The 70,213-nt window shown below is 51.5% G+C and overlaps 1 protein-coding gene and 1 long non-coding RNA gene across 3 annotated transcripts in view; one reads left to right on the top strand and one right to left on the bottom strand.

Annotated features, from left to right (window-relative positions):
* Nucleotides 1–14,063: 14,063 nt before the first annotated feature.
* On the bottom strand, nucleotides 14,064–27,424 carry CCN5 (cellular communication network factor 5). 2 transcript variants are annotated; one of them, XM_029917691.1, is made up of 5 exons: nucleotides 27,172–27,424; nucleotides 26,889–27,003; nucleotides 22,989–23,205; nucleotides 17,279–17,533; nucleotides 14,064–15,078 (listed from the first exon to the last, which is right to left on the bottom strand). In XM_029917691.1, exons 2-5 carry the CDS (start codon nucleotides 26,946–26,948, stop codon nucleotides 14,888–14,890), a joined length of 723 nt encoding a protein of 240 aa, XP_029773551.1. In that variant the 5' UTR covers nucleotides 26,949–27,003; nucleotides 27,172–27,424; the 3' UTR covers nucleotides 14,064–14,887. The 2 variants fall into 2 exon arrangements, with proteins under 2 accessions (XP_029773551.1, XP_029773549.1); XM_029917689.1 differs by having other exon boundaries at nucleotides 26,889–26,981.
* A 40,429-nt stretch (nucleotides 27,425–67,853) lies between these two features.
* LOC115273994 overlaps nucleotides 67,854–70,213 on the top strand; it is a 2,467-nt gene continuing 107 nt past the window's right edge. Inside the window, exons 1-3 of the long non-coding RNA XR_003901036.1 lie at nucleotides 67,854–69,271; nucleotides 69,389–69,445; nucleotides 69,814–70,213. The exon at nucleotides 69,814–70,213 is cut by the window's right edge and continues 107 nt beyond it. This is a non-coding gene — a long non-coding RNA (uncharacterized LOC115273994). The remainder of the gene's footprint in view (nucleotides 69,272–69,388; nucleotides 69,446–69,813) is intronic.

The raw sequence follows: 70,213 nt of genomic DNA, 5'->3' as shown, positions 1-70,213 counted from the left end.
TAAAACCATTCTGTGTCCTTTTATGTACAACTGAGAATTTTCACAATAAAATGGTTTTTCTTTTACTAGTTTTTTATTTATTACTTATTTTTGAGAGAGAGAAAGAGAGAGACAGAATACAAGTGAGGGAGGTGCTGAGAGAGAAGAAGACACAGAATCCAAAGCAGGCTCCAGGCTCTGAGCTGTCAGCACAGAGCCCAACGCGGGGCTCGAACTCATGGACCACAAGATCATGACCTGAGCCAAAGTCAGAAGCTTAACTGGCTGAGGTACCCAGGCGCCCACAATAAAATGTTTTTATAAAAGAACTTTTGTCTCTCCATCCCCACCCCCTTTTCTTTCAGCTCCTCTGTTGGCCAGAGCGAGGGGGGTTACTCTGAGGGTTGGAGTGAACTAGATGGACATCTACTGAGCAGTTACTAGGGTTTCTATACACTCTGGGCACTCAGCAGGTGTCACATCATGTTATCCTCACACCAGGGCACTTTTCATCCCACCTCACAAGGGAGGAGGCTTGAAGTCACACTGCCAAGCGGGGGAGGGAGCTGTCCTGTCCCACTGGCAAACTCTTGCTCCTAAAGGCGACACTTCCCTGCCCTGAGCAGCATAGCGCAGTGCCAGTGATAGATGGTGGTGGTGTTCACGTGACAACCTGGGTTCAGCCATTGCTGACAGAGGCCGCTCCCTTCTCCTGCTAATGCCCACCCTGTGGGTTCCCCAGTGGGCGTAATGGATTGGAATCAAGAGACCTCGGAATCAGAGGGGGGCAGGTTTGACTTCAGAAGACATCATTGCCTACGAAGGGTCCAGGCAAAGACATGAAAGAGCCCGAGACGCTCAGAAAGGCATGTGTTCAAGTTAGCAAAGCATAGAGCTGCTATGTCCCATGTGGGGGCCACTAGTCCCAGGTGGCCCTCTAGCTTTAAAGTAATTAAAATCCAATTCAGGTTGATGATTCTATTCTTCAGTCACACAAAACACCTTCCACATGCTCATTAGCCACGTGTGCCAGTGGTGACCACCCCGGGCAGAGCAGCTTACAACAAACAGGTCCATCGTCGAGGAAGCTTCCAGCGGAGGTTGCTGGCACAGAGAGCGCAGACTTTGTGCCCAGACAGGCTGATTTTGAATGTTGGCTCCACCCCTTACCTGCTGTGACCCTGGGCCTCCGTTTATTCACCTATAAAATGCGAGTACTAATCCTGTAGCCGCCTACGCCTACGAATTGAGCTCAACTGGGACCAGGGTTAGTTAATGAGAAAAGCACAGAATTATTTTAAACGATAAACACCTAGAACATTTGCCATTCTTGAGTTGTTAATTGGCTGTTCACAATGTCCTCCTTACATAAGCCACAGAATCTATCTTCTGATTTCCAACGGTGGTTTATTTCAAGCGGCACAAGGATGTGAAGACATTGGGTAGCAGCTCCAGTGCAGAATCTCTCTCGTGGCGGGTTTTTTCTGGATCTCTTGTCATTGTTTCTCCCAGGCCTAAATTGACAGTATTTTTTAGCAACTCGTCTCCATCGAATCTTCATAAAAACAAATCTCTTCCTTTTTGCACTCATATTTCATCGGCCCGTGGAACGTCTTTACAATAACAAGTGTGGCCGGTGCAAATTGGTTCGGGAACAGACCCAGCAGATTCTTGGCAAACGGGCCATTTGTCTTAGCTCAGCCTCTGCCAAAACAGAATCCCATAGATGAGGTGGCTTAGACAGGAAACGTTCATTTCTCACGGTGACGGGGGCTGAAAGTGTGCGATCAGGGGGCCGGCATGGCTGGGTTCCTGGTGAAAGTCCTCGCTCTGGTTTACAGATGGCCATCTTGTCTTCTCGTATGACAGAGAGCAGAGAGCGTATGCAAGTTCTCTCGTATTTCTTCCTCCAAGGGCACCAGCCCCATTCATAAGGGCTCCCCGCTCTTGACCTTACCTGCCGATACTTTCACATTGAGGATTAGGATTTCAACATATGAATTTGAGGACCGGAGGTTCACAAACTTTCAGTCCGTGACAGGGTTCTGTACAGAGGGAGGGAGCAGAAAGGAGCAAGAGTGCCGGGCACTGGCCCACTAGCAGCGAGCCTTCATCAGGCCTGGGGCAGGAGTGTTGTGTTCAAACAAAATGTAGAGCACCGGTTAACCTGGTGGGATGATGAACAGACATTAGTAAAAGGAAAGCTTCTACCTAATGTGGAGTTGTCTTTGAAAGACACCTGTCCAGACGGAGACTACACTTCCCAGCCTCCTTTGCTTTGTAGCATGACCACATGACCAGCCTGCACCAATGGAATGTGAGTGGGAGTGGTGAGTGCCATCTCCTCAGGGGGGCCTTTAGGGAGCAGGTGAACTTCACCCTGCCTGCAGTCTAGTTGCTGAAGGCCCCGCAGGCCCGGGAGTTTGGTGGGGTCATAACCTATAAGCTACCTGGCTCGGCCACACCAGGTAGCTCCAGCCAGGAACACCTGCCTTGGACTATTACGTGAGTAAGAAGTAAACTTTCTTGTGCTATTGTGTTAAGCTGCTGAATTTTGGGGTTTGCTTGTTATAGCAACTGCCATGACCCTACTTAATGAACCTACCTTATAGGGCTGTTGTGAGGGTGAAATTCGATGACATCCATGTAACAAACTCTTAAATGGGACTTCTGTTGCCTCCTATTTCCACTTAAAACCACAAGGTGCTAGATCCCGCCATATTCCAGAAAGCCACGGGACACGTCTGTAGGGCCTTCTTAGGGACGTCATACCAGCTTTCCTCCTGCCCCATCCCCACCTCCTCTGCCTCCATAAGCAGAAGATTAGAATTTGAGAACGATTTTCTACAACAGGGAGAAATGACATACCTTTTCTTTTCTGCTTTCTTGGAGAAAGAACAGGAGGTTCTCCCCGTGTCCTTGCAGAGTCGCTTGTAGAGACTTGGGGTTCCTGCGAGAAGTGGTGAGTGGTGTCTGACTCTCCGATTCTTGCACGTCTGCCCACAGAGTCTGAGCTGGGAGAAAGGGGTTCAAGGGCGACGGCAGGGCAGGGAGCACTCTGCACATCCAGCCATTTGGCCAGGCAAGGACGGGAGAGCTTCCCAGGAGCTGAGTATGTGCCGGGCCATCTGCTCAATATCCTGCCCAAAAGGGATGATCGTTTTTGCTTTTCAGGAAAGAGGACTCTGGCAGAAAGAGGCTATGAAGTGTACTTCTGGGGATAGAGACTGAGAGAGGCCCATGGGTCCTAGATCTCCCTGAATAGTCAGGAGACCACTCCAAGGGCCCCTGAATAAGCTGCCCAGGTGGCCCAGGGATACCAACCTTGGACAGTTGCCACACAGAAGGAATCCATCTCCCTGAGACGACCTGAAGCAACACCCGCTAGATTTTTGCCTCCTTTTCTGCATAGCTCCCTCCGGGTCTCATAAACAGGAGAAGCCAGAACTTAGAGGGAGTAGGGGCAGAAAAGGTGTTAAAGGGACCCGCACACTGCTTTCAGTGCTGCAGAGATTAAAAGCAAGATTCTAGAGCCAGACGTCCTGGGTTCGAACCCTTGTCTAACTTACTAGCTGTGTGACCTAAGGTAAGTTACCTCACCTGTCTGGGCCTCCGAATCTGTAAGATGCTTGTCATAATAGTACCTACCACATAGTGTTACAAGGTGCATCTACTTAACTGTTTGTTCAATTAAATAACAAGGCATTCTGGAGGTGAAGGGTCAGTCCTGACTTGGCGGAAGTGTTCAGCAGGGTATGATTAGGTGTTTAAGCATGGGCAAGGAGAGCTTTGATGGAATGTGGTCAAAGGCAGCGGCCAAAGAAAAACCAAACCCACTTCTGTGTGTCCCTCACTAGGCTCAGATTCGTCCATAAGCCAGTGGTACAGGTCAGATATTTCCATCAGTTTGGGACATACTGAAACACTCAGCGCACGGTAGGTATTACGGTTCTTCAAACTTCTGCCAGGTCAGAGATCAAATCCTCTCTAAGCTTTATTCTTCTGGAGTGATAGTAAGAATGGCTATTTGTGCCTTCATAAACCACCAAATCTATAAAATACTTGTGAATCCGAATAACACCACCAACTCCATTTGCAGAGTAAGACCAGTGGGGAAAAATCCACAAGCATTATTTACAAACAACCTCATTTGATAAAAGAGCGAATTTCATCACCCCTCAAAACAAGGAGGCCCTAAGTTCAGAGTAACAGACAGTCCTACGGATGATTTCCATTTCACTTGATGAAGCCCTTACTTTTAGTACCAGCTCACCGGCTGGTGTCTAAAGACCTCAGATACAAATTACGTAGAGTTTGCAAACCTCTCGAGCTATCATCTCCTGTCCTCCTGGCCGCCCTGGAAGCCTGGGGTCATGGTCTGCATTTTCTCTACGAGGAAATGGAAGTTCAGAAAGGTTGATGACTTGTTCAGGATCCACCCAACTGGTGCAGAAAATCAAGCCTGGGCCCAGAGTCTTGATGTTCCTGGAAAAAGATGGTCCTTTCCTCTGGGTTGACTCCATGTTACAGGGGTCTCTACTCTATGTGGTCACCCCTGGGTGGCTCTGTTACACCCTAAAGCAGAGCCTCTTACCCCAGAGACGAGGGATCTGTGGATGGAATTTAGGGCTTTAGGAACTTGAGAGAGAAAAGAATTGCATCTTTACGTACACGCACCGCTAGCTAACTCTTAGCACTTCCTATGTTAGGAACATAGACCACAGAGCAGTATTAGCTCTACTGACTCGTTGCCAATGGGAGTCCCGGGTATTTTCAGATCACGTTGCGGTTAATTGCAGACGTCTCAGAATACTTGTTATACTCCTTAATCACATCGAAATTATGGTAATTAGACTCAATCTTGTTTACCGTGTTGAAAAGAAGCACATATGTAACTATCTCACTTGTTTTAATTTTAGTGATCATATTTCAATAATTTGTTTCCTTTGTAATCCCATTGTAAGTTATTGTATGCATTTAATAGTACTAGTCTGAGGGGGGATCCTAGATTTTATGGGTGTGGGCTCACAAGCCTCTCGGGAGCTTCCTGGGGATAGTCTGAAACCAGCCCCCGTGTGAGGAGGGCAGGGGAGATGCAGGAGAGAGGCAGGCCGCTCCAGGTTGGTAGGTGGCATTCTCATAATAGCAAAGGGAACTCACAAACAAGGATTGTCTCAGGCGGGAGCAAGATGAATGAATCCGTGGCCCTGCCCGCCAAATCCTGAGGGTTCATACAGGGGGCTCTAACCCGGCTCAGTCACATAGACGGGGCAGGTGTCCAACACCACATCACCATCTCAAGGCTGTGTCCTTGGAGCAGCCTCTGGGAGCAGGAAAGGCAAGGGGAACCCACATTCCAAGGGTAGGGGAAAGGCTGAGGAGCCTCTGAGCACTGGGTCCAGTTCAGGAGTCAATCAGTAGTCTCGTCTTTTTTCATCGTGATCCCAACAACCAGCTGCCCAAGGAGACCTAGGCTCATAGAGAACAGTTAAGAACAATGTTCTAGGGGCGCCTGGGTGGCTCAGTCGGTTTAGCGTCCGGCTTCGGCTCAGGTCATGATCTCTTGGTGTGTGGGTTCGAGCCCCGCGTCAGGCTCTGTGCTGACAGCTCAGAACCTGGAGCCTGTTTCAAATTCTGTGTCTCCCTCTCTCTCTGACCCTCCCCTGTTCCTGCTGTCTCTCTCTGTTTCTCTAAATAAATAAATAAATAACAGGAAAAAAAAAAAAAAGAACAATGTTCTAGGGGCGCCCGGGTGGCTCAGTCAGGGAAGGGTCTGATTCTTGGTTTCGGCTCAGGTCATAATTTCATGGTTCCTGGGTTCGAGCCCCACACGGGCTCTGTGCTGACAACACGGAGCCTGCCTGGGATTCTCCTCTCTCTCTGCCCTTTCCCTGCTTGCTCACTCACTCTCTCAAAATAAATACACACTTTAAAAAAACCCTTGGAGTTCTCCACTGGGTGCTCTGCATGGGACCAGTGGACCAGGGCAGAGAGCGAGTGTGGAGGGTTGTAAGGGGGGTTTATGGTTCAGATCTGGAATCCTATCTCACAACCAGACTTCAGTCCCCAGGCCAGAAGGTATGGTCTCTCTCTGGGTGCCCAGGAGGAAAAGAGAGACAGTTTGGAGAGCAACCAGCCAGCCTCTATCCCATTATCCCATTACTTATAAGGACTCAAATTTAAGGAGACACTGGGATGCCTGGTCTCAGGGATATCCATGGGGGGGCCAGGTGCCGGCCACTAGGGGTCCATCTTGCTGGGTCCCCTGCAGGTGCATCAAGGCCTGTGTGCATGGAGGTGGTGCTGGGGGCAGCAGAGGCTGCTCTTCTCAGATCTTCCTTCTGTTCTTCCAACATGCTGTCTGCTTTGTGTCCCAAGAACCTACAGTCTGTCAGGGGCTGGTGAAATTAGGACAAAATGTACATCCTCGAAAATACAATTATAGCTCACATGTATGTAGAGGTTTAGAGTCTGCCAGGCACTTTCATCAGCCTGGACCTCTCTGGTCCGCACCATAGCCCTCAAGCAGCACAGGGCAAAAATGACCACGTCCGTTACAGTTGGAAACTGGGCTTGGAAAGGAGAAGTCAATGCTCAAGGTCACAAACTGGAGATGGACTTGGGGCTGGAACCCAAGTCTGTCACCATTCAGCCGGCATGTGGTAAATACCTACCAGGTGCCAGGTCCTGTGCTGGCTTCAGGGACACAAGGATGAATCAGAAGTCTACTTGGCTTCTAGGGAGCAAAGCCCAACAGAAAAGTCAAGAATAGACAGGTAATTACACTACCATACACAATTATATTTGTCAAGACTCTTTTAATTCAAGTGATAGAACCCAACTCTGACTGGTTTAAATTGAAATGGAATTTATTGGTTCACATAACTGAAGAGTTTAGGGATGTATAACTTCAGGCATGGCTGGACCCAGCAGTCCATACCCTATTGCCTGGCATCTGTTTCTCTTAATTACTTGGCTCTGTGTGACTTCATTCTTCAGGCAGCCTCTTCTCAGGGTGGCAGACGTAGCCTCTGGCAATTGAAAGCTTACCCTGTAACCATTTGGCTACTTGAGTCAAAATGATGGCAGTTGCTCCCCACTGATCCCAGACATTCCAGAAACATTCTTAACGCATTTCATGGGATGGCTGAACCGCCTACCTGAGCGTGCATGCTATTCCGGACACCGTAAGGTGGGGATGGGGTGGGGCCGTGAGACTGAAGGAACCTGACTCTCATAATCATTTTGTGGAGGGGAACAGCCACCAGAAGGACCTGATAGGAATGTTACGTAACTGAGAAACAGACTTTGGGGTTCAGCCAGCAAGCAGCGATGTGCCAGAGCTGGGTCACGGTGGTGGAGTGGCCTGCCCCTAGAGGCAGGCGACAAAGGGGTGCCTTGTCTTTAAAGGCTTTTAAAACTCGAATACAACTGCTACATTTGATCTCCTCTTTATTATCACACAGGCCAGTAAATCTAAACATGGTCGGCATTAAAATATTCCTTCCCCAGGAAGAACAGTCCCAAATTGGGACCTACTTACCACTGGAAGCTGGTTTACCCAGCTTAATAAAGACCTGCGTCAGGGCATACGTAGGAATATGATGAAGACCCGTATGTACACCTCAGTGATTAAGGACACATTACAAATATGAATGTTGACATGAGATTTTACAATAAATGGAGATTTCTTTGGGAGATCGGATTGAGATAGCTCAGAAATCTGCTGAGTGAACAGCCTCGGGGGACCCTTCCCATCAGGCCCCCAGACTGGCCATCTGGAGTAAGTGGTGAGACAGTGTGGCTGCTATGGTCCCAAAACCTTTGGCTTGGATGGGGGTGAGCGTGGGGCACAGAGCAGGGATCACGAGAGGACAGGAGGGCAGTGGGATAGGAATGAAATGTCTCCAGGTCTGGGGAATGAAGAGGGCTATCAGGACATGGAGGTCCAGTCCTTGAAGGGAGGATAGGGTGAAAGTCAAAGTCAACCACCTGTGCTGGCCTGCTTGCTGGCTTCAGGGCTGCGGAGAAGCTGCTGACGCAGGTCATGTTGATGTCTCCCTTCCAACCAAGAGTGGATGGAAAGACCTAGCCCAACAGTGAGATTGAGAACACTTTTATGAAAGCCAGTGGTGAGGAGCCAGGAGGCAGTAAATGGGCCACAGATAAGAACCAGACCAGTGTGAAGGGACCACTCACAACTATGCTCATTGGCCAACTTCAGGGTGTCCAAGAGGCATGGGCTCCTGCCCTTGAGTTCCCCCAGGAACCTATAATAAATCATAGCAGAAGAGGACAAAGTTCTTGAGAATCAGCTAAATCACAACCCTGTTGCCAAGAGTGCACTGAGATCCTAGATGACATTGTAGTCATGGAGAGGCATGTGAGACCCCAGTGAGGCTCCTGGAGTTGCCCCTTGAAGAGGGCACCCCACCTCTTGTTGGTGGAGTAGCCAACACCCGTGTATGTCTGCTGGAATGATCTGGAAGAGAGCGAGAAGTGGGAAGATGTGGGAGTGGAAAGGGAGACTTCTCTGTACATCACCCCAGAAGGCCAGAGCGGTGGGAGCCAGCACACGAGGGGAGGGCTGACCTCAGGAAGACACAGTAGCTGTGACTAATGGAGAATAATCGGGGTCATCCAGATGAAGACGTGGAGAAGAGAGTGCTCCGGGCCTGGGTGGGAGCCCCAGTGTGGTCGTGGCGCCGAGGAGGCTGGAAGACCCAGCAGGACCCAGTGAGTCAGGGAAGGCGTCTGGACCCAAGCCGGAGGGCAGCTCCTAGCCTCGACGGGTTTAAACAGAGTGACTTAACCATACCTGTGCGCGACAAGCAGCCTCCCCGCCGCACAGTCTGGCCGCTAGGAGGAGGGAGCTGGATTGTAGGTGAGGGACCCGGAGTCGTGGAGGGGGTGGGGTAGATCAAGGTGCTCTCGCTCAGGGCGGTGCAGGGGTCCTCAGAGGCATCTGTGCAGTATTTAGAGTCAAGAAAACCGTGGCACTGGTACAAATAGTAAAGAATGCCGCTTCTACGCCGCTTTCGGGCAAGGCCCTTCCGGTGCTGAGACGCCCTTGCTCTTGCTCTCGCGCCTTGGAGGGCTCCTCCCCGCCGAGCATCTCGGCCGGTCATGCGCATGAATGCCACAAGGGGGCAGCAGCGCACCACCGTCTTCTGCCGTCTCTCCCGGAGCCACACTTGATTAACCTTACACAGTTTTTAGGGTTGTTTTTTTTTTTAATGTTTTATTTATCTTTGGGAGAGAGAGAGGGAGAGTGGGAGAGAAGGGGAGAGAGAGAGAGAGAGAGAGAGAGGGGGGGGGTAGAGAGAGAGAGAGAGAGAGAGAGGAGAGAGAGAAGTAGTGTGAGCAGGGGAGAGCCAGAGCGAGAGGGAGACACAGAATCCGAAGCAGGCTCCAGGCTCTGAGCGCTCAGCACAGAGCCTGACATGGGGCTCGAACCCACGAACCGTGAGATCATGACCTGAGCTAAAGTCGGACGCTTAGCTGACTGAGCCACCCAGGCACCCCAACCTTACACAGTTTTAATGAGGTGGAGGACTTATTAAAACACCGACTTCTGGGCCCCATCTCAAGAGTTTCTGTGGACCTGGAATGGGACACAAGATATTTGCATTTCTAACCAGTTCCCAGGTGATGCTCCTGCTTCTGGTCTGGGCACCACACTTTGAGAGCTACTGAGAATGAATATTGGGCGGGGATGGGGGGAGCGCTGACCCCCCCCCCCAAACATGGCCACTGGGAAATCACTGTCAACTGGGCAGCCACTCCCACTTGACAACGATGAAGTATTTCCTCTTCTACGCCCCCATTAAATCCCTTTTTCAAAACGCGGAATGAAGGTTTGTTATTTCATTCATTCAAGAAGGACCAAGCCAGGTTCTGTCCTCAGTACTATTCTAAGTCCGGGAATCCAGGAAACAAAGCAGAAAAATTAAGTCTCAGCCAGCACCTGTGGAATCAGGCAAAAATAATAAATATTACAAACAAGTCAGGTAGTGTGTTAAAATGTGGTACGTGCTACGTGCACCAAGGGGATGGAACAAGGTGGCTGAGGTAGGTTCTCTGTGAAGTGTTTACTTTGTGACTCAAACTTGAAAAAGAGCGAGGGGATTAGCCATGGGGATTCCTGGGGGAAGATGATGTCAGGCATAGGGAACAGACAGTGCAAAGGTCCTGAGGTGGGAGTGTGTCTGGCATGTTCGAGAAAGAGCCGGAGGAGCAAGGGGGAGAGTAATTGAGGACGCGGGCGGACAGGTGACGGGGCACAGCGTGGGGTGCTGCAGGGGGTGTGGAGCCTTTAGATGTTCTCGGGTGAGAAGGGGCGCATGGTCTGGCTTGGTTTGGACAGGATTCCTCTGGCACACACCGTAAGGAGCAGGGTGGGGTCGGGAGAGCAAGGAGAGGTTGTGCAGAGAGGGTGGCAGCCCCGGCTGGGGAGCAGTGGAGAGGACGGGGCGATAAGAGTTTATGCACACCAGCACACCCGCATCCTTGTCCGTGTTTCCATAACGGAATGTATTTCATCTACTGCTCTGTGCAAGCGACTCAGATTTCCCGACCTGAACTCTTGTCTCTATGTCTGTCTACGATCTCCGATCCTCTCTGATCTCCAGCTGCCTCCAGCCCCACTGTCCTAGGTGGCCACTGCCTCCTCGAACTCAAGACATGGGGGACACCCCCTCACCCGCCGCCTGGAGGGTCCCCACCTCTCTCCCGGGCTTCTGCCGGGGCCGCTCCACCCCACGACCTCCAGCGCAAAGCCCAGAGATGTGTTGGGTATCTTAGTTCCCCGGCTGCTCGTGTCCGTCCTCCGAACCAGATCTCGTGGGCGGTGCGAGGCCCTGCTGATTCTCGAGCCTGCTGCCTCCTTCCCGTGCCCACAGCTGCCTGTCCGGGCCCATGTGCCTCACCCCTGAACACTGCAGCGACTGCTCACAGGGGAGCCTGAAGGCCAAGGGCATGGGCTCTTGAGCAGGACTCTCTGGGTTTTGAATCCTGGTTCTGCCAACTGTGAACCCTGTGAACTTGGGGCTGTTTCCTCAATTTGCCATCTCAGTTTCTCTGTCTGTGAAATGGGCATAATTTCACTTCAAATGGTTATTATGAGGGTCAGGTGAGAGATTACTTAGAAGATGCATGGAGCAGAGTCTTGTATGCGGTTAGAACTCAATAAATACTAGCTCTTTTATCATTACTTTTTAAAGTTCACTAATTTATTTTGAGAGAGAGAGAGAGAGATTGAACACAAACAGGGGAGGACCAGAGAGAGATAATTCCAAGCAGGTTCTGCACACTGTCAGTGCAGAGCCTGATGCAGGGCTCAAATTCATGAACCGTGAGATCATGGCCTGAACCGAAATCAAGAGTCAGGACACTTAACTGGCTGAGCCACCCAGGTGCCCCAGCTCTTCTATTATTTATGCAATAAGTCCTTACTGACTACTTATTGTATAGGGAGCTCCATCATACCGGGAGATGATCTGACTCAGGAAGAAGAGTGCAGACCCCAGCAATTCCACTCTTGGATGTTGACCCAACAGAAGCATTCAGTATCCAGCAGAAGACATGGGCTAGAATGTTCATGACACCCTATTCATAATGGCCCCCACCGGAAACTACCCAGGAGGCATAGAATGGGTGGAGAACGTGCAGTATATTCGTGCAAGGGAACACCATGCCAGGATGAGAAGGAATGCACGGCTCTTACCTGCAACAACATGGATATTAGAAGTGTGAGTGTGACGGGGAACGGCGGGCCCCAGAGCCCCCAGCCGGGGTCCAGCTCCAGCAGGTCCAGGGCTCCCTGAAGGATGGATGGTGTCGGTGAAAGGAAGCCAGAGAGCCTCGGCTTCTTTCTGCTCACCAGGCAGGCATCTCTGCACTGACTGGAGAGTCAGCTTTATTTATTGAAAAAATGTGTGGGGTACAAAACAGGAGTGGCAATCGCCTTAGACAATGATTTCTGATGACAAATTCTTTGGTGTGTAAAAACTTCCCAGAACATAGATTGGTAGAAGACTCATGCATAATATTTATCAATGGTGATTGAAGTAGGAGACTACATGCTTATCACATGGGGAAGGAAGGGATCTTTAGCATTCAAATACAAGGCAATGTTTTTAGCATGGCAACGGCAAAAGTTAGTTCTTTTGCGAGCAGGGGTCAATAGCTTTTTTTCTTGAGGGGAAGAAAAACAGGATTCTGGAGAAATGTAATATTTGCTCCTATGATCACAAAAGAAGAAAACTCCTATAAGTTCTGATACCAGGTCTGATACCAGTCAGCCAGGCGCCTTGGGGGTCGGTGCTCAAGCAAGAGTTCAGTGGGTGTAGATGTCAGTTGCCATCAGGCAGCGGGAGCCCCCCCCCCCCGCCCCGCCTTGCAAACCCGCCTTGCAAACCCGCCTTGCATCAGAAATGGCTTCTAGCAGAGCTGTGAGTTTCAGCGGGGGTGAGTCTGATTTTCACCTGTGACCTGCATCCACAAAACAACCTCCTCTTCTTTACAAACAAGAAAATTCCAGCCTTTGCCTCATATCTCTCTCCGACTTGCTGAATCGTGGAGGCAGGACGATAAGAACAATAGCTTATATATCAGGTGAACACAGAGGAACTACTGTGACCAAATATGGGAACTCACCAACACAGGGATCATGCTCTTTATGCCCATTTTACAGATGAAAACGCTAAAGCAAGTCAAGAGACTGATAGCAAAAAAGCCTGTGGTTTCAATCACAGAATACTCAACAACCCTCCGTGTAAAGCACTGCTATCATGCCCCTTTTAGAGAAGAGGACGCCGAGGTGCAAAGAAGCTAGGTACCTTGCCTAAGATCGCACTAGGAAACAGCAGAGCTGGGCCGGGCCGGGTGGCCACGCCCAGGCTGTGCAGCTCTGCTCACAGCTGCTTGGCAGTGAGGTCACAGACCTTGCAGCCAGATGGCCCAGGGCCCAGCACCACAATCCTAGGACAACTCACTCATTATTCTGGGTCTCAGTTTACCCATCTCTAAAATGGGATTATCAATAACACTTTCCTGTAGGGATGTCCCAAGGGCAACATGCCATCGTGGGTAAAGTGCCCAGAAGCAGGGGCCCCACAGGGGGAATCATTCTACACACGTCTGTCGTCCTCATCTTCGCTCCCACTGTTCCTAGAGATATTCTCCGAGTTGCCCCGGCACTGTGTTCAGAGCTTACCCTTGTGGAGCCTGAACCCTTGAAACTCTCAGCCAGTAAGAGAGCATCAACCCAGTCTTAGGTCAGGTGAACCTGGCGTGGGCTGAAGTCGCTCCCCAGCTGCAGACCAGCTTTTGGACAGATCACTCTTCCAAGCAGCTTTCTCATCTGCGAAGTGACTTCCTTATATTCCGTGAGGATTCAGTGGCTCAGATGCTGCCTGTGATTCTGTCTGGGGGTCTTGGAGGAGGTGGTACCTGCGCAAAGTGCTGGGGGCAGCTTGCCGAGGGGGCGGGGCAGGTCATGTACCTCCCGGGGGGCTCCGCTCACCCCTCAAACCCTGCATCCCAACAGCTGGTGCCAAGTGAAAGAAGTCGTTCACAAAACAACACCGACTGCGGGATTCTGTTTATGTGAAGTTCAAGAACAGGCAGCTGGCTGTCCGTTATCTAAGGTGCTGGAACTCAGAACAGGGGATGCCTTCAGAGGTGGAGGGTATGACCAGGAAAGGGGAGAGGAAGGCTGGGAAGGGGGAGGGGATGACACAGAGAGGGCTCTAGGAAAGTTCCTGAGATAATGGAAATGTTTTGTACCTTGATGGAGGTATTGATTACACAGGCATGTACATTTTAAAGACCCATCAAACCATATGTTAGGACCTGTGTGTTTCACTGTGTGTAAGCCATGCCTCAATAAAATTAGTTTAATAAAAAGAAACCCTGTTTAAATACTGAGAGCATTTTCTAATGCCCTGGTTGGAGTGTCAGGAGAACACAGATTTTCTTTCTAAACTCACAGATGTAGATCATAGAGGAGGAAAGAAAATTTATATGTAGGTTTATAAAAACAACAACAACAACAACAATAAAACATGAGACTTCAAACAGAATTTCACACTCGGGTGGGTTTATTTCAGGCCGTGTTCCCCAGTCTCCGGGGGGGGATGGCCTTCATTCTCCCCTGATTTTCTCTGGTCTTAAATGTTGCGAAGCACCAACCGTTATATAGTGTCTAGCTCAGTGCCTGGCACGTTGCAGGTGCTCGCGGAACGTTCATTCTCATTAATGTAAGTTGGGTTTAGCAGATCCCTTTCAGGCCTGCTTTCTGACTTTCTTCAAGACAGTGTGACTTCACCCTGCGACTTTCACAAAGAACGCAGCCTCTGAATTCTGCCCTTGGGTGGGGAGGGCTTTCCCAGACGGCACGAGCCCGACCTACAAGCTCTTGCATAGACATGTATCTGGGCACGTTTTTGTGTCAACTCCAGGAAAGGGGGCAGGGGACTCACAATATCTGTGTGCCCCTCTTCACCACCCCCTGAAAAATAGCCAGTCCAGCCCAGCACCTGCCTTGGCCTGATGATGAAGGGACAGCTGGTCGCCTTATCTGCTGACAGCCTGCCATGCATGTGTGTGGGAAAGGCTGCGTGGAGGCTGGGAATGGATCAGAAGACCCCGGAGACCTTGGCCAGCCCCCTAGGCTGTGAGGTAGAGGACGGGAGACTGGGGCATACATCCCAGCTCTATCTCAGGGTCCAGATGGACCGATGGCTTGTGAACATTCCTGTCCCCCCGGGAGCCTGGATGCCGGTGCCCGGATGCCGGTGCCCCAGTCAAGGGGGAGGGGAGGGGCCATCTGCCGTCTGCTCAGGGTCCAGGCTCAGGGCTGCCTGCTGGGCAGCGTAGGCACCAAGCCTCCGTTCCCAGCCTGGCTCTAAAAGGCACTGTTCCGCGGGCCGCCGGCAGCGGGGCAGGGAGCAGGCAGGCACAGGCGGCGCTGGGTCTCCAGGCGGCAGAGGCGGTTCTGGTTGGACACCCGGGTGGCCACGCCCAGCCCGCAGGTGGTTGAGCAGGGGCCCCAGGCCGTGCTCCATTCTGGGCAGGGGATGGCGGAAAACTGGGGACCTAGGAGGGGGAAGAAAGAAGGGTCAGCCCTGCGAGGTCAGGGTTTGGCAGCCAAGTCAACCCAACTGCTAGCGGCGCCCTCTCGGTCACGTTGCTTAACCTCTGTAGGGAGCTGCCAAGTTCGGCCGCCTCAGGCAAGGAAGTATTGCTCCCTGTGGGGTGCGGCCAGAAAAACAAGATTAACCGTCTAGAGGCCAGGGGAGTGCATTTCCCAATTCAGGGATAGGAGACCGGCAGACGGGAGAAGCCAATTGAACAAAAGATCAACCGCATTCGGGCTTATGCAGTGTTAATCGTACCCCTGCCCAGCGTTGCAGAGCAAGTCTGGGCTCTCCTTTAGATGCTGTGTTTGAAATTTCAGTTTCGGTTTCCTCTTTTTCTAATAATCATTTGACCCTGTTTCCTAGCAACCAACCCAGGTCAGCTTCCCGCCCCAAACCCTATAAAGGTGTGGATATTTTCTCAATAAACTGGCTTGATCAGAAACGCTTGTCTTGCCCCACTCTCTGTGTCTCCTTCCTGCCCTATTCTCTCTCCCTCCCTCAGGAACCTACGACCCGATTTACTGCCCCGCCAGGGCGGGAACAGACAAACCTCTCTGGACCTCAGTCTCTTCCTGTGTAAACTTGGTACCGGTCGATTGTTAGGGCTAAATAAAACAATGTAGGGGAGGGCGCTCAGCACAGTGCCCCTGCTGGTAAGCACCGTATGCGTGGGTTACTAGGCAGCTATGATGGTACTGGCCGTGGGGTAAGTGGCGGGTTCCTCATTTCTGCGCCTCTCCCCCCTGTGGCATCTTACAGGAAAGAGGTTGTGGCCTGCGGGTAGTGATGCCATGACACGGGAGCAAAGAGGCTAGAGGTTCCCAGGCTGTACCTGGAACAAGATGGCAGACTCACCACTGTCTAACATTTCCTCCTCTCACATCTGATTCTGCTCTGATGTTTTGGTGTCCTTTGCTCTGGTCCTTTTTAACCCACTGGTTCTCAACTGGGGGTGATTTTGCCCCCCACCCCAGGGACATTTGGCAATGTCCAGAGACATTTTGGGGGTCACGACAGGGAGTGGGAGTACTGGAATCTAGCCAGGATGCCCCCAAACATCGCATCGGCTCCCGCTCGACTGAGAATCACCCAGCCCACGTGTCACTAGTGTGGAAGCTGAGAAACCCCGCGTGCTATGCACCTGTGTGCAGTGTGCGCACACACACGTACCCACATAACGGAGATCGAATTGCATAGACAGGGCCCTAGCCTGCTCTTCATAAGGAAGATGAGCCCACTGGCATCCTGCTGTGCATTTAAGCGGATGAGTCCTGTTCCGTCATGGGGTAATCACGCCACCACAGATGGGCGTGGCGTGCGAGGCACGGCCCTGACTACTTTCCTTGTGTTTAATCGTCCGGTGTCATGACAACTCTGCAAGGTGGATGCCCTTACTCTCATTTTACAGTTGGAGGAACTGAGGCACAGAGAAGTTGAGCAACTTTCTCAGAGTCCCACAGCTAGGAAATCGTGAAGCTGAGCTCAGAACCCGGGCAGGCTCCATGCGGAGCCCCCCACGCTCTACTCTCAGTGTGCTACCATCGCCAATGGACCAATGCCTTCCTTTTCAGCTGCTTTTCTCTAAAAACATCACGTTCATATAATAATCATAACAACTCAGTGATGTAGCAATAACAAAATCTCTAAAACTAAAGAGCTTAAGGCACAAGGTAACTGTCTTTCCTCCACCTCTACCCATCCCTAAGCCCACGTCCCAGAGGCAACTCCCTTGCCTGGGTCAGTTCTGAGTTCCTCTTTGGATTAGCCCAGATAATTACACATTAATAATATTATATAATATTTAAATGATATGTAAATATATTACAATGCGTATCAGTATATTAGAACCATAATAATAGCATATGTCATAATAGCAAACTTCTGCTATGAAATGTGAGCATTTGGCTCAAGTATCTTAGCCCTCCCTTCCCTTCTCCACTCTTCCACCAATTTTTATTTTTCATTATTTATGATTTAAAATTATACAACTTCATGTTTTGTTAGTTTTAAAGAGGCTCCTCAGCCCCTACCCCCTCCCAGTTCCCATCGGGGAAACTTGTGCTTTGACCTGTCCAAGGTCCTGGCTTCTGAGAAGCTCCGCCCTCGCCCCGCCCCCAGGTGGCCCTGCCCCTGGCCTGGGCCAACCCTGCACTCACCTTGGGCTGGGAGGGGCTGGACCCCCAGGCCCCCTCCCTGGTCACACACCCACTCTGGGCAGCATTTGCCGGGGACCTCAACCCTCCTGGGACGTGGGCAGTCCCAGCTGGGCAGCCGGACGTCATCACTGCACAGTGGCACACAGGTGAAGCCACCGTCCTCACAGCGGCAGCGGACGCTGCAGTGGGGCTGGAAGGTCTCCCCATCTCGGTACAGGCGGCCGTTCACCTCACAGCTCCCGTCATCCTCTCCCCCTGCAGAGGAGAAACCAGACCCCCATCCGTGACCCCCAGCTTTTACCTGGGCAACCCTATGCCTGCCACATCCTCCACGTGGTCTCTCTGCAGAGCTGGCCCAGATCCTGCTGCATGCGGAACGGTGCCCTTATGGGGTCTGGGCACTGCCAAGGGGCTCCAGCCCTGGATATGCACCCCACCCCCACTGCCAGCCTGCCCTGGCGCGGGCGGGAACACGGCGTGGCGTGCTGCATCCTGACACAGGGGATGTGGGGGCGCTGGCCTGGCCTGAGCCCCACTCTGCTTTATTAGCTATGGACCTGGGCCAAGCCACTTCACTTCTTGCCTCAGTTTCCTCCCCTGTAAAATGGGTTATAACGATTTCACAGGGTTGAGGTATAGACAAAATGAAATGATATATGTAATGAATCCAACACAAAAGACATCTTCGATAGATCCTAGCTACTCTGTTGTTACTATTAATATAATTACTATATATTAATAATATATAACTTACATACACAATGAGGGTTTCTGCGACAAAGTTTCATTGCACTCCTGCTATGTTGTAGTCACCCCGATTAGGCCAGGGCTTAACTTCTGGCTGTGTGACTTTGGATAGGTTACTTAACTTATCTGAGTCACCTGAACAATAGCATCGATGAGAACAGCTCAGGACCTTCAATTACATGACGTAATATGTACAAAACATCTAGCACAGTGCTAGGCATATAATAGGTGTTCAAGAAACACTCTTTGAATGTTTTCCCACTTCCCCGGCTGGAAGAGCACTGCTTGAGGACTGGGGCTGGGAGTGCTCCCGCTGGCACACCCCCACCCCCAGGCCGGCTCAGACCATGGACGGGACACACAGGCCCTCAGGAAATGCCCTTCGCGACGCCTGGAGCAAGGCCCAGCATGTGAGAGACACTGATAAAGGAGTTCAGCTCCCTATAAATTCCAGAGATATGGAGCGTGCCATCCCTGGGCCCCTAGACAGGACTAAGACACAGTCCTTGCCTTGACGGAGCGCAGAGAGCTGGGAGGAGTCAGGAGGTTCTGGGGAAGGATTTGCCGGAAGGCAGGTTTTCCCAGGACTTCAAAGAGAAACCTCTGGTAAGCCTATAAGGCAGGAATTTGGGGACCACACAGATGTGGAGGGCAGCCCCTGCTCCCACTTGCTAGCTGTGGAAACTGAGGCAAGTTACTGCAGCTCTCTGGGCCACCGTCCCCTGCTCGCAGGGACTGAAGGAGCCAGTGTACTTAAAGCGTTTCGCCGCAAGTCTGGAACGTAGCAGGTGAATGCGAGCGGGGGGCGCAGTTCCTCTGAGGACCACAGGAGGGCGCCACCTCTCTCCCTGCTCCTTCCAAACCACAGCCCTTTGGCTCCAAGCCCTGGCCTCTTGCCCTGGATCATGTGGCCGCAGGTTTCCTGGAAACTGTAGGGGGCAGCTGGGCCTTAATCTGCACCCTAAGCCTGGCAAAGCCTGGGTCTCCCACCAGACTCCTGATGCCACAGCCCTGGGGCCTCCTGGTCGCTGGGATGACTGGTAAACAGAGGGATTGTTTAGGAAAGTCCGCGGAGTGGTGATAATTTTAGCAAGGTTTCCTGGCACTCCTCCTGGGTCCTCCAGCTCAGAGCCGCTTGGGGCGGGGGCCATGGTCCCTGGGTGGCCACCCTCTGCGCTGGGGTCTGTGTGCTCCCTCTTGTGGTCCCAAACACAGGCGGTGCCTTGAACTTACTTGTCCTTGGATCCTCCCCCCGCCCCCCCCCCACCCCTTATACACACAGAGTTGCCTCCTCCAGGCCTTTCCAATACCCTCTGGTCCAGCAACCTCCCTCAAATACCTTTAGAGCCCGGAGCGCCCGGAGGCTTAGTCGGTAAGCAGCTGACTCTTGATTTTGGCTCAGGTCATGATCTCATGGTTATGAGATTAAGCCCCAGGCCCGGCTCTGCACTGACAGCATGGAGCCAGCTTGGGATTCTCTCCCCCTTGCTCTCTGCCCCTCCCCACTTCCCCCCTCTCCCCTCATGCTCTTTCTCTCTAAATAAATAAATAATTAATTAACAACTAAAGAAAAAAAACTTCAGAGCCCAGACTTATTATCTGGGGATTTCTGCATCCTTCTTTCCCTCTGAGAGTCCCTTACAGGAGGAGGAATGACCGGGTTTGTTTGTTTGTTTGTTTACCTTCAGCCACTTGCACACTGTGTGACCTCAGACAGATGACTTAACCTCTCTGAGCCCCAGTTCCTTCATCTGCAAAATAGGTTTAATAATAGGACCTACCTCATTATTAAGGGCAGAATGAGATCAAGTGTACAAAGCGCATGCTCACAGGACATGCTCAGTAAACAGTGCCCATTCCCACTAGCTTCTCTGGAATCATCACTATCATTCATTCATCAAACACTTATTTATCGGGTGCCTACTATGCATCAGGCACTGTTCTGGGTTCTTGTGATATAGCAATGATTAGAACAGGCAAAAATCCTGCCTTCAACTGGAGCTTTCACTCTAGGGAAACAAACACAATAAGCAAGTAGCATTTATGATGTCAGATGGTGATTAGAGCCAGTAAAATAACGGAGGGAAGGGGTCAGGAGAGGGGTGTTGAAAGTGGTGACTGAGGAAGTCCTCGCCAAAAGGGTGATATTTGAGTGAAGATGTGAAGGAGGTGCAGGAACTTGCCAAGCATGTATCTGGGGGGAAAGAACACTGGTAGAGCAAACAACCAGTGCAAAGGCCCTGAGGTAGGAGCCCCCCTGGGATATTTAAGGAACAAAATAGGGCAGTGTGGCTGAAGTAGAGAGGGAGAGGGAGAGAAGGGGTTAGGTGGGGTCAGAGAGAAAGTAGGAACAGGACCCTGTGGGGTCTCATAGCCCCCGGGAAGACCTTGGCTTTTACTCGAAGGAGGTGGGATGCTCTTAGAGGCCTTGAGCTGAGGAGGGATGTGCTCTGGTGTTGTATTGAAGGGCCCTGTGGCTGCTGCATCGGGAACAGACTAAAGGCAAGGCCAGAAGCAGGGGGACCGTTATGCAGCCCCCACAACATCCAGCACGTGATGATGGGGCTCAGACCGGGCTGGTAGGAGTGGCCGGACTGGGAAGGGACGAGAATTTCAGGTTCTAGAAACATCCTGAAGACTTTGCTGGTGGGAAGTATGCGGATGTGCAAAAATGAGAGACATCAGGGATGACTGCAGGGTTTGGAAGTCAAGCCACAGGAACGGTGGCGATGCCCTCGGCTGGGCTGCGGAGACTGACGCTTGGGTGTGCGGATCCGGGCTTACGATGGACACACACAGGCTGGAGTTGGCCGTCCGAGGTCTGCCCAGCGAGGAACTGACTGTTGGCAGCATATTCCCTCCAGCGCTGAGACCTGGACTTGGCCTCTGTGAGGTCTTAGCTGGCTCTGGCTCACCTGTGGGGCTTGCCACCTCCAAGTCTGGTTCGTGGACACCCACTAGGTTGCCCGCCCAGCACTGGGAGTTGTAGGAAGAAGCAAAGGCTTTAAAAATACATTTTTAACCTCCAGCTGTTTGAAGTCTGAATCAAGATGGACTAAGAAAAGTCCCTTACTAAACTTAGTGACCATAACAGCCAATATGTACTAATCATATGCCGAGTGTTGGGCAGCAGAGTGATGGAAAAGAAGAGTGTGCAGCTACCTCCCTGAGTTCAAATCCCAGCTCAGCTCCTCATGCGCTGTGTGACCCTGGGGAAGCCGCCTAACCTCTCTGTGCCTGTTTTTCCCCCATTTATTAAACACATTTTTTTTATAGTTTATTTTTGAGACAGAGAGAGACAGAGCGTGAATGGGGGAGGGGCAGAGAGAGAGGGAGACACAGAATCTAAAACAGGCTCCAGGCTCTGAGCTGTCAGCACAGAACCCAAACCCACGAACCGTGAGATCATGTCCTGAGCCGAAGTCGAACGCTTAATGGACTGAGCCACCCAGGCGCCCCTCCCCCATTTATAAAATGCAGATGACATCAGGACCAACCTCATATGGCTGTTGTGAGATTAAATGAGGTGATATTTGTGAAACCCTTAGTGCCCCACGCATGGTAAGCGCTATGCGAATGGTCAAGAAGTAAAGTTTTGCCAAGGGCTCTCCATGTGTCCTGGAGACAACGGCCTGGTGAGCTCATTGTTACTTCTCTCATTTTTCCCTTTAGCAATCATCTATGAGTCCATCAAACAAATCGCTACTTTCCCATGATTATACTCCCCCGATCATAAAGATCATAAAAAGCATTTAATGAGGATTTAGTATTGATAACTTAATGTCTATTAGTCTTGTTGCTTTTCTTTAGCCTTGTTTTGTTCTACACATGGACTCATTATCAATGATTCATGAGCCCCTCTCTTGTTATTTTCTTAAAATGATTCATGCAAACAGATGAAAGAGGTTCATTGCTCTACAAGACTTATTAAGAAAAGAAAAAAGAACACCCTCACATTTTTCTGTTTCTCTAAGGCAGTGGTTCTCAAATGGAGATGATTTTGTTCCCCAGGGGACACCTGGCAGCGTCTGAGACCGACTGTCATGGCCTGAAGCGGGGGGGGGGGGGGGGGGGGGGGGGGGGGGGGGGGGGGGGGGGGGGGGGGGGGGGGGGGGGGGGGGGGCACGCTGCCGGCATCCAGTGAGCAGAGCCCAGGGAAGCTGCGAAATGTCCTACCATGTGCAGGACAGCCGCCCCTGACCCACCAAAGAATTATAACAAACAATAATCTGGCCCCAGTAAAGTTGAGAAACTCTGGTCTAAAGCACCGGAGGGCACCAAGGCCTAAAAGGCTGAGAGATGTAACATGCTCAAGGTCACTAGTAAATGGCAAACTCAAGACTCAAATGATAGCCCAAGGGCTCCCAATCCGGGAGGAAGACAGAACAAAATGTTGCTTTAGAACCTGTGTGACCTGGTCCCAAGCTGTGTAACAGTAATCTTTCCAGTTACTATTGCTGAGCCTCAGTTTGCTCATCTCTGAAATGGGTCTGAAAGTACTTACCACATAGGATCATTGTGAGGATTATGTGATTTATGTGAGCATTACGTGGCAAGTTTCAGCACACTGCCTGACCTGCAGTCTGCCCTACATAAGCAGCTAAACTTTTATTTTCCCAAAAGGGTGTGAAGGGCGCCAGAAAGGATAGTGATGTTTGGTTTAAATAATCTGGGAGGGCTTCTCAGGAGAGGAGTGTTTGAGCTCACCTTTGACAGTGGGTTGTGACTTGGACAGGTAGGAATGGGGGGGAGCTGCTCAGGTGGAGGGCATGGTTGGCTCAAAGACAAGGTTGTGGGGGGAGCAGAGGGAGGGCCCAGGGAACCGCGGGTCACCAGGTTTGGCAGGAATGGCTGGTGAGCTTGACGTAAGCAGGTAGAGAGAGAAGAGCTTCTCTTTGACTCAGGTCTCCCCAGCCTCGACCCTCCCAAATACAGCCACCATCAGTCCCGCAAACCTGCTTACAGAGGCACACGGCCCCTCGGCCACCAGGGCCCGCCCCGGGCTGGCAGATCAGGCCCTGGCTGGGGTCGCAGACGTGGAGATGGTCGCAGGGCTCCCCCAGCCGCCGGGCACATACCCGGCAACAGCGGCAGCCGTCCAGCACCAGGGGCGCCCCCGGTGGGCACCGGGGTGGCGGCCAGGGGCAGACACACGGTGTTGGGCACAGCTGGGCACACACCTGCAGAGACAGAGATGTCACTCAGCCATGGCCATTCAAGGGGGGCAGGGAGAGGTCCACACTTTGGCCCCAGGGTCACACAGACCTAGTCTTGAACCTCCTGACACTCCTGCCTAAGAGACAGTGTGGCGTTGTGGTCATGAGCTAGAACTTTGGACTAGAGTTCCAGTTCTGACTCTGCCTCTTATTAGCTGAGTGACCTTGGGCAAGTTACTGAAGCTCTCTGAGCCTCAGTTTCCCTATTTGTAAAGGGGGCAATAGCAGTGTTTAACTCAGAGGATTTTTGGAAGGGTACATAAAGTGATGCAGGTTAAACCCTGAGCACGCAGCCCGGCATGGAGTAGGTGCTCAGTGCATTTAGCAAATGATGATCACTGTTGGGAATGACCAGGAAGGGCTGAGGCCCCACCCTAGACACGTCCAGAAAGGCAAACGTCACAACACAAAGGGTTAAAACGACAGGGCACTGCACGTTTTCTAGTACGTAGGCTGCAAATATTTATCTTGACAGCTAAATAAATCAAACCATATCATAGATGTTTTTGATCATTGGAACAATCCAGAATATGGATGAAACTTGGGGAAATAATGGTCGACAGGCCTCCGTGGGGACTTACCAAATAGAACTTCCAGAGGCAGGGCCCTGGAATCCATATTTTACCAGGCTGCCAGGGGCTTCTGATGCACAGCTAGGCTTTTGGCATCTCTGCTCCAGTTCTAAGCCCCATCCCCCTGCCATGGAGAGGTGGGGACCCTCAGATCCAGAGAGGGCAAGGGTCTTGCCAAAAGTCACAGTGTGTTAACCACAGAGCTAGGAGCCTGCTCCCTCCTTAAGGATGTTGTAATAGGGAAAATCTGGACCCAGGGACCCACCCCCCAGGTGGGTATCGACCCATGTCCTGGCTGTTCCTCTCCACTCAGGACAGAGACACAACCAAACCAGGAACCAGATGCCATGATCTCCCCAGGTGTCCATTTGAAGGTGGGGACCAAGAGGCAGGCATAACTCAAGGATGTTCCCAGTGGCCCCTCTGTGATGGACCAATCTTTAGTTCAGTAGGATCCTTGGAGGACCAGAGGGCTTTACCTGGAGAATGGAGGACTTACAGTTTATACAGATCGAACGAATAACCTCCTACCTTTGGTGTGGCCCCACTGCAGGCAATGACCCCTTTGCCCCAGTCCCCACTTTGCCCCAAACCCTGCCACCTTCCGGTCCTGCAAACCTGCATTCAGTGGCCTGCAGCTCACGCGTTGGCCACCAGGGGCCACTCCAAACTGGCCAACCCACCTTGGGGAGGGGGGCGCGTCCCAAACCAGGAGGTCCTCCCGTCCCAGGCTAGGGCAGCACCAGTAACAGATTCAAGTGTGCAGCTCTGGCCTGGAGCGTCACAGGGAGAGAGTCCCTGTCTCTGCAGGAATTCCAAGCCGGAGACTGGGTGATACCGAAGAGATTCTAAAGAAGGTGGCCTCTTCCGGCTCCTCAAAGCGTGGTCTGGGCCGGCAGCAGCAGCAGCAGCCCCTGGAAGTCTGTTGCGGTATCTGGGGCCCCACTTTATGAGTCTCCTTCTACATTTTAATAAATCTAGAAATTATTCTCATAGGATTGACCCGGCAAGCAATCAGTCGGGCTCTGGGGTTCCCTTTCAGACCAGGGGATGGGCTCCCTTGCTTACTGGGAAGTGGGGGATCTGACCAGAACTGGCTCTCGGGTCCCTTCCGCCTGAAAGCCGGGGTGCCAGGCCACAGATCTTCTGATGTGCACCCAGGTTCCTACTTTGAGTCTCCACTGGGCAAGCGTGGCCAGGGCCAGATGTGCAGGTCCTGAAACGCAGCAGGAGCCACTAATAATATCAGAGATCATGGCTAACAGTCACCGTGAGCCATAATGTCATCTCATTTAGCCCTGTGAGATGAGGTGGTGGCATTGTGCCCACTGTAGAGACAAGGAAATAGAGCTCAAAGCAGTGTAGTGATATCACCAGAGTACAGGTTCATGGGAACCCAAGGCCCAGGCTCTTAGTTACCACTCCTAACTCTCCTTGGGAAGCTGTTTGCCAGCTTAGCCTCTGCCTCAGTTTATCCATTTGTTTGAGACAGACAGTGACAGTCAAGGGAGCATGCCAAGGGGAGACAGGACCTCTCTGGTCCCCCCCATCCCCGTGCTCTGCCTAACCACCCCCTGCACACATGGTTTTTCCAGACCCGTGCTGCGGTCCCCAGGGGGAAGAGCCCTGAACACGCAATATTCTAGGGAAGAGCTGAAATCCAAGTTCGACCACTGAGTGGCTGTGTGACCTTCTGTACGCCACTGAACTGCTTCGTAGTGGGGAAGCCGTTTCCTCCTGAGTAAAACAGGGTGGAGACTCGCTGTCTTGACATTGTGACAGGGATAAAAGGTCACGGCTAGCTCCTGGTCACTGTGACTTTGTCCGTTTCCAGGTCTCTGCTGCCTGCCTGTGATCACAGGCCTGAGCCCAGGAGCCCACAGCCGGCCGGAAGCCTCGGGATTCTTGGTCTGAGGATTGTTGTGGCTTTCTGGGTTAGTGACGACCAGGTCCCTGAGTCCTGTGCAGGATGCTCCCTGGCTCCCTGGGACCAGGAAGACTGGAAGGTGAGCGGACAGTCACTGGACAGTGAGTCCAGGACGGCTCCGTTTTGGTCTTTGATAGAAGCCTGGGCCCAGAACCCCAAGTCTCCAAGCCACCCACCTCAGTGTGATTCTCTGCTGGGCCCCTTTGGCAGAACAGTGGGATTGGGATGTTGGCGGGGTCTCAGCCTTGCCCCCCGCTGAGATCAAGGCTTGTGGTGGGGCCAACCTCCATGGCATCGGGAACTCAGCATTTGCTGAGGGAATGAGAGGGCTCAGCAGCTGTGGCCCTGGTCCAGGTAGGGGAGAGGCACAGGCAGGAGAAGCACAAATAGAAGTGACTCTTCCCTACCCTGCACACACTCAAGCCCATCCTGGGCTCCACTTCTCTATTAACTCTGTTGTTTCTTTGCTGTGTGATGTTAGTCAAGTTGCTTGACCTCTCTGGGCCTTGCTTGACTGAAACCAGGGGATAATAATTCCTTATGAGGTTGTTGGATATGTTAGGCAAGGAAATGTTCCATAAACCTCCTGAAAAAATGTCCCCTAAGAGAAGATCCTTATTCCACGAGGTGTCTCCATGTCCCCTTGCAGCCAGGGTCTGCAGGCCATCCCTCCCTGCCAACAGCATTGAGCCCCTGCACTATGAACTTTTCCGATCAGTTAGACACCAACATCCATTCAAACCCTGGCTCACAGTTAGGCAAAGCAGGTTATATGTTGTGTCTCCCTATTTGTAATGAGGACACCCACCTCTGCTTTGTAGGGCCCTGGGGACTGCCACTAGTCACAACCTTCTTTCCAACACCTGCCACGTTCCAGGTCCTGGGCTGAGCATTTGTGAGGAATTACCATAAATGATCTTCACGAAGGCCTCATGATCATTACGCCCATCTATCAGAGGAAGCAGCTGAGGCTCAGAGAGAAGGGACTTACCCAAGGTCATACAGCAGAGCTGGCCAGAGGCAGCTCTCTGGGCGCCCGGGAGGGAAGCTGGGCTGTGCCCAACAGAAGGGGATCTTGGCAGTGATTTCACACCTCCCCAACAACCAAGCAAGTCAGCAGGATGTTCTGGGGCCCAGGGCCCCCTTACCTTTGAGAGGAGGCAGAGGAGGGAGCAGGCCAGAAGGTGGGTCTGTGTTGTGACTCTCATGTCACTGTGTCCCCTACGGAGCCGGCTTTGAGCCTGGGAGGCAGGACCTGTATGTCTTTATGTTCCAGCAGCTGTGAGGTCACTCCCAGGCACACACACGCACACACACACACACACAGACACACACACACATGCACACGCACACACAGATACACACACATGCTGGTCTCTGCTTTCCTGTTTCTCTCCCCATCCACATCCTCCCACTGATGAGCCCATTTACCTGAAGATGAGACCGTGGAGGCCACCAAGAGGGCGCCTGCCAGTGTGAGTGTGAGTGTGTATGTGTGTGTGTGTGTGTGTGTGTGTGTGCGCGCGCACGCCTGTGTGTGAAAGTCAGAGCCAATGCCGGTGCCAGGAGCCTGTGACAGGCTGGCAGGGGCCTCTCTGGCTCCTCCCAGCCCAGGAAGGGGGCCTTCCTGAGCTGCTGCTGCGGAGCCCTGGCCCGACCCCTGCCTGCCCCCCCGCCCCAGGGGGCTGTGGATCCAGAAAAAGCTCAGCAGACACCCCCTTTGCAGCGCCGCCCCAAGTCCTCTGAAGCTCTGTGGCCCGGACTTGAGGCAGTTGCGGCTGGGCCTGTGGTTTCTGGCGGGAAGATTGGCAGCCATCCAGAGGCGGGTGTGACCCAGAGCAAAACTTCTGGGCGGCCTGTTTTCTTTTGGCAACAAGGGGCCTCCCCAGAGCCTGCTTCCCTGCGGTCCGAAGGTGGCCCCTGGTGGATGAGCTCATGCAGGCTGGACCTACTGTGTGCCGGCACTTGCTGGGCCCCTGCCCAATGATCTAGAAGAACCAGATCCATTTCGTTTAATTCAGCCATCTCTGAGGCCCCCTCTGTAGGGGCTGGAGACCCAAGAGTGACCTTGGGACAAAGCCTAGAGGGCGTGACGACCAAGGGAAACCAGGTGGAAATCTGGGGCATTCTGAGGAGGGGTCCTTGTTCAGACTGAAGGTGAGGGGCGGCTTTCTGGGGGAGGCGCCTTTATAGAGAGCCGTGGAAAGAGGGGGTGTGAGAAGGAGAATGTTGCAGAGGGCAAACCCCACAGGGGTGAGCAGGACAGCATGCCCACTCTCGGAGCCAAAGGTGTGGCCGGAGCTGACAGAGGTGGGGAGGGGGGTTCTACATGGGGAGTGGGACGCCTAATTCGTCCCCCGCAGTATCTGGGGGCATCTCTGATGATCCAGACACTGACGCTGACAGGTGTGAGTACAAGTGCTTGGATTGTGGCATTTGGCAAAGATAATCACAGGTGGCATCAAGGGGTGTCTGGGGAGGGCTTTGGCCCCCGTAATCTCCACCAGTACCCCAAACCTTGAAGTGAAGGTGCTGGGTTCCAGAATGGGCGGTCGGGGAGGAAGAAGGCTGACCTGATATAGGGGTCAGATTGAGTGGGACATCCTAGGGGGAAACGCCCTCCCAGCCGCAGTCCTGGGGAAGGAGCCGATGGGGAAGGCGGACGAAGACGGAAATGTCTCGGTCTCTGTGGGTTCTGGGTAGACAGGAGGAGGGCAGGGTGTCCCTTGGGCTGCAGGGAAGGAGATGCAGTGTTTGTTTATAAATGCTTAGATTTCAGCCAGAGGCAAGCCTAGGGGACTCCACACAAGGACTGGGCACCCCCCTCCCTCCCACAGTAGAATTATCTGCAATAATCATAAGATGAAACAAATACTTTTCATGTATGAGCCAAAGTTTGCACTTACCAAACAAAAAACACCACCCTCCATAGTTCACACTGTTTCACAGTTTTAATGTTTATTTATTTTTGAGAAAGGCAGGGGGAGGAGCAGAGAGAGAGAGGGAGACAAAATCTGAAGCAGGTTCCGGGCTCTGAGCTGTCAGCACAGAGATTGATACGGGGCTCGAACTCATGGACCATGAGATCATGACCTAAGCTGAAGTCGTATGTTTAATCGACTGAGCCACCCAGGTGCCCCTCACCGGTTTAAATTTTAAGCACAAACCCAAACTCCAAGGAGTCACATAGAATGAGACAATCACTCAGCATCCATTGCTGCTTTTCATCTACTGTCGGGGTGCAGGACCCTGGGGGGTTAGAGACCCGTGCAGTGCAAGATTCCAAACTGTCAGGGGCTTCTGGTCTCGGTGAGGGTGTGCTCCTGAGCTCATGTGCACTGGGCACCTGTCTTGCTAGCGCTCTCCAAGTTCATTTCCACAAAGGATAGGTTTACTAAAGGATAAGAAATTAAAATGTGCTGATTCGAAGCTTATGTATGGATTATTAAAATTCAACAGTTGCCGCATCAATTGTTTAGAACTTGGACCAAAAAAAGATATTTTCAGGACAAACCACTTTGTCCTGAATTTATCATGATTGACATGATTTATATTTATATACTGACATGATTTATAGTTATATGCCAACTTCTCATCAATTTTATCTTTAAAAAAATTTTTTTAATGTTTTATTTATTTTTGATACGAAGAGAGACAGAGCATGAGAGGGGGAGGGGCAAAGAGAGAAGGAGACACAGAACCGGAAGCAGGCTCCAGGCTCTGAGCTGTCAGCACAGAGCCTGACATGGGGCTCGAACCCACGAACGTGAGATCTGACCTAAGTCGAAGTTGGAGGCTTAACCAACTGAGCCACCCAGGCGCCCCCAATTTTATCTTTTTTAAAAAATGTTTATTTATTTTGAGAGAAACGGAGAGAGAGAGAGAGAGAGAGAGAGAGAGAGAGAATCCCAAGCAGGCTCTGCCCTGTCAGCAGAGTCCGATGCAGGGCTTGATCTCACAAACCATGAGATTACACTCTGAGCCGAAATCAAGAGTTGGACTCAATCGGATGAGCCACCCAGGTGCCCCTCATCAATTTTATCCTTAAATTCTCTACAGACAGTGCGTCCCTCTTACTGCCCGTACCCAGGGAGGACCACTCCCATGCCCTGTCTTTGCCGGGACCACTGGCTTTAACAACAATGAGAGTGATTACATAAAGGGCCCTCAGAAGGAACCAGTCCTGTGCCAAGTACCGTTTCGAATCCTCGCAGCCTATGCCTCAATAAGAAAGTGAGGTTCAGAGAGGTTAAGTAATGTGTCTAAGATTATACAGCTAGAAACTAGAGCCAGGTTTTCAGCTGCAGGTCCATTTGACTCCAGAACCTTCCGTTGTGGTTTCTGTAGTTATTTATTTCGGCTACTGCTCCTAGAGCTCTCTGTGGCGTACGTCTTTTAGATCGAGGGGTGGCGTGCTGGTGTGAAGTGTACATCTGGGTGACTGTTTGCATGTGTGCACACACGTGTAACCACCACCCAGAGCAAGATACATTTCCAGAAGGTTCCTCGTGCCCCTTGCAGAAACTCACTCTTCTGACCTCTATCACCATTGATTCGTTTTTCCTGGAAGGAGCAGGTGGGAGCACTTCTCTCTCTGAGGCAAGAAGACAGGACGGGCGGGCAAGAAGCACGCTGGAGGGGAGGCTCCACGGACAGTGAGGAGGTGAGGCCGCCATGGGGTCCCGGGGGGAAGGAGGGTGAAGAAGGCATGGGCCAGGGAAGCCACAGAGATGAGTGGCAATCCTGCGGCCCAAGCCCTCCCCCGGCGGGCCCCTGTGAGTCAGAGTGTGGCTGTTTGCTTGGAACTTGTGCTAATAACTGCGGGTGGCAGCATGTGGACGGGGAGGGGAGGCCCTGGGGCCTGGCTGGTTCCGGAAGCACGCAGGCTGGCATCGGGGCGTTGGTGATGGGAGTGTCAGAGATGAGCCTTCCGCACACAGCTCGGAGTGTTGAAAGCCTGTGGCAGGAACTGCCACTTTGCTGACCGGGTACAAGTGGATAGGGTCCCCAAACTGCTGGAGGGATGGGACAGTCCAGGGAACCCATGAGTCTCTTGGCTGCTCTAGCCCCCCAAAAGAAGGCCCTGGAATAAGTCAGGCTGCCCTTTGCGTTACGGGAAGGACACACAGCCTCGTAAGTCAAAAGGTCCTGGCTTCAAATCCCAGCTCCCCCGTGACTCACAGTGCTGGGATTAGGGTGCGCTAAGGGGTGCTCCTAAATGCCCCAAGGGAGTAAATTTAAGGGGCTCCCCCTCTCAGTGCCCACCATGCACTGTGCCACCTGGAGAGCAACACCTCCCAAAGAGGGAAGCCCGTGGGACACAAAATGAGTTCATGGCAGCAACTCAGTAAATACTGGTGGCCTGATGACATGACCGTCCCCTATCCTAATGTGTCACTCGGGGACATTAGGCTATGCCGAGGTCACAAATCCCCAAATCTCAGTGGCTTAACTCAGCGAAGGTTTATCTTTGCCCGAGAAGAGTCCAATGGAGTCAGGCAGGCCTTCCCCTCCCCACGTGTGTGGTCCGATGTCAGCATCTCCAGGTGCTTGTTTGAAAGGAAGAATCCCAGGCTCTGCCCAGAATCGATCTGTGTTTTAATGAGACCCACAGGTGATCTGTGTGCGTGGTATAGTTTGGGACTCACCCAGGGTCACCCTGGAGAAGAGGGGTGGAGAAGGCACACCGTGCCTTCACTGCCTCAGACGGGAGGTGGTGCTGAGCACGGCTCATGTCTCGCTGGCCGGAACTAGTCTGCATCGTATTAATTTCATGCTAGAAGCTTTTAGTTCTGTTGTTCTTCCCTATTCTTCTTTTGTTCTCCCATTCATTGATTTGTTACCAGAAATGTTTCTGTTATGTGCAGCTGAACCTTATTTTGGCCCTCAAATACTGAGTAGTTCCATGTCTTTGGCAAGATCACCTCCATCAGGAAGGTGCACAGAATGGGCCCAGTGCATGGCCATGGCCTGCCCAGGTCTGGGCTCCTGCCCCGGATTGGGAGCCTCCACACTGCCCTTGCTGGCGGCCATGTTGGGAGGAGCCAATGGAAATGTCCCTCAGCTGGTCTGCAAATGCCCAGCCCCCAGGCACCTCTCTCCGGCCTCTCCTTCCACACACTCCCGGTCTGGGCAGGAGTTCAGAGGTGTGCACCTGGCCTGAGATCCCAGGTGCCGTGACAAGCTCATTCTCCCACCCCCAGGACAGCTGTGGGCCTTGAACAGTTGAACACTTGGCTTCAGTCAGAGCTGGCAAGGTTCTGCGTGCAGGGACCCACATGGTCCTCTCCCAAAGGGGGGTTGGAATGCAGAGCCCTCAGCCCATGCATGTGACCGCCTCTGTACACGCTTCATGCAGAAGTGTGAACTGGGGGGCCTGGCAGGGAACCGGACCTCACTTGCTGGGTGAGGGCATTGGCACGGGGCTGTGCCATGCAGCTGGTGAAGCATTGATAAGCCTGCTGGGGAGCTGGAAGGCCTGATGGGACATGGCAAGGGCTTTGGAAATTGGCATGAGGGTTTATTTATGGACGTGGTATGCCAGGGAGAAGGCCCTGAACCTGGCACCCGTTAGGTGCTACATATGTATTTGTTGCATGCATGCATGAGCGAATTGGGGGAACCAAGCTCGAATCCCAGCTCTATTGCTAGACATTCTTGGGAAAATTCCTTGCCCTTACTTGGCCTTAGTTTCCTCATTTGTTAAATGGGAGAGGGGCACACTCTGTGTTTTCTAGAGCCTCTTAGTTCTAGGAGTCTGCTCCTGTGACTGCAAGCAGGAGTAGCAGGTCTGACCCAGAAGGAAGTACGGAAGGAGGGCCCTCAGGAACACAGAGTTCCAGAATGTCAGGCGGCAGGGGGAGGGGGTTCCTATGGACTCACTGATATCGGAATAATGAGCAGAGTTCAGGAGACCTCACTGAGTTGGAGCCAGTTGTTGGTCACGAGTGACTGGGTCCCAAGATACAGGTGGATCTGCTCTTTGCTAGACACCTCTTGGAGGAGGCAGATGATAGGTTAGGTTATTCCCCCCCCATCAAAGAGCCCCTCCCTCCTTCAGGACATCCAGTCTCCAGGGACTTCCCTCTCACTGAGTCCTTTCAGGTGCCATTACCTGTTCATAGCCACACCTAATCCATCCATCCATTGGTCCATCAGTCCAGCTGTTCACCTGTTTGTCCATTCACCTATTCATCTGTGGACCCACCCACCCACCCACCAATCTGTCCATCCATCCATCCATCCACCCATACATTCATTCAACAAGCACTGAATGTAGTGGGCCATGCCCTGTAAGTCCATAAAGAATTAAAATAAGGTCTCTGCCTAGTGAGCTCACAGATTGGAGAGGAAGAGAGAGACAAACAGGTGGTTAAAGCACGGTAACTGGGAGAACAATGAGAGAAGAGGACCCAGCCCTGTGTGGAAGGTGGGAGAGGTGGCTTCGGAAGCCTTCCTGGAGGAGGTGACATCTGAGCCGAGTCTTGGAGCAAGAGTAGGAGTTGTCCAGGCAAAAAGTCAGTTAAAATAGAGGATGGGAGGGAACAAAGGCCTGGAGGTAGCACTAGAGTGGGAGCTGTGAGTGCTGAGTCTGGATAAAGCCTGGAGAGGCCTGGTCATGGGGGCCCCCGTGTCAGTCAGGGAGGACTGTTGGGGCTGGAGGTGGGAGGAGGGATGGCCTTGGGAAATCCAGGGACCGTCTGGAGATGTAGAAGAGCTCTAGGTCAGGCATCAGAATGCCAGCTTCCTTCCTCGTCTCTACTCCTGAGTGGCCTTAGGGCAGTCACCTGCCCTCTCTGGGCTTTAGTTCCCCCACTGTGACAGGACAGGGTGGCCCTCTGTGGCCTCTTGGAGGACTTCCAGCTCTGAGGGAGCCCTTGAGTCACATGTGGTTAGCAAACCCAATACCCACGTGAACATCTGGCCTGAGGCGTGAGTTAATTGTTCCCAGTCCTTATGTGTGGGGGGCGGGGAAGGCATTTGTTAGGGGGACCTTGGTTGGGGGCCACCCCCACGGGGCTCTCAGTCATGGGACAGGAGGATATGCTAAAAAGGGAGTGAGTCACCAGCCGGTCATCAGTTTGGGCCCCAGGGTCCCCAGGTAGGGGGAGGGGAGCCCCACTTCCCACTTCTGGTTGCTCCCCCTTCTCAAGACAGCAGACCCCTGTTCAGAATAAACTCCCACACAAAACTAATATTTAAAATGGGCCAAGGGAAAATGGTTTGGGATGAAGAAGAGGGTGGGGGCCCTCAGCTGGTGCTCCAGCCTCCCCCCCCAGCCGCAGCCCCCAAGGCCTGACCGCTATGCTTTCCTGACTCTTAAAAGATGGTCCAGAAACCTCTCCCAGTTCCTACTATCTGGGATTCAGACAATAAGATAGAAGTGATTCCGGGGGCAGGGAGAAATCAGCTAGCGTCCTGGCTCTGCCACTCACTGTGTGACCTTGGGTGAGTCACTTCACCTCTCTGGGCCTCAGTTTCCAAGCAGGGCTGTCGCGAGAATTAAAGGACCACGCATAGTTGCATTCAGGAGAGGCACGCTCCTCGTGATAAATGTCCACTCTGTCTCTGCCCCCAGTCCCACAGCCCCACGCAGCCGCTTGCTGGAGAGGGAGGAGGCTGTGGCCGCAGCTGAGACTTGCCAGTTCATCTCCAAGCCGCCTGGCTGTTTCTCTGCCCCCACACCCTCCCTCTGGGCACGGCCCCCGCTCTCAGGAACCCCACGACCTGCCTCCGAAGAGATCATTTCACCCTCCAATGCCAGATGGGCAGATGGTCCGCCCAGGCTGCAGCGAGGGGCCCCCAGACCGGCTCCCGGGAGCCCAGTGCAGGGAGTGGGACAGAGAGGCCCCCAGCGCCCCGTCCAGCTGGCCCCGGAGAAAACACTTCATTACTGGAAGCCCAGCCAGGCAGAGGGGGCGGAAACGGTGGTGCTACAGGAAACCTCACAGGGTCAGCCAAACCTCGGCCTTCGAGGCCAGCAGCCCACGGACCGGCCACGTGGGGCTGGCTCACTGAGGGTGTTTACGGAAAGCCTGGCCCTGAGGCCGCCCCAGCTGCCGGGCTGGGGTCCCCTGAGGCACCCCAGGCCTCAAAGTGCCAGCTTGGCAGGGACATCAGAGCTGCAGCTGAGGCCTTGTTTTCCTCGTGGCCCACCTGGGGAGTGGAGAGCTGATCTTCACTCCCCGCTGGGGAACAGGGGGTGCTAGAGATGGGTGAGGTCTTCAGGCCGGCCCTGGGCCTCCTGGTTCAGCTCCCTGAGCTGCATCAGGGGGCCAGGCCCTTTCTGGACACCCCGGGAAAATGGCATCAGCTTACAAGGAGCAAGTAGCCAGCAGATTCTGGAGCTAGGCTGCCCGGGTTCAAATCTTGATGTTACCCCCCACTGGCTGTATAACTCTGGATAGTTGGCTCAACTTGCCTGTGCCTCAGTTTCCCCCTCTGTAAAATGAGGGTGATGGTAATAGTCCACACTACACAGAGATGTTGCTATAATGAAATGATCTCCTACGTGGAAAGTGCTCCAGAGTCACTGTCCCATACTCAGTGCCCTGTTTGTTGTGGAAATGTTTTCCACTGAAATATTTGCTGGGCATCCACACCATGATTGAGGAGCTGAGGTTATGCAGATAAATCAGATTTGGTTCCTGCACCAGGGAGTTTCAAGGTCAAGGTGAGGGTTTGGGGGGTTAGGAGGTCGGGCGGTGATTTCCCCAATTACCGTAGTCACAATGGAAATGGATTGGTGAACATCAGCCTCTCCAGTGTCTCTGTGGGAGCAAGGGCCACGCGAGTCCTGTCCAGTCACTGCTCTATCCCAGCGCCCAGCACAAAGACTGCCACCAACTCAGGGTTTAAAGCTGGGGGAGGGGCAAGCAGAGGAACCCGAGGCTTTCTGAGTGCCAAGCGCGCTTCAAGTGCATGACCTCCTTCTGGTTCCCCAGCATGCAGTCGGGTGTGTCATTCTTTCTGTGATCAGAGAAGCGAACCGAGGCTCAGAGAGGCCAGCCTGATGTCTCCCAGCTGGTGAGTGGCGCAGCCAGGACTGAGCCCGCGCCTCCCTTCAAAGCCTCCATTTTTAACCACTAAGCTACACATTGTCCACCTGGTATCAAACCACCCAGCAACCCTGGTGCCTGGCAATTCAGAGTTCCACCCGGCCCGGCTTGAGATGATCCAGAAGGATCTTGGGGGAGGTAGGACCCTCTAGGCAGAGGGCCTCGCCTGTGGAGAGGCAAAGAGGCAGGGCCAGGCCACTGTCCTGGTCCCAGCAGCACGACCTGTCTGTGGAATAGCAGACATGCGGGGCGGGGGCGAGTGAGTGACGGGAGCAACAGGTGCAAGACCGAGGGGTGTCTGCAGACGGCCTTGAAGGCCAGGAGAAGGCACAGAACCCCAGAACAGTCCCGAGCAGTGTTTGCATGCGACCGGCTGTGTGCCCGGGATCCAGGATGAATGACCAAAGGAAGCGGGTAGGAGGCAGGGGGAGACCGGTTTGTACAAACAACAAGCCGCAGCGTTGTTCCTGGCGCTGAGCTATCACCCCCAGATCAAAACTCGCCTGCCCCACATTCCACTTCATCCAAAGCAATGTATGCGTGTCTTTGGGGCACAGGGTGTGGGCATGAGTGCACAGGCTTGGGGTCCTTGGAGCCCAAAAACGTGCCTTCTTCCCCAGCCCAGCCTCAGCCCTGGTCCCCTCAATGACCTACTTTGGGGGTTGATCCCATTTTTCCCACGGTGGCTGCCAGCAGCAGGAGGAGACATGGACAGCAGCAGAGACGAAGGGCTGAAGGGGGAGAAGGTCCCCACAACAGCCATGTCTTCGCCTCCAGCCCACCCGGCTTTCAGACAAATGGGAGTTCAGATCTTGGACCTGCCCTATACTGGGGCTGTGTCCCCCGCCAGGTGCCTTGAGGTCTCCCCCGTTCATAACACAGATAATCATGAATGAGAGGCACGCTGTTTGTTAGGGGGTTTGACTGTGGGGCAGGCAGCACGGGGCTGGTTCAGGGTGAGGGCCCCACCAATAAGAGCTCAATGTGAGCAGCAGAAGGAGCCGTTGTCGAGGCTCCGTTGTGTGGGCTGTGGGCTTCGACCACCTTGGCTGGCCCTGAGCTCTGGGCTTCCCATCCTAGGACGGGTCACTCACTGTTTCAGTGTCTCGGTTTCCTGATTTGCAAAATGGGCACATCATAGTTGCTACCTCCGGGGGTCATGGTAAAGATTAGCTGCGAGGTGGCGTATACATGCTTAGCACAGTGTCTGGCACACACAAAGCACACGGTAAATACTGGCAGTCACCATTTGTGTGTGGTCAAGGTGGAGCAGGAGCTGCAGGACAAGGAAAGTCATGGAATCTGTAGGGATTAGAGGCTGCGAGAAGGGGATAAATCGTGAAGACGGTGCCGTATGTATACACAGGGGGAAGAGATGCGGGCCGCTGAGAGAGACTGGAAACGAGACTGTGGCTGGGGAAGGGCTCGGCCTCCTTCTGAAAAGCTGTCAGTAAGAATAATGACAACAGCATTTCCCAAAGAGTGAGGTGTGTGCCTGGCACTGTGCCAGTGTGCCCCGCACAGAATATCTCCCTTCTTTCCCATGACAGCCCTGGGAGGAAGGGCGGGGACAAGGGGTGGCAGCAAGGTGACAGTGGCACATACTCTCCCCTGCCCGAGAGTCAGCGCCTCCTTAAATGTTGTGCCCTGGACACCTGGCCTGCCTTGTGATCTGCTGTGAGTTGAGATGATCATTCTCCCCATTTGACAGATGTGCAAACTGAGGCTTCGCCCACCTGAGCACCTGTCCAGTGGCACACAGCTAGAAAGACGTAGACCCCAGGATTCTTTGATTTTGAAACCTGGACCTCTTTTTATGAAGCTGCCTTCCAGTCCAAGAATAAAAGGTCCTAATCCACCTCCCCAGAAGGCCCGGCAACCGGGAGAGCTGCCTAGGACCGCCCACCTCTGGCTGGCCCAGGGCGGCCCAGAGAGCTGGCCTGCGGGGCAGAGGCCTGCAGATTCCTCCCCACATTCCTGTGGGTTAAGTCTGGGGACCCAGGCTCCAGCATCAGCCATCACGTTCCCCAGAAGGAATCTCTATTCATAACAAGCCCCAAAGGTCACTCATCTGGGAAGGAGCATTCTGTCTCCACCCCTGGGCAAGAGAGAGGCCCCAGCTTTTTTTTTTTTTTTTTTTTTTTTTTTTTGCAAAAGCAAAGGGCTTTATTACGGGTTTAGGCTCGCCGGGGCCTAAACTCGGGCTCACAGACTTTATCAGCGTGGGGGATCCGTGCTGAGAGCCCTGAACAAAGGTGGGGCAGGGCTTTTATGAGTTTGGGAAGGGGGAGTTACAGGAAATGGTGACATAGGTACAGTGATCCAATTATTATTACACAATATTATTGACAGCAGGTTTATCCAATTACAACATTTAGAGTATTAACCAATCAGAGTAGACCCAGGACCCAGGACCCAGGACCCTCAAGTGGGGTGTAACCAGCCTTAGGCAATAACTGATTAACTATAGCTTCTATTTCTAGGCCTGCCCTTAGGAATGTTAAGGGTATTACAAGGGTGGTCTCTTTTGCCTCAGGCAATGCGTAAGCACCGCCTAATAGTTCTGGAGAGACTGACCTTTAGACCTAGTTTAGAGGAGAAACTTAAAGCCTGTCTTGGCGTCTGTTAGGTTCAGACTCCAGTTCTTACATTCCCCCCTCTGTCTTGAAACTGACCCAATCCTGGGTCAGCTGAGTTACCATTGTACCCCTAAAGCCTGGCATAGCCCTCCTTGGTGTAAGGGAAGGAGAGTTTACCCAATTTCCGCCAGTCTCCATGGTTAATTTGGTAAGGGTCTCTTTTAGGGTTTCTAATATCTGGCTCTGTCTGGTTTACAAAAGTAAGAATGACAGCCAATTTGTTTCCTCATTTGTCAGGATCCTTGGGCGTGTAAGTGCAATACGCCTCCATGATTACTAACCTTAGCCAAATCGGTGGGCCATCTAGCGGCCACTTGAGATTCCCCCATTAGAGTCTGGTGGTAGAAGTGTAGGCTCCCCTTACCTCCTGCCATGTTGAAATCCCATGTCCAGATTAGAGGCAATTAATACCAACAGAACATCTTATCTATAAGAGGAAGGTTAGCGCAATCAGGAACTTTTTGCTGCTTTCCCAACTTTCAACCCCAGCTTTTTATAGAGACCACCCAGGTTCGCTGATAGGGAATGGCCTGCTTCTGGCTAGCCTGCGAACCCTCTCCCTCCTCTGGGTCTCCTCTGTGGCCGGTGGTTGGATGGGACAGGTGGGCAGAGAAGATGAAGGAACATCCTGGTTGAAGGAGCCCCCTGGAGGTCTAGTGCAGGAAATGCTGGGCTCTCCTTCCCCTTTCCCGGCTTCCTAGCTGTGTGGCCTTGGACAAGTTATTTGACTTCTCTGTGCCTGTTTCCTCTTCTAAAATGGGGAATAATACCTACTTACATGAGGATAAAGGAGACACGTTCATTCAGCAGCTACTTGCCAGGGTCCTTCCAGCTTCCAGGCAGCGAATCCAAAAGCAATGAATAAAAGAGACAAAACCCTCTGATTTCAAGCTTTTAAAGAGGAAATATCGTGATGAATACTGTTTACACTAGAAAATGCTGGTACCAAAACATGAAGCAAAGAGAGCAAAACCTTAACAGTTGTTAAATCTAGAGAATGGGCAAATAGCAAATGGGCGTTCATGATATGTTTTCTATGCTTTTCTGTAAGTTTAAAGTATTTTATAAATACATGGAAAGAAAGAGAGAAAGAAAAAAATGAGAGAGAGAAAGAATGGAAAGAAGGAAGGAGTCTCTGCCCTTTTGAAACTTACAGTCAAGTGGAAGAAACACAATAAAGGAATAAGTAAAATGAGCAGTGTGTCCATTGATGCTAGTACTTTGGAGAAAAATGAAGAAGAATGGAGAATGCCCAGGTGGTGGAGAGGGTTCCTTTTGTTTTTTGTTTGTTTTTTGTTTTTTGAGAGACAGAGACAGTGCAAGCAGGAGAGGGTCAGAGAGAGAGGGAGACACAAAATCCGAAGCAGGCTCCAGGCTCTGAGCTGTCAGCACAGAGCCCAACACGAGGCTTGAACCCACAAACCGTGAGATCATGACCTGAGCTGAAGCCAGACGCTTAACCGACTGAGCCACCCACGCGCCCCGAGAGGGTTCCGGTTTTGAGCCGGGGAGGCAGCCCTGGGAAGGTGACATTTGAGAGTAGACCTCGGTTCCTCTGGTTTCCAGGCCCGTGTACATACCACCTCCCCTCCGGGGAAGGAGTCACGGGAAAAGCCCAGAACCCAAGACTCTGGGGACTGTGAAGCCTTCGGGGTACGTGTAGCAGGTACAAATCTCCGTTAATTCAGAGAGCAGAGAATTAACGAACCTTGAACGTTTGTTATGACATCCCACTTCTAAGTGGGCACAAAATCAATCTTGATCAGTCTTTTTTTCTCCCCCAACTCTTCTCTCTCATGCATACACGTGTGTGTGTGCATGTTCCATGTGGTTGTGTCTCAGCGTGAGGGTGTCTCAGGCCCCCTTGGCTTAGACATGTCACATGACCATTTCATCTTTTGATGCCTTCCTCGCTCTACTTTTGGATTCCTCAGAACCGCCTGGGGTCATATTGACCCACAAAGTTAAAAAAATGTTCACTTGTAGATTTTGTTCTGGCTCCCTTCCCAGCTTTCTTATTCGGGAGGAGGAGTGGGAGGAAGGGGGGGGATGTGCATCGGTCAGGGTCAGCCAGGTCACGGTGCAGTAACAACCACCCCCAGATCTTGGTTCTCAGCTATTCACGCTGCGTGTCCACTCGGGCCCTGGCAGCTGGCTTCATGTCCCCTCGCTCCAGCATCCAGATGGATGGGACAGCCACCATCCAAAGGTTGTGGAGAAGAGGGATGGAGAAAGGAGGGAAGCATGCCCTTCTCTGATTCATGATGTACTCACTATGCCCCAAGTCCCTTCGGGAATGGTCTTTGGGAGAGGAAAGGGTGGGGCTTTTGAAACCTAAGAAGTTATTCTTTGCTTTCACTGAAATATCCCTTCCCTGAGTCAGTAGGTGCTCACAATCCAACTGCCTGAAGTGGAGACAGAAGTCGTGCAGGGGGCGGAGGTACACAATCTTAGATTCCTAGATTCTGAGCATTGTGCGGTCTTAGATCGGAATCTGGGAATCTTACAATCACAGATTTTCAAAACTGAAAGCTCTTTGATCAAGGGCCCCAGAAGGATGGGGCCTAGGAGATGCTGCCTTCCTCGCTGGCCGGTGCTAAGAGCAGCGCGTACAGGAAGGGGAAGCCAGATTTGCCTGGGCTGACCTGCTGCCAGTGGGGTCACCAGCCCCTCTTTGGCTCAGCCCCCTGGCCACACCCTGTGGATCACCTATGTTGTGGACGGCAGAGAATCGGCAGGGGTGGGAGGTGGCCGCGGAATCACATTGCATGGTGGCTCCATTTGAGGAATATGGGTTGCAGAGAACAGTGTACTTGGGGACCCTTGGCAAATGGACTCTCGGCAGCCTCGGGTCTGGTGGGCTGTGGAGGGCTCCCCCGGGCTGCTCCTCTCTTGTCTCCTTGGGGAGGGGAACTTGGGGGGTGGGTAAGAGGCCAGACTTTAGCACATCAGTTCCACAACTTTTAAGCCTGGCCAGTTGGGCAAGTGAGCTCACCTCCCTGAACCAAAACATTTCCATCTACAAAGTGGGGAGAGGAAGGCGAATTCCTTCAACATGGGTGAAGATGAAATGAAACGATCAAGATGAGGTGTTGAGCCTAAGACCGTTCAAGGCCGCTCCTTGAGTGCTGGGTGAAGGGGGCCCACGTTAGGTCCCATCACCACCCCTCTCCATCCTGCTTAGGTCTGGGAGGGACCACAGCACCCCTAGAAAACTTTGTTTTCCTTGGAGCAGACCTGCTAGACAGAAGCCCGCCCTGGCCCAGCCCTGATTCCTCCTCTTGCCCACATGCCACTAATCTGCTCCAAGTCTCAGTTTTCCAACTTGAACAATGGGTGCAGTCAGTGTTCCCACCCCCCTCCCCTGCAAATGTAACAGAATTCAGCTCAAGCAGTAAATCACTGTGCTTCGTACACAGATTCCACAGGCACGCTGCCCTGGGTTCAAAGCCAGCTCTGGCCTTTCTTTCATTTATGACCTGGAAAATGCTATTGAATTAAGGTTCGAGGGCTTCAAATGGCATAACGCTGTTTTCTAGCTCATAGGAAGGATGAGAGGTGACCAGGCATCGAAGTGCTCAGCTCTAAGCCTGGGACTTAGGAAGCGTTCAATTAATAGTAGCAATTGTTGTTATGACAAGTGGTCTCCAGATTTTGGAAAGTAAAGAGAGGGCTGTAAGTTGAAAGGTTCTTAGGTCACTGTCCATGAGATACCAAGGAAGAGAGTTCCCCCAGGGCGCCTGGGGGGCTCAGTCAGTTGGGCAGCTGAATTCTACTCAGGTTATGATCTCATAGTACGTGGGTTTGAGCCCTGCATCAGGTTCTGTGCTGACAGCTCGGAGCCTGGAGCCCGCTTCTGATTCTGTGTCTTTCTCTCTCTCTGACCCTCCCCTGCTCACGCTCTGTGTCTCTCTCTCAAAAATAAACAAACATTAAAAAAAATTAAAAATTAAAAAAAGAGCATTCCCCCTTCCCCGTGAGGCCACTTGGGCCCCCCTTCTCCCCCTGCCCCAGTTGCTCTTCCGGAGCTCAGTTCCTAGACCCTCTTCCTAGAGTTGGAACCACTTGGGAGGCAGGATGGTGCTGGGGCTGGGAGTCTGGAACTTCAAGCTCCAGTCTGGCTTCCGCTACTTTCTGGCTGTGTGGCCCTAGGCAAGTGTATCACCCTTTCTGAGCCAATGGGACTGCAGGCTCTACCCTAAGGACCATATGATATGACATTCCCTGACTGCTTCCCCACAACAGCCAGTGGCCAAGGAGAGAGGGTGTGGCTCTCTCGCAGGCTCTGTGTGGAATCTGGTCTCTGCTGCCCAGAACTGTGTCTCCTGATGCCTGGAATTCCACCATTAGTGACTCATGCCTTGGGGAAATCATCGCCCTCAGCCCACTGAGTAATAGCAATAACAGTCTCTCGTGGCTCCTCCTCGCAGGGAGCTTTCACACGCCGTGGTCCCACCGGGTCTCAGCACGCTACCGGGAGGGAGGCAGTGAAGTAAGACTGAATCAGACGCAGAAAGCAATGTGCCCAAAGCGACACAGCAAGTTAGTGGTGGAATCTGGCGGCCTGGAGTCCCCTGGCTTCTTGGTCAGTGCATGTCTCTCTCCCAACAACTTTGCTTTAAAATGCTGCTCTAGGTTTTGGTCCTCCCCTACTCAGAACGTGATTCCCAACAGCCGAAAGGTGGCAGTAACCCAGGTGTCCATGGATGGATGGATGAATGAATGAATAAAGAATGTACGTGCAATGGAATATGATTCAGCCTTAAAAGGAAAGGACGTTTTGGCTCAGGCTATAACATGGATGAACTGTGAGGATGTCCAGGTACCTGAGTAATCAGGTTCATAGAGACGGAAAGTAGGAGGGTGGTGGCCTGGGGCGGGGGAAGGGGACTGAGCAGTTCATGTTTGATGGGAGCAGAGTTTAAGCTTCACAGGAGGACAGAGCTTTGGGGATGGACGGTGGTGATGGTAGCGTAACCATGTGAATGGACTTAATGGCACAGAGCCGTACATTTTAAAATGTTACAGTGGCAAATTTTATGTTACCTGTATTTTACCAAAATTTAAAAATTATAGTTAAAAAAAATTCTTCTGAGAGGAAGAGAGGTAGTCCTAACCTTTTAAAGGACATGTAATTTAGTTTATCATAACTTGTACCAGTCAGGATAGGCTAAGTCATAGTGCTGTAACAAACAGCCCCCAAAATCTGACTTCTGAGTCAAACACTCCCTGCACTCACACACTAAACCCTGTACCCCACAGAACGTTCTTCCCTGCTGTTCCAAACATCTCCCTGCTCTGTCTGTACCCCAGTCCTAGGATAAGGCAACGGGATTGGTCAGATTCACCCTTGGCTGGCTATGTGTCTGTGGGTAAGCCAGTTAACCTCTCTAAGCCTCAGTTTACTCACAGAGGAAAGGGGGACAATAACAGAGCATATCTTGAGGGGAGAGTCAAGGGAGCGTTTCACGTGGCTTAAGGCATGCTGTCAGGCTGTGGGTCTATTTAAGCCTGGTGCAGAGTCTGGCACCCAGACGAGGATGGGGTAGGCTTCAGTCTCTGGCCCCCAGGCCCTCAGCATGAGCAATCCCAGGAGAAGCACCTTCTTCCAGCCAGCCTTGTGTCAGGGCCAGGGAATGGGTGGGATGGGAGCCAGAGACTACAGAGTCTGTTGTCTTGAGCCTGAAATACTTTTCTCCCGAATAATCTGTTTTCAATCTCTCATTCTTTTCCCTCCTTTTAAAAGCTCTCCTGCCAAGGAACAAGCATGTAAGTGTGCGTCAGCCCCTAGCCAAGCCAACATCCCACCCTTTGGGAATTCCTGCTTTAAATAGTGAAGCATGGGACCTTTCGGCATGCCACGTGTGTCCAGCCTCCACACCGTTGCCGTGCTGTTCCTCCTCCTCGCCATGCTTTTCCCTGTCTCCTGGGTCTATTCCAATTCTGCTCATTGCCTGTCAGAGTTGGGCTGCAGGAACCTCTCCTGCCGCAGCCCCTCTGGTGGCTCCCCTCCCCGACTGTTAACGCACCTCCCCAGGTCTGCACACATCTTGATTTCTTGTGTCCTCTAGGCACCTAACACTCTTAAAGGCAGTGTCATCCAGCTCTTTGCAGAGTCTGAGGCTTTCATGAATTGACGGCTTTCATCGCCACCATGTCAGTGGGAGGCAATGATTGTGATGTCCCTATTTTACAGATGAGAAAATGGAGTTCCCGAGAGCAGAAGTGAGTGGTCGCACAAATGGAGAGTTAGGACCTCCACGCCTGAGAACTGAGGCTCTTGCTAAACCACCCTGCTGGGCTGAGCACCGTAGGCAGGTGCCTAGACGTGCACCAGTGGGGGAGGGGGGCAGGCAGAGACCTGTAGCTGCTTCCTCTTCTTTCTGGACTCGCAGCTGGCCTACATTTCCCAGGTGACTGAAAGTGATGGTAGAATTATCTTATCTAAAGGGAAGCAAGGTCTTTTTGGTAGACTGGTTAGGAAAGTGGGCCCAGTTCTCCATCCCTCACTGTTCCCACGCCCCTTTGCAATGTGGCCTTGACCTAGCTCCTCCATTCAAAAGGTGAACTTTATTTCCCTCAAATAAGGACTGGCCTTGGGTGTCTCTTTGGTCAATAGAATGTGGTAGAAACTGTAAGATTTAATAGATGGAGGCAGAGACAGAGGAAAGAAAGAGACCAGGTTATGGAGCCAAGAAAGACTTTATTGGGATCTGCGATTCCTGGGCGAGGTCCCATGACCCGGGGAGTGGGGAGTCCGGGAAGTCGCGTCTCTTAGGCGATGGGCGGAGGGGTTTTATGGGTGAGGGGTTCCGGGTTTGATCTTGGGAGGGCAGATTATCAAATAAGGGCCTCCTCTTCAGGGTGATGGGAAGCTGGAGCTTCATGATTGGCTGTTTCCAAATGGGGCAGGACATCCCAGGTCTTCAGGGGAGGAGCGGGGTCATCTGTGCACGTGTTCTCCTCCAGCCCCCAGAGAAATGGCCGCTCGGTCGCCACCTTAAGGTGACTCTTACAGAAACAACCTCGTGCTAGTTCTGGGCATGCCCTTTCAGAGACCCTGCAGCTCTTCTGTCTCTGTCTCTCCTCCCCTCTACCTTTCTCTCTCTGTCCCTCACCACCCTCTGCCAGGCCCCTGGAGAATGGGAGGGCACGTGACAGGAGCCCTGTTGTCTCCACAGCTTTTAGATAAAGATAATTCTACCGTCACTTTCAGTCCCAAACATGGTCTCCTGTCAAATTGAATCCAGTCAAGATACTCAGGGAAATTCCCCATTTGATTTGGGTTGAACCTTTCTCTCCTGCTTCTTTCCCACAGTGGGAAAGGTGGGGTGGGGGCCATTCCTCCTTTTCTCCCCCTGCTTGTGGGGCTGTGCAGAGGGGGGGAGGGGAGAGGGAAGGGTCTTAACTGAGCTGCTGCCATCCTGGCTGGCTTCCAGTGCTCTAGCCAGCAGATGTCATGTTTTATTTTATTTTTATTTTTTAATTTAAATCCAAGTTAGTTAAAATATAGTATAATAATATCAGGACTAGAATTTAATGACTCTTCATTTCCATATATCACCCCGTGCTCATCCCAACAAGTGTCCCCCTTAACGCCCCTCCCCCATCTAGCCCATCCCCCCACCCAACACCCGGCCAGCAGCCCTCAGTTTGTTCCCTATTTAACCGTCTTTGATGGCTTGTCTCCCTCTCTGTTTTTATCTTATTTTTGCTTCCCTTCCCTTATGTTCATCTGTTTTGTTTCTGAAATTCCACATATGAGTGAAATCATATGATATTTGTCTTTCTCTGGCTGACTGATTTCTAGCCAGCAGACATCTGAAGCTGCCCCACGGTTCCATCCTGGGACACTGCTGTGGGCTCTGTGAATTTGCTGCAGGCTCCTCTTACCCTTGACTTTGGTGGATGTACCTCTCTCCTCCTGGGAGTCCCGTGCCACTCCTTGCTCAGTCCTAGGAATCCTACATCCATCTCCAGCTTCTTGGGATAGGACCCAAGATGACAGCCCCCCCTCCCCCTCCTCCCCCCCACCTCAGCCCCCATCTGATCCAGAACCTCCTGGCCTCTAGTCCAACATATGGAGGTGTGCCCTCTGGCCATCTCGGGTGGGGGGGGGCGTCCCTCAGGCCTGAGCTGCCCCCCTTCTGCACAGCACCTCACCAAGCCCCCTTCACCTTGACTCCCTCTGCGTCAGGCGGGGAAGCTGGTCTTTGCCTGCTTCCTTTGTTAGTCCTTTGTACGCGGTGATCGGTCTGGAGGCCACTTCTGTCCGGTCTCTGTCTGCTGTTTAACATTTTGATATCTTTAAACAAATGGAAACATTCCTTACACTCTGTTCTCCCCTTGACCTTTATTACCCAGGGTAGTTTATTTTTCTCATCTTTCCTTACAGACACCTCCCTTTAAAATTTTTTAAATTGTGGTAAAATGTGCATATTATCAAATTTGCCATTTTAACCATTTAAAAAACATTTTTAAAAAACATTTATTTTGAGAGAGAAAGAGAGAGGAGCGTGAGCACGCATAAGAGGGAGAGGGGCAGATAGAGAGCACGAGAGCGAGAGAATCCCAAGCAGGCTCTGCACTATCAGCGTGGAGCCTGCCGTGGAGCTCGAACCCGTGAACCATAATATTGGGACCTGACCCGAAGTCCAGCGCTCAACTGACTGAGCCACACAGGCGTCCCCATGTTAACCACTTTTGAGTGGACGCTTCAGTGGTACTAAGGACATTCACACTGCTGTCCCACCATCCCCGCCGTCCGTCCCGAGAACTCTCATCTTGTGAAACTGAGCTGTAGCCATTACCTTCCCCTCCCCTCCCCTCCCCTCCCCCAGCCCTGGCACCCACCCTGCTACTTTCCGTCTCTAGGACTTTGATTACTCTGGGTGCCTCTTCTAAGTGAGATCATTTGTCCTTCTATGACTGGCTCATTTCACTAAGCACAATGAACTCAGGCTTCAGCCATGTTGCAGTCTGTGTCGGAATTTCCTTCCTTTGCACGGCTGAATAGTATTCCATTATTATATAAACATTTTGTTTACTTGTTGGTCCAAGACGAACACTTGGGTTGCATCTCCCTTTATGGCTACTAGGGATAATGATGGTACAAACATCTGCTCAAGACCCTGCTTTCAAATCTTTTGGGGATTCACCTGGTAGTGGGATTGCTGAATGATCTATGGCATTTTTAATTCTATTTTTAATTTTTTGGAGGAACTGCTATACAGTTTTCCACAGAAGCTACACTGTTTTCTATTCCAGCCAACAGTGTGTAAGGATTCTGTTTCTCCACATCCTCGCCAACACTTCTCAGTTTCATTTTTTTTAGATTTTATTTTTTTTAAGTCCTCTCTACACCCAACATGGGGCTTGAACTCACAACCCTGAGATCAAGACTTGCACGATCTACTGACCGAGCCAGCCAGAAGCTTCTATTTTTTCTTTTTTTTAATAATAGCCTTCCTAGTGGGTATGAGTTGGGATGTTTCCATTTTTTTTGCTACAAGAAAGTGCACTGGATAACCTTGTACATGCTTTATTTCACACATGTGAAAAATATATCTGTAGTTTAATTCCTAACACTAGAATCACTGGATCAGAGGATGTATGCATTTTTTTTTTTTGGAACTTCTTACAGAAGCCTGACATATACACAGAACTAAGAAGTTAGCTGGTGAATTTTCACACAGTGGTCAGACTCCTGAAGCCGGGGCCAGATCAGCAGGACACTGCCAGCCCCGCGGCAGCCCCTTTGTGGCCCACAGAGGGGCCACCATCACCCCAACTTCCAATATCACAGGTTAATTTTGCCTCTTTTGAACTCTGTGCAAGTGGACTTGCACCACACATGCTGCTTTGTGTGTGAGCCCCACCCATGCCGCGGTCCATTCAAGCTGTCCTGTGGGAATACACCAAAATCCATTCAGCCCTTCTACCACTGGTGGGCATTTGGGCCGTTCCCAGTTTGGGGACATTTCAAACAGTGCTGCTACAGAAATGACTAGTATAGTGCCGGTAAAATCCACTATAGTATATACTCAAGAATTGAAAGCAGGAACTCAAGTAGATATTGGTACATAAACGTTCATTGCAGGATTACTGGCAACAGCCAAAAGGCTGAAACAACCCAAATGTCCATCAGCTGATGAATAGATAAAACGGGGCACGGAAATACAGTGGAACATTGCTCAACCTTAAAAAGGAAGGACAGGGGCACCTGGGTGGCTCAGTCGGTTAAGCCTCCGGCTTCAGCTCAGGTCAGATCTCACGTTCGTGGGTTCGAGCCCCGCGTCGGGCTCTGTGCTGACAGCTAGCTCAGAGCCTGGAGCCTGCTTCCGGTTCCGTGTCTCCTTCTCTCTGCTCCTCCCCCTCTCATGCTCTGTCTCTCTGTATCAAAAAAATAAATAAATAAAACATTAAAAAAAAAAAAAAAGGAAGGACATTTGGACACCACGTGAGCCGTGAAGACATTATGCTATGTGAAATGAGCCAGGCTCAAAAGAACAAATGTAGGATTGATTCCCTTATAGGAGGGAGAGACTAGAGCAGTCACATTTGGAGAGGCAGAAACTAGAATGGTGCTTTCCAGGGCCCAGGAAGAGGGGACAGGGAGCTGTGGTTTAATGGGACAACATTTCTATAGAGAAAGATGAAAAGGTTCCAGAGGGGGCTGGTGGTGATGGCTGTACAGTGACGTGAATGTACCTGACGCCGCCAAGCTGTACACGTAGAAATGGCTAAAATGATGAATTTTTTGCTACAAAAAAAAAAAAGCCACAAGTGCAAACCACCTATGTAATTTAAAATTTTTCTAGCAGATGTGTTTTAAAACTAAAAAAGAACAAGTGTAACTTGAAAAATGATTTAACTCAATCCATCAAAAATATCATTTCAACACAGCATTGATATAAAAAAACTATTAAGGGGTTATTTTACTTCTTTTTTTCATCCTAACAAAATCTCAGTCCGTCTCACAGCACGTCTTAGTCCAGTCCGGACCAGCCACACTTCAAGAGCTCGGTAGGCCCGTGTGGCTGGTGGCCGCCATATTGAATATCGCAGGTCTAGTGCAAGTCTTTGATTCATCATGTATTTTGCATGCCCGTTGGATGCACGTGAATGTGCAGTTTTAATAGCTATTACCAGACCGCCTTCCGTAGGCCAAGTTTTGAACCCACCACAATGCATGAGGGCGGGTTTCTCCATACCCTCACCTGGACAACTGCCAATTTAATAGATCCCAAGTGCTGGCTTGTTGTGGATTTAACACAGGTTTCACTTATTAGGAGTGAGCGAAACATCTTTTTCTGTCTTAAAAGCCATTGTGTTTCCTTTTCTGTGAACCATGGGCCATTTTATATCCTCCTGCACATGTCTCCGAGCTCCCCGAACCCCACCTGAACCAGGGACTAGGGGGCGCCCAAGGCCAGGTACTTCGGAATCCCAGAGTAGCTAGCTGAGGCAGGCTGTTCCAGGCAGAGAGAATCCGGCAGGAATTCTGGGAAGCACGGCTTATCTTCTAGGGCATGTCTCCCTCTGCTGGCAGTGCTGAGTTTCTGCACCTGAGCTTGGACCAGCGGAGAAGGCTGGGCCGCTGGGGCTGCCCTGGAGCCCGGTTTGATCTCACTTCTAGGCTTATTGCTGTGTGACCTGGTTAAGCAACTTCAGCTTTTTGGGATCTCCAGCTCCTACCTGTAAAATGGAAATAATTAGCTATTCCTCTGACTTTGAGGTTTGCTGGAGGAATAATCAAGCGATGGGACAGTAATGGGGTGTAGCACAAAACAAGTGCTAAATACATGGTAGTTGGGGGTTGTTTTCTACTCGTGGAGGAGAGAGCAGGGGGGCGGAGCCTAGTAAGGGAGGCACCGGGGTAGCTGGGTGTTCATAGGTCTCCCACTGCCTAGCCAGCTCCCGTTTCCTATTCTGTGGAATGTCCACCTCTCCTCAAAACAAGGGACTCGGGCATGCCTCAATGCCTGGGACCCTCACACCCATCCGACCCTGTGCCTGACCTGGGCAGGGCCCCAATCTTTCCCCACACTGGGATGGGTGCATGAAACTGTTGAACAAATCCAGGCTGAACACTTCCCAAGGCTTTTGGTCTCTCCTAGCCTGGACTCTCTCTCCCAGCCTGGACTCTCTCTCCCAGGGACCCTATAGAAAGGAGCACCGTGGTAGAGGGGACCCTGTGATCACGTCACCTGAGGGCCTGCTGTTTGGTGGTGCTGGCTAAGGGCACCTTTACCGGAGCTGTCGGCGCCCCGCCCCCACCACCTTGCCATAGGGCTCCATCCTCTTATCTGACATTCAACTTTCAATTAATTGATGATTACACTCAAATCCCTCCTCTGTTCTGTAACTTCCCACAGTGCCCCCACCGCCTGCCAAACCAGTCCGGATTGAATGTTATTGACATTCAAGGCCACCATGGCCCAAGTTTGCTCTTTGTGGAGGGTAACCCTAGACTGCCTGAGAAGCATCCATGAAAATCGTCTCCTTCCTTCAAGAGTGCACTAAATGCTACTTCATTCATTCACTCCACTATCATCCATTTATTCGTTTAACACAATATATTAAATTATTAATGTATATTTATCACCTACTATTTGAAGACATTATTCTAGACAGTGGAGTAGACACAGTGGTCTTTACCAATCACGATGAAAGTGTCTTCATTCTGCAAGTTTTATCAAATATGGAATCGGTTGAATGCACTACGGAGCCCCTCTCCCAGGGTCTTGTGGGGGATGTGAATCTGCCCTGTGTCCAACCACATAGTGCTGTCGTGTGGCGACGATGCTCTCTCTCATGAGAGCCGAGGGCTCAGCTCCTGGCTCTGCCACGAACCAGCTATATGCCCTTGGTAATCATTTTCTCAAGTCTCAGATTATATATATCAAGTGGTAATGATTGTTCGCACCTTGAGAGTTGTTGCGGGAATCACATGAGATTAGGTGTCACAGTGCTGCACATGGAAAGCACTGCTCCCCCCCCCCCCGTCAGTCATTCGCAGCAGCACGAGGATCTGACGGCCACAGGATGGGCTCCCAGGTCCCAGAGGGAGCCGGAGGTTTTCCTTCCTTGCCCACTAGAGGGCACGAGAGGTCACAGACTTGTCCAGTGCTCTGACCCTGGCTAAGCAGGCCCCCAAGCTCCCCAGGGGGTAAGAGTGAGGGGTTTCTGAGACCATCTAAGAACCCGGCACTTATCCTGTGTTCCTAGGTCTGGCTCACAGAGACTCCCCAAACCTGAGCTTCAGTAAACGCACAGGCAGCCCTGTCACCACATCCAAAGCCCTACTGTCCACCTCTGGCTGCATCCCACAGCCCGAGACAGTGTGGGCCAAAGAGCTCTGGCTTCTCAAGTTGGCTCTTCACATTTCTGTGTGACCTTTGGCAAGTGACCTGACTTCTCTGAGCCTCAGTTTCATTTCCTATAAAATGGAAATGCTGTAGGTCCCGAAGCACGGAAATCCCGGCCTCTCTGTGCCGAGGGCTGGCTGTGACAGCTTTCCATCGGGTAAATATGCTACAGTGTAATAGCTGTTCTCTGCTGATCACAAATGCAATGTATCGGTTAATCTAAATGCTTTTTTTTTTTTTTAATGTTTATCTTTTGAGAGAGAGTGCATGAACGGTGGAGGGACAGAGAGAGAAAGAGACACAATTCAAAGCAGGCTCCAGGCTCCAAGCTGTTAGCACAGAGCCCCACATGGGGCTCAAACTCATGAACGATAATTTCATGACCTGAGCCAAAGTTGACCACTTAACTGATGGAGCCACCCAGGCACCCTAGTCCCAACGTTTTTTAAGCATCTTACCACAAGCCAGGCCCTGTACTGGCTTGGTGGGTAAAAATGAAATGAGTAGTTTTGTCAGGGGTCGGGAGATTCCGGGTGATAGATCTCCCCCATCTCAGCCCCTCTGTATTCTCCAAACTCCCTATGAGGTCGGTGTGTTGTCTTCGCAGTGGTAGAAACGAAGGGGCACTGGTGGCACACCTACTATGCACCGGATGTTTTCACTTTATCCTTCTTCCAAGTCCGTGCAGGCAGGGACCGTCTGGCTCTCATCGCTGTATTCTCTGTGCCTAGCACTGTGCATGCCACCGGCTAAGTCCTCAATAAATATTTGTTTAGTGATCAAGAAGGATTTGTGCAAACTTTACTAATAAAGAGCTAAGGTTCAGAAAGGTTGTGTGCTTCTCCTAGGCTCCCCAGCGAGTGGGACACAGGGCCAGGATCTGAGGAATTTCTTTCTACTCAGTGCCTGTCCCTCACCCCAAACCTCTTTGCCCAAAACAGCTTATTTTGTAAGTATGTATTTATGTAGTACTCGTTAAGCAACAACCTTAAGCGGTAGGTGCTGGAACTTCTCCCATTTTATAGATGGGGACACTGAGGCACCGATCAGGTAACTAACTTGCCCAGGTCCTAGAGCCAGTAAATGGTGGAACCAAGATTCTAATCTGGGCAGTCTGTCACTAAAATGCTTGCGTTGACCGCCATGTGAAGCCACCTCTGGATATGAATCTTGTCTTCTCAACAACTCCTTGGGGACCCCTGCAGCTCCTGATGTGGGGTAGGGCAGGCTGTGTGTAGGACCTCGGTGCAGGTCCTCTGGCTGGGGATTTGCCCTCTAGGTGCTGTAACCCTGTCTGGAAGCTAGTGGGTGGCCCTCAGTTTCTAGCACAAAGTCATGGCTGCCCTTTGAGCTTACAGCCACCTGTCCGTGCCTCACCCAGTCCTGTACACACACCTGCCGGCAGCAGACGGTGCTTTGAGGGTACAGAGAGGCGGTAAAAGTTGGACTTTGGGCCCTTTATCGGCTGGCACCCTATTTCCCACTCTCAGACGTGAGTCCAAAAGTGTACAGTCTCTGTGCACACAGATATATACATGCATGTAGGTCACGTGTACACGTGCCTGTGCGCATACCTGTGGATATGAGCAGTCCTGCATGCGAGTGTGCCCGTGTGAGTCCAGGTGTGACGGAAACGCTCCTGTGTCTGTCCAAGGGTCCAGACACGGATCTGAGTGTGAACATGAGTTAACGTGCAGCTGTGCACACGTGTGGGTAATGGGGAAAGACAGACCACCATAGCGGAAGGGCACCCCTTGTCCTGCTGCAGTAATGCCAGATGCGCCTAAGTGCCAGAATATTAGCTCCTGTATTGTTAGCCTCCCAAGTTGTGTGGAGATTCCGTAAAACAGTAGCTCTGAAGGATCTGGCTCAAGAAATACTTCTGTGGGACAGCTGGGTGGCTCAGTCAGGTAAGCGTGCAACTCTTGATTTTGCAACTCTTGATCTCACAGTTCGCGAGACTGAGCCCTTGAGTCGGGCTCTGTGCTAATGGTGCAGAGCCTGCTTGGGACTCTCTCTCTCCCTCTCTCGCTGCCCGTACCCACTCATGCTCTCTTTCTCTCTCTCTTTCTCAAAAATATTCTTTAAAGGAAATGCTTCTCGCGTCACCCTTAAATCAGTAATTATTTCTTCTTTCCCTCATGTGAGCATTGCAAGGACACCATAGCCATAGTCGAGGGAGTTTCGGAAATAGAGGCGGGGAAGGTGGGGAATCCGTCACTGGGACCCTACCCAGTGGTATTTTGCATCTTTGCTGTTCCTCACTCAGGGCCTGGAACAGAACACACCAGTCAAAACACATTTGGATGAATTAACAAACATACATTGTTTTCAGATATGACTGAACTGAGTACTTTTTAGCCTGCTTTTGATTACTTATCATGCGCATTTTCCATGTGACAACCAGTCTTTATATTGGAGACAATAGAAGAGAATTAGAAACTACCCACAGTCCCCAGACCAGGGAATAGTCATTTATAGACGAGCGAGCCTAAGGATTGTTATGAATTAGTCATGGGCATTTTTTTTTTCATTTTTCTCCCCTTTCTTGGGGAGGTTTTTTTCCCCTTTCTTGGGACAAGTTAGTGTTTCCATATTGGGAAAAGGGTGTCCCAGGATTTATCTGTCCTCGAGAACAAAGCAGATTCCATTGAAAAAGATGGAGACGTTAGCCATCTGGGAAATGCACACCAAAACCCCAGTGAGATTTGCTATACACCCGCTAGGATGGCTAAAAATCAAAAAGCCCGACAACAGCAAGTGTCCGTAAGGATGTGGAGGAGTTAGAACCTTCGTATACTGCTGGTGGGGATGTAAGGTGGTGCGGCTGCTTTGGAAAATAGTCTGGCAGATCTCCACAAGGTTAAAAATAGAGCTAACGCATGACCCAGCAAATCCACCCCTGGCTGTGTACCCAACGGGAATGAAAACATACATCCACATGTAAATGTTCACAGCAGTACTATTCATGAGAGCCGAAAGGTGGAAATAATCCAAGGGTCCTTCGGCTGATGAACGGATCTGTGAAATGCGGTCTAGCCACGCAGTGGGATATTGTCCAGGGAACGAAGTACTGATTCAACATTAGATGAACCATGGAAACAGTATGCTAAGTGAAAGAAGCCTGTCACAGAAGACTTTGTAAGATTTCCATTTTGCAAAAAAGAAAAAAATTTCCATTTTGTATAATTCCATTTCTTTGACGTGTCTGGAATAGGCAAATACATAGAAAGTAAACTGGGGTTGCCTAGGGCTGCGGGTGGGGGAAGGACTGCAAATGGGTGCAGAGTTTCTCTGGGGGATGATGAAGAGGTTCCAAAAGTCACTGTGATAAATACACTAAAAACCATCGTGTTGCACACTTGAAATGAGTATGTGGTCAGGCGTGTAGATTTTCTCTCTATAAAGCTGTTACGGGTCTTTCAAAAAGGCCAGAGACTCACAATAACCTTGGAAATATATGACCTTAGAAATACACAGCACCATTTACTGCGAGCCTGGACATAGGCCAGGTGCTTGTTAAAGTCATTTCACTTCCAAATTAAGCCTGCTAGGTCATTTCCCCTGAGGACCCTGAGGTTCTGAGAGTTCAAGTAATTGGCCCAAGGCCACCCAGTTCTTGAGTGGCACAGCTGTGATTTGAATTCAGATCCATGTTCAATGAAGTACTTTTGCTGTTGTAGTTCTGGCTCAAGATGGTGATGTAGAAGCATCTGGAACTCTCCTCGTACCAGACGCCGGATATACTGGATATGCAGCTACGTGCAGAGCAATGAGCAGAATGACTCCCACACATCAGGCAAAGGAGGAGAAAACCCCACCTCAAAGCAGGTAGGAGAGGCTGAGGCACATTTTCACCACAAACTTGACCCCTAGTGGGGAGGGGACGCAAACTCTGAGCTTCTCCCTGAGGAGTGAGGGGTTTGAACTCCTCATCTAGTACCCCAACTTTGAAGACCTGCCCCTCAAGTACCTTTATCGCCTCCTTGGGAAGAGCCCGGAGCTGGTGCATCAGGCCAGCTGGACGGATAAACGTGCAGCGATGGGACAGGTGGGGCCCAGGGTCAGGGGGGTTCCTCCCTGCTCTTTATCTGGCCTGGCCAGCCAGAGGTCATGGTCAGGGCTCTCTTTGGGTCCCTCAGGCCTTCTCCCAGTGTCCAGGGCCCCTCAAGAAGACACCCAGCAAAGTGCTGTCCAAGAGGCCCTAGGGCTGGATTGGCAAACAGATTCAGCTCAAATCTGTCCATTGGGCAGCCCCCAGGTCTTCCCCTCTTTGCTGTATGAGATAATCCTACACGTGCGGTGATGGACAAAGATGTTCGTCACAGCTTTGTTTATAACGGGAGAACTAGAACGAACCCAAATACTCAGCATGAGGGACTGGCTACCATGCAACAGAACACAGTGGAAGACACTGAGCCCCAGCACCCCCGCTGGCCACCCCACTGCCCCCACCACCCAGACACCCGCTGGTTGCATTTTGCTGTCTAAGTACAATAAACTCCTTTCGATCCCCGAATCCCCCCCTTCTCTCTTCTCAGAAGTTCCCACTTGCTGTTTCCTCTGCCTGTAATGCCACTTCTCCTTTTTTTTTAAAAAATATTTTTAAGCGTTTATTTTTAAATGGCTCAAACCCATAAACCATGAGATCATGACCTGAGCTGAAGTCAGACACTTAACCCACTGAGCCACCCAGGGGGCCCTGCAATGCCACTTCTTGTCCCCTCCCCTTAATTCTCTTTCCACATGGCTCACTCTGGTTTAGCCTTGGGGTCCCAGCAGAAACTCTTTCCCCAGGAAGTACTCTCTGGCTCCTGGGTGGGGGCGGGCAGGGCCGCCCTCAGTGCTCAGTGCTCGCATATCAGAGCAAGGTCACACTCCCTGGGACTGACCAGGTAACTGTCAGCTTCCCACACTGGGTGCCAGAACGTGAGGCTACTGTCTTCCTGGCTATTCTCAGTGTCTAGTGTCAGAGCAGACATCTTTCGGTGAATTTTTTGGCAACTAGAATGAAAGCCAGACTTGTTTTCGTGGTCTACGAGGCCTCCTGTGATCCAGCCAGGGCCTGCTTCTTCAACTCACCTATAATTCTTCTCACTACTCTGCTCACCGACCAAGATGGTTCTCCAACATGCCAAGTGCATTTCTGCCTCAGGACCTTTGCATTTGCCTATTTCCTCTACCTGGAATGAATGACCCATTGATCAAGACTTAGACCTTCAGCTCAAGTTGCTCATAGTCTGGTGGAGGAGGCAGACACATCAACTGGCTGTACTCTGGGCCCTGTTCTACTTGACTGTCAAATGAAGGTGGCCATCGGCCAGTCTCTCTCCCCTCCTCCTCCTCCCTGGCAGGCCATTAGAGGGTCCAGGGCCAGTGTGAATGGTAGCCTTTGTAATGAGCTGAGAGCTGGGGGCTCAGCTCCCCGACACAGAAGGGTGGGGGCAGGGGAGGAGGGAGCACAAAGGCAGGCTGTTTCCGGCTTTGTCCCAGGCTGCACCTGGCTGGGTTCAGCAGCCTCTGCTCTGAGATCACTGCACCAGGTGCAGCCTGGCCCTCAGCAGGGCCCAGCTGAGGTTGGGCGGGGCCTCCATGGGGTCAGGTGTCTGTGAGCAGATGTCCCCTTCCCCAGTCTGGAGGGATTGGGGCAGCCTGCAGGGCACCACCAGCCCTGGCCCCTTTCCTATTATGAGTCTCTCTTTGCTACAAATTTGACTTCTCTCCTCCCGGGAGGGGCCCCAAGTAATCAGTTCTTGGGCGCTCCCCTCTGCTCTTCTAGCCCATTCCTGGCCCCCCTATTGCCTAAAAGAATGGAGTGTATGTCCTTTACCTAGACTCACTCGCTGCCCTACAGAATCCTTTTCTTCTTGTTTCCCTAGTGGAAAAGGACGATCGTGAACCTTTATTTGTCTAGCAGGTAACTTTCAGTAAATTACAGCAGTGTGTGAAGTCACTGGGACAGCACCCAGTAGGGTTCCTTATTCCCTTTTGATATATGAGGATGCTGAAGCTTTGAAAGACTGTGAACACAGGGATTCAGGGAGAAAAGAGGCCTAGAAACTCATCAGGTACCTAAGATGTGATGGACACTTTATAATTAGGACCTACTTTCAGGGGCACCTGGGTGGCTCGGTTGGTTGAGCATATGACTTGATTTCAGCTCAGGTCATGATTCCAGGGTCCTGGGATGGGTCCCCACATCCACGCTTAGTGAGGAGCCTGCTTGGGATTCTCTCTCTGCCCCTCTCCTGCTTACATGTGTGCGTGCTCTTTCTCTCTCTCAAAAAAAAATTTTTTTTTAAAGTATAGTCAGGATCTAATCTCACCCTCAGTATTTCAAGGTCAGCACACTGGTCTTTGATCAGCAGGTGAGGTCACAGGCTGAGGGAGGTGAAGTGAGGTGATTGCTCGAGGTATCCTCATAGCCAAGTGGTGGGGGATCTCAGACTCAAAGTCAAGTTCAGCCACCCCTAAAGCCAGAGCCCCTAATCATGGCCTTGACTGCACGTTGGCTGCAGAGCCACCCTAAGAGCTAGGTCACTGGTGATTTCTCTCCAGGGAGAAAATGGAGGGTGACAGAAACTGACAGGTCGTCAGTCTCCCGCAGCAGGCGAGACGGACAGCTCTGGTTGTTTGTCCTAGCTCAGGATGAGGAGTGGCAGGGTCTCGAAGGTCATCTCACCCAGACTCTCATTTTGCAGAGGAGAAAGCTGGACCCAGAGAAGGGAAGCAGCTGCCCCAACGTGACACGGTTAGCAGCGGAACCCTCAGGGCTCTTCCTCTCCTACCAGATAGTTTGAGTCCACCGGCAGGGACGGCAGCTTACCTTCACCGTCTTCCTTCCACAGTAGGTCGGTCCCCAAGCTCTGCGCGACAGTCTCGCCATCTCACAGGGATCACCTCGGTCCAATTAACTGATAATATTCTGCTGATGGGACTTGGTGATCTTAAAACCTCATTAAGACACAGGCAGTCTGGAGGTGGGGTTTCTCCAGAGAAACAGAACCAATAGAAGGTGTGTGTGTATGTGTGTGTGTGTGTGTGTGTGTGTGTGTGTGTGTATGGGTATATGTGTGTGGGTGGGTGTGTGCATGTGGGTGTATATATGGAGAGTGGAGACAGAGAGACAGCTTGATTTTAAAGGTTGGCTCACACAATACATAAGGCAAGTCTACCCACAATCTACTGGGCAGGTCAACAGACTAAAAACAGAGACAGGATGTCCACAATACAGCCTTGAAACAGAATTGTTCTCATCTGCACAGACTGGAATCCCCTCATTCCGGCCGTTTATTTGTTTCTTTTTTTTTTTAATTCTTAAAAATTATTTTAACATTTATTTTTGAGAGAGAGAGAGAGAGAGAGAGAGAGAGAGAGAGAGAGAGATGGGCAGGGAGACAGAATCTGAAGCAGGCTCCAGGTTCTGAGCTGTCAGCACAGAGTCTGACCCGGGGCTCGAACCCATGAACTGCAAGATCATGACCTGAGCCGAAGTCGGAAACTTAACTGACACACCCAGGCACCCCCCCCATGCCCCCGCCACCGTAATTCCAGCCATTTAATGTTATGATTCAAAGCATGAGCTCTAAAGTCAGAGTCTGATTGTACCAACAGTATGCTCTGTAACCTAAGCTGGTAATTTCGTCTCTTTGCACATTGATTTTCTCCTATGTAAGGTGGGCTTCATGACTGCCTATTTTCTAGGATTGCCTTAAGGACTGGGCATAAGCAACACCCAACACAGAGCCTAGTGCACAGTATGCACTCATCGTCACCGTGTATCTGTGAGTGGTGAAGGAATCAGGGAGATGAAGGATGAGGAGGATTTGGGAAGTCAAGGCACAAAAGGAATCTTGGCAGGAAGCCAGGTTACCCTGGACCAGCATGGAACCTGAACACTGCCCTCAGGAGTCTGCAGAGCTGTAACACCTGGGCACCTGGGGGGCTTAGTTGGCTGAGTGTCCGACTCTTGATTTTGGCTCAGGTCTTGAGATTGTGGTTGTGGGATCAAGCCCCACATTGGGCTCTGCACTAACAGCACAGAGCCTGCTTGAGATTCTGTCTCTCCTTCTCTCTCTCTGCTCCCCTCCCTCACTCAGGCTCGCTTGCTCTCACTCTCTCTCTCAAAATAAAAAAGAAATGGGAAGAAGCTAGCAGTAACCAATTATTTCTGGATCTGTAGGGAAGATGAGGACCCAAGGGGGAACTGAAGGCAGTTCATGGTCAGCTTGACAGAAGAACTTCCCACAGTCAGAGTTTGGACTCATGATAGCACAGGATTCGGGTGAGCTCCCCATCCCAGGAGGTATGCAGAGCCAGAGTCAGTGTGCAGCTGTCAGAGAGGGGATTCCTGCACTGATAGGAGATTGAAGAAAGACTCAGGAGGTCTTCTCTTTGGCCTTGGTCTCTCTGGAGACCCCTGTTCGGCCACATAGCCAGTGAGATGTCAAGTCAGGGTTATGGCCAATACCCTCCTCTTCTCTTCTGGCTGTCCTGTCTGTGCTTCTATTCCTTAAACACAGCAAAGTTCCCACCCCACTACCACTGGGCCTTTGCACATGCCATATCCTCTCCATACAATTGCATCCAGGTTTTGTGGGCCTGACACACATAAAGCTGGAGACTTTAAGGGAAAAAAAACCCCGCAAAATCAGATAAAAATGTGAATAGTTAGAATGAGAAACAAAACAACAACAAATTTTAACTTTTTTTTTAAATGTTTTATTTATTTTTGATACAGAGAGAGACAGAGCATGAGAGGGGGAGGGGCAGAGAGAGAAGGAGACACAGAATCTGAAGCAGGCTCCAGGCTCTGAGCTAGCTGTCAGCACAGAGCCTGATGCGGGGCTCGAACCCACGAACGTGAGATCTGACCTGAGCCGAGGCCAGAGGCTTAACCGACTGAGCCACCCAGGCGCCCCACAACAACAAATTTTAAAAAGTTTGTAAACACTATGCAGTAGCCAGAAAAAAAATATATTTATGTTAACCACCTGATAAGCTTCCACAATACTTTTATTTCTACATTAAAAATTTTTTTAATGTTTTTTATTTATTTTTGAGAGACAGAATGCAAGCAGGGGAGGGTCAGAGAGGGAGACACAGAACCCGAAGCAGGCTCCAGGCTCTGAGCTAGCTGTCAGCACAGAGCCCGACACGGGGCTCGAACCCGTGAACCGTGAGATCATGACCTGAGCCGAAACCGGACGCTTAACTGACTGAGCCACCCAGGGGCCCCTACATTTTTGTTATATACTTTTGGGATATATGCTTTTGGGGAAATCTCTCTACGTTGACATTTTCTTTAGAGGGAATAAGAAGATAACTTAGTTTTCTTTAACACAGTTGACCAAACGTCCCCCCGCCCATTGTTAATACTTTCAAAAAGCTTCTCTTAACTTCACAAGTCATTATTGGTCATGTCAAGAGTTTAGGATTATTGTCAAACTTAGAAAGACTTCAAGATCAAGGATCTTAAAGGATCTCAGGACTCTGCATGTTTTCTTGATTACTAACCTTAATTATTTGCATTGATGCCACCTGCCTATCAACCAGTTTGTTGCCAACATCCTGTTTGTGTTAGTGAGGTTTATTCTTGATCTTCATTGCTGTCAGGAGGCCATGACAACTTCCCTTAGCTAAATACCCAAAATGCCACGGCAGCTCCAGTGATACCCAAAAGGAGGGGAAGGGTGACGGGGAGGAAGTTGGAGAAGGAGAGGCAGTGTTCTTAATTGCTGTGAAAACAGCTTAACTTTGGCCAACTCTGCAACCGCATGTGATCCTGAGTGTGCCTGGCTGGGGCCCCTCCCAGGTCACTGGAAGTCGCCTGGCAAGTGAGGGGCTCTGGAGCTTAAGCTTTGTGAGCTTCTCGGTGGCCCAGAAACCCACTCCCACGTCTCCCCAGAGCACCCCCCCGCCCCGCCCACCCCATGCACCGCACCTGGTCCACTCCATTCCAGCACCGCTTCCTCCAGCAGGCCTCCAGAGCCAGTCAGCTGCCCCAGGGGGCTGGAGGCCAAGTCTGCTGAGCGCACTGTGTGCCTCCAGTACACTGTGAGCAGTGCCTGGGATACAGTGGAACCGGGCCCAGAAGGCTGAAGTGACCTCCCCAGGCCACCCGGAGAGTAACTGCCAGAGCTGGGAGGCCATCTGGAGAGAAGAGGAGATAGAAAGAGGGAGAGAGGGAAGGAGGGAGGGATGGAAGGAAAAAAAAGAAAAGAAGGAAGAGAGGGAGGAAAGGAAGTAGGGAGGGAAGGGAGGAAGGAAGGAAGGAAAGGGAGAGGAAAGAAGGAAGGACAAAGCGAGAGGGGAGGAAGGAAGGAGGGAAGACGGAGGGGAGGCGGTGGGGGAGGGAGGAACCCCACTTCCCAGAGAGCTGCACGCCTAGGACAGAGAAATACACTCCTTGTCAGAGCCCCTCAGAGCCCTAGCTGGCCTGCTCCCCCCTCCCTCGTGCAGCTGATCCAGAACGGGGAAGGGGTCCTCTGAGCCTCTCAGCCCAAGCCTCCCTCCTACCCAGGCACTGCTGGGAAGCACAGAAAAGAGCGTTGACCTGGGTTTGAATCTCTAGGCCACTCCTTAGTAGCCCTGTAGCCTTGAGCAAGTTGGCCTCATCCTTATGCACCTCAATATCCTCATCTGTAAAATGGGTTTTTTTAATGTTTATTTTTGAGAGCGCATGCAGGGGAGGGGCAGAGAGATGGGGACAGCGGAGCTTGGCTACGGGGCTCGAACTCACATCCTGAGCTGAGCCTGAGTGAAGTGACGCCTGAGCAGAAGGCTTTTCTTCCTATCTGTCTCAACCCTCCTCACCCCTGCGGGGGTCCTCACCCCGGGGGTTCTGCAAACACTGCCTTGCTGATGTCAACCAAGATGACCAACCTGCTGGTGACTCTGGAACCCGCATGTGTCCCTCCATCCGCCTCTGGCTCCGAGGGCGTGGGCTGGCTCACCTCTGCGAGGGGTCAGGTGAGGGCCAACCTCACACCCACGGGAGTCAGAAGGCGGCTGCCCCGGGACTGTAAGTTCCTCTCTGTGGGGCCAGACCTTTCTCACCACACGTCCCCAGCACCCCCAGCCCAGGGCCTGGCCCAGGCTCACACCCAGAAGATGCTGGTTGGGAATTAAGGTTGATGCTGACACACTGCCTGTCCCAAAGCAGTCAGCCCTGACTCACCACAGTGACCTCTGGGGACCAAGGGGCGTGGATCTCCAATGTCCCTGCATGCACTGTGCTCAGCTGTGCTACATCGGTCTCTTATTTCCTAAAGCCTCGAAAAATAGATTCCTTGACACCCATTTCACAGAGGTGAAGGCTGAGGCGGGGGCAAAGCACTTGCTTGAATCCACCCAGCACCTAACCCGTAGAGCCTGGAGGGGACACGCCCACCAGCTGACTCTGCCCCTCCTAGCAGTCCTTAGGCCTAGCATTTCCCCCCCCTACAGAGTCCTTCTTTTTCAATTAAGGAATGTGCCTCTGTTAAAATGTAACACAGTGGCAAATAGCTCTAATATTTAGTTTTTAAAATCCAATACTATTTTCCACCCAGAGATCAAAACAGCGGCGAGCTCCTCAGGGGAAGGAAGATTCCTCGCTGTTCTAGAGTCTTCCTTCCCTATCGCAGGGCCCGGGTGGAGTGGGGGTGGAGCAGGCACTAGTGGATCGAGTTGTGTGAGTGCAAATCGAGCGGAAGGCCACGGCGTCACCAATACAGAATCTCGGCTCCTGCGCAATGAACAGCGGGGAGCCGTGGGGCTCATGCGCGCACATGACACCTTTTAGGCTTCAATTACTTGCCGATATTTAAGGATTTTACGGTTCCACATAGAATCCAGGTTTGCTGCTTGTGGCCAAGACTGGCTAGCTTTCACCAAACCCACATCCTTTCCTTCCTGCACACGGCCTCCCTTACAGGTAGTTGGGACCAGGTGACAAGAGTCCAGCAAATAGAATGTGGGTGGAAGTAACAGACACCACTTCCCACCTCCCTAAAACCTCCCTCCCAGTCCTTCACCCTCTTCCCTGTCTGCTGACCAGATACAGCAGATCAGGGGAGGACCTGGGGAGGACTCAAGGCCCTAGGTGGTGGCCAAGCCACCAGACACAAGGAGGGGGGCCGCTCCGTGGCTGGCCCATGTTGGACTGTGGTGGGACCAGGGTATACGCCTTAGCAGTAGTAAAGCCTCGAACTTTGGGGCTGCTTGTTTTAGCAACCTATCCTGACTAATACAGCTTCTTCTGAAAAGTCAGAAATCAGGTAGCCCTGGTCTCTCCCATGTGGCAGCGATAAGCTGGAATTTTGTAGCTGCCGCCCCTTTCAGCCTGGCTGGGACTTTCTAGCTCACCTGACCCCTGACCTCAATCTTCCTGAATGAGGCACACAGAAGACAAGGGACCAGTTCAAGGTCACAGTGTATCGGGGGGCAGAGAAGAACTTGGACTGAAGTCTCTTAGCTCCTACTCCAGGATTCTTTCTCAAGTTATTTACTTGTGAGCAGAGAGGAGGTTTGATTAGGAAGTGAGAACAAGAGGGAGAAGTTCAAAGTCTAGGGCCCTTTTGGGGTAAAGGGGAGCTAAGTGGCAAAGAGGGGAAGAGGGCCCCCATGTAGGGGAGGGTGTGAAAAGATGCAGGAGCCATGACTGCTCTGGTTCCGGTTCGCAGAAGGCAACATCAGGCCCCTTCCCCAAGGGGCTAGACCTGCATCTGGCCTGGAGTCCTGACCCCAATCCTCCCTTTCCGTCTCCCTCTTGGGAAAGAGCCATGTTCTGGTTGCCAAAGCTCCATGGAAAAGAAGCAGAAGCCAATTCTCCTTCCCAGGCAATCACACCCAGAAAGAAATGATCTGCAAAATAATCCCCTGTCCAGGTAGTGGTGCCAGGAATGTGTGCGTCAGGAGGGCGGGCAAGGGCAGGGTGGGGAGGGCGCCCTGTGAAGGCTGGAGAGACGTTGCAGAGAGCCCTCTCCCAGCGGCTATGCTGGGGGCCTCGCCTGCCTGCTTGCAGCACCGCAGCTCCCTAGTACCTCAAGGACCTGCCAAGCGTGCATTTCCTGGTCCAACTAGGGACCTTCCCAGAGTCCCCTCTGACTTTTCTGCAAGTAAATCAGCATCATTGGTGGTGATTTTGTGGATGCCCAGGGGCTGCCGAGGGGCCGTGAGTCCTCCTTTGCTTTATCGTCTCACCCCTCAGGCCAGACCGCTGCCTGGAACCCACAGCTGCTCTGCCAGAAGCTCAGCTTTCTTGTCACTTCTCCATGCTGATGACCACCGCCATGCCCCTGTTCTGGCCACCGGGGCCCAGCGGGCTCCCCGGCTCAGACCCAGACAGACTTGAAATTGCATCCAGCCATCACTACTGCCAACCACCAACCACCCCACCACCAACCACCCCAGCAACTACCACCAGCCACTGCCACCTACCACCCCACCAACAACCACAAATCACCATCAGCACATTGACGGGAACAGAGAGAAATTACTACAGTGAGGGTCTGGGTAGAGAAAGAAGAAAAGAGAAGGTTCCCTCATAGCTGCTGGTGCAGAAAGGCCCTATTAGGAAACTTCAGGAACAAATGGGGACCTTGGGCACAAAAGCCCGAGCTGTCCTTAAGAAGCAATTGTGTGGCAGTTACACCAGATGCGCATTAAACAGTAACGCCAGCAGGGGCGCCCGGGTGGCTCAGCTGATTAAGCATCTGACTCTCGAGGTCAGCTCAGGTCATGATCTCACCGTTTGTGAGTCTGAGCCCCACATTTGGCTCTGCGCTGACAGCGTGGAGCCTGCTTGGGATCCTCTCTCTACCTCTCTCTTTGCCTCTCCCGTTTGTGCTCACTCTTTCAAAATAATAATTAAAAAAACCCTACAGGGGCGCCTGGGTGGCTCAGTTGGTTGAGTGTCCGACTTCGGCTCAGGTCATGATCTCACAGTTTGTGGGTTTGAGACCCACGTCGGGCTCTGTGCTGACAGCTAGCTCAGAGCCTGGAGCCTGTTTCAGATTCTGTATCTCCCTCTCTCTCTGATGCTCCCCTGCTTGTGCTGTCTCTCTCTTTCTTTCTCAAAAAAAAATAAATAAATAAAATAAAATAAAAAATAAAAATTAAAAAATTCCTACAAATAAAACACAAAACCAATACCACCAGCAAAGCAGACTCATGTCTACATGTTTTCCACCCACTTCTGAGTCCAAGAAATTCTGAACAAAATAAGGTTAGTACCAAAATTCATTTGGTGGCAAAAATCTAACCTGAACACATGTATAAATATTCATACATTATTTTCTGCAGAAATATTAATGTGTTTAATTATGGGATGCTAACCCAGACTCCACTGGTGTGTTATGTAACATACGGTGTGTGTTTTCTTTTTCCTTTTTTTATAAAGATTTTAATCATATTTTATTTTTTATTTGAGAGAGAGAGAGAGTAAGCATGAGCTTGGGAGAGGGTCAGGGAGAGACAGAGATCATATCTTAAGCAGGTTCCACACTCAGCACAGAGCCTGCCATGGGGCTCAATCCCACAACCTTGGGATCATGACCTGAGCCAAAATCAAGAGTCGGATGCTCAACCAACTGAGCCACCCAGGTGCCCCTTTAAGGTTTTATTTTTAAGTAATCTCTACACCCAACAGGTTGTCAAACCTACGACCCTGGGATCAAGAGTCAGACGCTTCACTGACTGAGCCAGCCAGGCGCTCGTGGGGTGTGCTTTCTAAAACTCAAGCTTCCAAAATCCCCAAACACCGGAGGGCCCTGAGCCACCAGGGTTCAAGACCACAGACTGTGGCCTATGTTCATTCTACGTGCTTCGTATCTATTAACTCAATCCTTGCAAATCCTACGGAGTAGACTTGTTATTACTATTTTTTTTTTTATTTTATAGATGAGGAAATGGAGGCAGAGAGAAGTAAAGTGACTTGCTTCAGAGCTGTGAGTGTTGGAGCTGGGGTGTGGACCCCCGCGTCCTGGTTCCTGAGCGCACCCTCTGAGCCACGCCGCCACCTGCCTGGGGGAGGTGATAACAGCAGGGAAGAAACATGTTAAGCTACCGGTGCAGCAAGCACATGTGTGAGGGGTGAGTCTGCAGTGACCTGTGACGTGTGTCCCAGAAAACTCCTGTGTCCCACCAAACTGGGGTGGTTCATCACCCTAGTTCTTGGGGACCGTGTGTCTCTTCTCTTACGAGCGTCATGAGCATCACGGTGCGCCGAGGGGCGTCCGAGGGCCTGAAGGTGCGTATTGTTCCTAGAACGTGGCTTCTCAGCCCAAACCGGGATCTCCTGCAGGCACTTAACCAGGTGTCGGGAGAAGAGTCTGGAGGAAATGCTGGCTGTGTGAGACTCACCGAGACGCAGTGTGTCTGTGGTCAGCCTCGCACCTGCCTCAGGGGTTTGTAAGGACAAGTTTGTAAGGGCTTTCCCCTTGAGCATTGACAGTGGGAATATGGCCTTGGAGAGGGATGGACTCCGATATCCCAACTCAGAAATGATCAGCTGTCATCCTACCTTAAAATTTTACCTTGTTAAAGTCCACATCTGACTTCTCAGGAATGACCCGTACCAGAGACTTCTATGCACCTGGCACAGGCTTGCCCAGTCCTGTCTAAGGGCAAAGAAGAAGGCAGCAAAGCCATCACCCTTGACAAGCAGGTTTGGGCTATGGAGGTGAAAGAGAAATATGCTGGGCTGAGAGAGAGAGGGAGAGAGAGAGAGACAGAGAGAGAGAGAGAGAGAGAGAGAGAGAGAGACAGAATCCCGTGTGCTGAGGGTGCCCCCAGTCAAGCATGCAGGCGGTAGACTCCTCCTGGAGAAGCATGGCAGACGGACCACATTTATTCACCTCCACTGTTTTCTGAAATTCTATTAAAATGATATAAAAGCATTTAAAAATATTTTTTATGTTGTTTTATTTACTTTTGAGAAACAGAGAGGCAGCGTGAGCAGGGGAGGGTCAGAGAGAGAGGGAGACACAGAATCCGAAGACAGGCTCCAGGCTCTGAGCTAGCTGTCAGCACAGAGCCCGATGCAGGGCTCGAACCCACAAACTGAGATCATGACCTGAGCAGAAGCTGGATGCTTAACCAACTGGGCCACCCAGGCGCCCCATAAAAGCATTTTTAAGAGCGCACACCTCTTCACCGGGACAAAGAGACCATGTGAGGAGCTCACAGCAGATGAGAGCAGTCCATCAAATTCTAGAAGCTGGAAAACAGATGGTGAGTGGGGGCTGACTTAAGACACCAGAAAGTTGGAACCTGACTGTTCAGGGGAGGCATCAGGACACAAGACCCCCAACTGGAGACCCTCAGAAAGGCTCAGGAGTGAGAGACCAGGCGTCTCCAAAGACCGAGGCATGGGGGAGGACTGAAGACAGGTGCGCAGTTATCCGTCCGGCAGACTCCTAAGTCTCCTCCCCAGCCGGCACAGGCGGGACAGGACCCCCTGCCCCGCAGCCGGCGGCTCACCCACCACGGAGCCCGGAAGACGCTGATCTGAAGTAATGTTCGCAGGGGGCTCAGCGCAGAGCCTGGACCGTAGCAGGTCCTCCGGAGTTGTTGCTCTCCTTACATTCAGCTGCCCTCCTTCAGTCTTGTTCTCTTATTTTCTTCTCTTGGTCACACAGAGCCGTCCGATGTCTTTAATCTGAGGCCTGGGAGTGGCAGCCTGGCCACACCACACTACCCATCCACACACTCCCCTCACACATCACGCTCTTTGATGCGGCCCAAATGGCTCATTGCCTCCTCTTTTTGAGCAGGTGAGCCTCGCTTTTTAGCTAGCTAGAAGGCTATAAGCATTGCCTCCCAGTTCTAAGCATTTCTCAGTCTTCTTTTCAATTAGGTATGGCCATTTGACTGTAAGCGTGGAAGTGTCGTGAGGAAATCAGAAATTATCTTTCAAAGAGGAGAGCTCTTCCTTCTGTCTTGGGCTGCAGATGTGATGGCCTGTGCTCCAGCAGCCATGCTGGACAGTGAGGATAAAGGCCACACATAGTGAAAGCAGAACAGGGAGATCAAAGGAGCCATTTTCACAGAGTTGTCATACTAGCCTGCAGTTGCCCATCTTTGTACTTTTTTACTAATGTTTATTTTCTTTATATTTGGGAGGGGTGGAGGGGGAGAGAGAATCCCAAACAGGCTCTGTGTGTGCGATCATCAGCTGAACTGAAATCAAGAGTTGGATGCTTAACTGACTGAGCCCCCAGTTGCTCCTGGACATCTTTTACACGACAGAGAAATAAACCTCTTTCTTGTTTTGGCTACTATTAGTTCGGATTTTCTGTTGTATGCAATGGATCCTAATTCCATCTGGTTAAATCTGAGTTAGGGCAACACCTTCCTTGTCTTCTTTCCTATTCAGAGATCAGAATCAGCACAGACTTTGCTCATTATGAAGTCCACAGAGCCAGGGACAAAATCTGGCCCGCAGATGTGTTTCCTAGCTCAAAGTTTTTAAAATTAGGAGGTACTGAACACTTTTTTTTTTACAGTGTGACTTTTTTCTTTATTATTTTTAGAGCTTTACCTCTTGGTTTTAATTAATTTTAAAATTTATTGAAGTTTAATTGTGACATTCTGTTAGTTTCAGGTATACAACACATTGATCTGACAATTCCATAAATGACTCATGCTCACCGTGGTAAGTTTAGGCGCCATCTGTCTGAACACATTTTGAACACTGAAACTGTGGCTTCTGGATTTCCTCGAACGCTTGGAGGATCCGCGCCACCGGGTTCGTGTTTCGGCGCAGCAGCATTCCTGGGGGGCATCTGCTGTCCCTCGGCACAGTCCTTGCCTCCGATGCTCTGCCAGGAGGGGGCCTGTCCGTGTACTAGTCCGTGAGCTCGGTCTGTGCGTGCGTGTCTCAGCTCACGAAATCCTGGGAGCTAGATCTGTGTATGGGTTATGCTACGGGTTACGTATATATGCGGGTTATCCTATGAATTAGGGATGTCTGCGTGTTATCCCGTGAGCCCGGTGTGTATCCGTGTTATCTCCACTCAACAGATGAGGGACTGAGGCCCTGAGCGGACTGGCCCGGAGTCGCAGAGCTGGAAATGGTGGAGTCAAGACTCCAGACTGTCTGCATTCCACGCTTGCTCTGACAGAGGAAGACAATAGAGCCAAGGAGGAAGGCATAGTTAATGACCCTTGTCATATGCTATCGGATTGATGATGCTTGTACCCCTGCTGCCCCAGGAGCAAACCATCTAGAGGATGGATTTTTTCTGTATATAACTCAGTACCTGGCGCGGAGCCAGCCTCGGGAACTTCGTGCCAAACGAATGAGGTGACCCACCCTCAGTCACACAGAGCCAGATGCAGAGCCGGATGCCTACCCAGGGCTCTTCTCCCGGACCTGGCTGCTATCCAACCTATCTGTGTTCCCTTAGATACTGACAGAGGT

Source organism: Suricata suricatta, chromosome 12 (genome assembly GCF_006229205.1).
Source record: "Suricata suricatta isolate VVHF042 chromosome 12, meerkat_22Aug2017_6uvM2_HiC, whole genome shotgun sequence".
NCBI classification, from domain to species: Eukaryota; Metazoa; Chordata; class Mammalia; order Carnivora; family Herpestidae; genus Suricata; species Suricata suricatta.
This window is presented reverse-complemented; position numbering and strand designations above follow the sequence as displayed.

What these genes read in the sequence shown, in the direction of transcription:
- CCN5 (XM_029917691.1), bottom strand. Translation starts at nt 26,948, where the DNA reads ATGAGAGTCACAACACAGACCCACCTTCTGGCCTGCTCCCTCCTCTGC. An exon ending in TCCTCTGCCTCCTCTCAAAG is followed by an intron (nt 23,206 to 26,888) that starts GTAAGGGGGCCC and finishes CTGTCTCTGCAG; the next exon opens with GTGTGTGCCCAGCTGTGCCC. An exon ending in CCAGCCCCTCCCAGCCCAAG is followed by an intron (nt 15,079 to 17,278) that starts GTGAGTGCAGGG and finishes TCCCCCTCCTAG; the next exon opens with GTCCCCAGTTTTCCGCCATC.